This window comes from Ursus arctos, unplaced genomic scaffold (assembly GCF_023065955.2).
Source record: "Ursus arctos isolate Adak ecotype North America unplaced genomic scaffold, UrsArc2.0 scaffold_16, whole genome shotgun sequence".
NCBI lineage: Eukaryota > Metazoa > Chordata > Mammalia > Carnivora > Ursidae > Ursus > Ursus arctos.
The window spans coordinates 919,698-988,826 of record NW_026622830.1 but is presented as its reverse complement, the minus strand read 5'-3'; the positions used below and the strand labels follow the sequence as shown (position 1 = coordinate 988,826).

The 69,129-nt window shown below is 60.6% G+C and overlaps 2 protein-coding genes across 3 annotated transcripts; one reads left to right on the top strand and one right to left on the bottom strand.

Annotated features, from left to right (window-relative positions):
- Positions 1 to 31,542: 31,542 nt before the first annotated feature.
- On the bottom strand, positions 31,543 to 44,925 carry YTHDF1 (YTH N6-methyladenosine RNA binding protein F1). Its single transcript, XM_026503889.3, has 5 exons — positions 44,678 to 44,925; positions 44,483 to 44,507; positions 43,318 to 43,397; positions 34,523 to 36,043; positions 31,543 to 32,821 (listed from the first exon to the last, which is right to left on the bottom strand). Exons 1-5 carry the CDS (start codon positions 44,702 to 44,704, stop codon positions 32,795 to 32,797), a joined length of 1,680 nt encoding a protein of 559 aa, XP_026359674.1. The 5' UTR covers positions 44,705 to 44,925; the 3' UTR covers positions 31,543 to 32,794.
- Positions 44,926 to 54,961: 10,036 nt separating this feature from the next.
- On the top strand, positions 54,962 to 58,315 carry BIRC7 (baculoviral IAP repeat containing 7). Of its 2 annotated transcripts, none has more exons than XM_026502879.2 (6): positions 54,962 to 55,328; positions 56,022 to 56,121; positions 56,411 to 56,492; positions 56,601 to 56,646; positions 57,884 to 57,955; positions 58,122 to 58,315. In XM_026502879.2, the coding sequence occupies exons 1-6, from the start codon at positions 54,962 to 54,964 to the stop codon at positions 58,313 to 58,315; spliced, it is 861 nt and encodes a 286-aa protein (XP_026358664.2). The 2 variants fall into 2 exon arrangements, with proteins under 2 accessions (XP_026358664.2, XP_026358663.3); XM_026502878.3 differs by having other exon boundaries at positions 58,071 to 58,315.
- Positions 58,316 to 69,129: the final 10,814 nt, after the last annotated feature.

Here is a 69,129-nt window from a genome sequence, read left to right as displayed (position 1 = left end):
CCAGCTGCTAGAGGGGCATCGCTGCACCAGGCTGCCCGCAGCAGCCCACACTTCAGCAGAGCGCAAGCTGGGATGTGCTCCGGACACTGGGGCTGCCCTTCCTGGGAAAGACCTCTGGGCAGCAGCGGCAGCGCTCCCCTGGGTCCTCCCCTGGGAGATTAGGACTTCTGGCCCATTGATGGCTCAGGACCATGGGTGAGTCCCATGCTGGGGGTGCTCAAGAGTCCTTCCACAGCCCCACGGAGCTCCTCTCACCAGACCTGTGGGCTGGCCACCTCTGGTCAAGCAGTGGACACCTGTGACAGAGCACCTGGGAATGACACCGGGCTTCTGTTGGAGGCTGTATGGGGGGGGCAGGGTTTCTGCCATTGGGGAGGTTCCTCTGATTAGAGAAACATCCACCCGTGCCAACAATAGGACTTCATCAACCGAGGGGAACCTCCATGCTGCGGACAGCCATGAGAACACGTGGGACTGCTCTGGCTCCTGTTCCCTAATATCTTGTGGCATTGGCCCTTCTGGGGCATGTTAGAAACTCAGAATCTCAGTGCCCCCCAGTCCTGTGGGTGATTCAAGCATACATTTAAGTTTGATAAGTTGCTGCCCTAGAAGCCTTCTGCGATAGGCTGCCCTGGTTGGGGCAGGGACTTACAGGATGGGGAAAGTCCTGTAGGAGACAGCAGTGGCCACTGCACTAGGGCATCTCCCGGTGCCTGAAATTACATGCCTCCTATCCTGCACATTCCTCTTTTACAGGCAAAACCCCAGGAAGTCACCCACCCCTGGATGTGGGTACATGCGCCCATCACTGCACTTCCTAGCCTAAAGACCCTCCTGGCATTTGGGGGGCAGGTAGGCATGACCCCACTAAATTCCACAGCCCATATAACCCAGCCTTGGGATTCAGAAGGTGCTCAGGGGACTCATGGATGATGGATGGATGGTGAATGGATGGATGGATGGACAGATGGACAGATGGACGGATTAATGGATGGAGGGAGGGAGGGAGGGAGGGATGGGTGGATGGGTGAGTGGATGGGTGGGTGGATGGGTGGATAGCTTTAGTCTCCAGAGAATAAGAAAAATTAAAAAGCCAGATGAACCTTCCTACACTGCTGAGGGGAACATAAAATAGTGCAGTTCCTCAAAAAAACTAAACATAGACTAGCCCTGTGACCCAGCAATTCCACTCACAGGTGTATGTCAAAGAGAAATGAAAACATACATTCCCCAGGAAAATTTGTACATAAATGTCCATAGCAGCTTTATTCATAATGGCCAAAAAGTGGAAAAAACCCAAATGTCTAACGCACAATGAGTAGATAAATAAAATGTCTATTTGTACAAAAGAATATTATTCAACCATTAGGAGGAACAAGCAGTGACCCAGCCACCACAGGGGTGAATCTGGAAAACATCCTGCTGAGGGAAAGACTCCACGTCGTAGGCTTCTGTCTACGCGAGATGTGCGGGACGGGTGCGACCTAGGAGACAGAAAGTGGCTCTGGGTTGCCTGGGGCTGGGGGGCTGCAACTCTGGATACCGTGGAAACGGTTCCACAGCACATGCTAACGGGTGAGTTTAGGGTGTGTGAGCTGTACCTCCCTGAAGCTCTCACCGAACACACACACACCAAACGAGCAAAGCGTTCAGCTACTGAAAGTGAGCCGGACGGCCCCCTGCCCCTCTTCCTCCCGGGGGCCCAGGGGGTGGGGCTTGAGTCAGGGCTGGAAGACCAGGGCTGCACCCGGGGTGGAGGGCTGTGTGTGCACACATGTGTGCACGCAGCCACCTCCCGGTGGAGCAGGCCTTGCCCTCCCTCCGAGGGGCTCACATCAAGCCGGCCCATGTGCTCCAGCCATGCCCACTCGGTCCTGGGGAGCAGCCACCCGGCCTGTGACACCACACGATGGCCCCGTGCTTCAGAAATGCTCACTGGAGCTGCGCCCTGGCCCCGGGTCAGAAGCTGGATGGCTTCCCCAGGCCGAGCCCCAGGGACCCCACAGCTGGGAGTGAGCAGGCCTCCAGGCTGGCCCCTGCACGGGCTCTCACAGCTGGGAGTGAGCAGGCCTCCAGGCTGGCCCCTGCACGGGCTCTAAAGAAGCCGTGTGGGCTTCTGCCTTCACCTGGATGTCCCCGGCACCAGGCATGGGGTCCAGCAAGGATCCAGTCCCTGTAGGGACAGTGCCCCTCCCTGAAGGCAGATGAAAGCAGAGCGAGGCAGAGGGCCCCACTTTGGGGAGCGCGGCAGCGGGCAGGCACCTGCAGGGCCCGCGGGAGTGTTTCTGGGCACAGCCGTGGGAGGTCCCTCCCCAGGGCCATAGAGAGGACCCCAGCTGGCCTCCCCACCTCGGGGTCCATGTACCCTGAACATACCAACTAATTTTCTGGAGTCCTGACCCCCAGGCAGGGTCACACCCAGGTGCTACAGTAAGCTCACCCCGGTCCCTGGGGCCCCCTCTCCCTCCCTGGAGGTCTGTGGAGAACCAGACGGGCCAGGTGCCTGGCTGTGCCCTGCTGAGGGCTTGGCCAGCTGTCAGCCACCCTCCACACTCCTGAAGGGGGGGTCTGAGCATCAGGTCAAGGGGAAGGTGGGGGCCAGACCCTCCCCGTCCCTTGTTTTCTCCTTAACCTCCAAACACCACAGAAGATTGGACACAGTCTCATGTCCAGCCCTGGAGGTGAATCCCACCCTACCTGGGCTTCCGCACGCCCTCTTGTCCTACCCTGCCCTAGGCACCCCCACCCGCCAACGCGGCACTGCCTGGTTGGTAACGTCACATCACACACGTATCACACACACCATCACATGTTCAGTTCTGCAGACGCCCAGGCCCAGAACCTGCGGCCCTTAACGTGTGAGCTCAGCCTCCAGAGAGGGTCCCGTGGACTGGACGGGGCCCCAGTGCACCCTTCGGCTTGGCTCCGTCCTGCACAGTGGAGCCTCTCTGGCCCTCCCAAAGGGGCCTCCAGCGGCACGGCCAGATGCGCGGCCGTCCACCTGCTCATCGGACGTACCGCCAGAGGCCTGGCCAGCTCCACACACAAGGGAGCCCCGCCCCATCGTCCATCACAGCCCCGAGTGGAACTCTGCTCCTCACATCCCCAGACGCCAAGGCCAGCCCTGAGACCAGCCTGAGGCACCTGGCCCCTGCAAGGGGGGCTCAGGCGGGGGGCTCAGGGACACGGCTGGGGCCCGCCAACCCACAATGCCAGAGGCTCCATGACACACCTCTCCCCAGGGGTGTGCCGGGGTGGGAGGTGGGGGTGCTGTGAGCAGTGGGGCGGCCGACCCTGACCTCCCCCAGGGGCACATCAGTCTCTGGTCTTGCTCCCTCCATCCCAGTACCCTGAGGGTGGTCCACAGACCAGGTCAAGGCAGACCCCGAGCTCCCCCAGGCACGCCGAGGTCCCCTCGCTGACTCCAGCCATCCCTGGCCCCTCCTCCCTGCCTTTGCTCACATCCCCCTCTCCAGCTCTGCCGGGCTGTCCGGGCCTCTCACCTCACTACTGCTGCGGACACCAGCCCCCCACACCTGTCCCCACCAATCAGCCACCCCCTCCCAGCTCCCAAATCAGGAGCCACGGAGGGAACCCTAATCCCTGAGGTTCTGGAGAAGGCTCTGGGCGCTGCCATGGAGGGCTCCCCACGTTGGGCTCCTCAGGGAACCCACGCCTCCTTGCTCCTGGAGCAAGAGTCTTAGTAGCACAAAGTCCGGCTGCTTGGAAAACGCCCTTCCGCCTGCCTGACCTCACCCAGGCTGGGACGGAGAGCACAGCCCCTGCCCACCAGGAAGGGGTCTCGGGAGACACGGGGAGGATTCCCAGCGCCCAGCAGGAACTGAGATGAGGCTTCCCACTTGCCCTAAGAGCATCTCCACGTTCATCAAAGCTCAACTCGGTCTTCCATCAGCCCGCGGGAATGGGCCCCGCCACCCTCCGCGCGGCCACCGGCTGTCACGCATCCTGGACCCCGGGGAGCAAGGTCTGATCTCCTTCCCTCCCCATCAACCAGAGACAAAGCTGCTGTGTGCCTCTCGTGAGAGACGGCATTTGCTGTGTTCAATCCGGAAGCCCGCGCACCACCCGCGCCCGCACACCGCCCACGAGGAGATGCGCCTCGAGACGCCCCCGGGGAAAGCAGAAATCCGTGCCTCTGCGTCCTGTCAGCAGTTCGCTCTGCTTTGCTGTCTCATGACCCCGATTAAATGTTAGTGGCTGACTTTGAGTCCAGTTCTCTTGATTTCTTAATCCTGACGCACTATTGACGTCAAAGAGTTAAGTTCTTCGATGTCCCAAAATAAAGGAAGTTTAACACATCCCCGGGGTGCTGGCTGCAATCCCCCCATCTCCTCCCACGGGAACAGTGGCCGCTCCACGTCCCTCTGGGAAGGTGAGCAGGCCTCCCAGCCGGCATCCCCATGGCCAGTGGGCCCTTGCCTCGACTTCCGAGGGCTGTCTGCTCCGCCATGCTCCCCCGGCCTGTCTGGACAGGGGCAGACAGGACCCCACGTCCTAGAGGACTCCTGTCGGCATCCAGGAGGGTCCCTGTCCAGGACCAGGGGGCGTGCTGTGCCGGGCACCAGTGCCACTCTCAGGGGCCGCAGGGCAGGCCTGCGCCCCTCCAACCTCTGTCCAGGACTCCAAACCTATCCAGGTGGTATTGCCAACATCCCCGGTTTGAAATCCTCCTTACATCTTTTCTAAACAAAAGGAATAAATGGCAACACCAATCAGAATGGGTCTTCCCACCGCTTTCTTCCCAAAGGGCTGGTCCCTCAATGTCCACTAGAAACAGCTCCCAGGGGGGACAGGTCCAGGACAGAGCAGGGTTGGCCCTCGGCTCTCCCTGGCCTTGTGGTGGCAGCCAGGCCCCAGACGCAGGACCCATCACAGCACAGGTCAACTCCCACCCACCCGTGTGCAGACCTGACAGTCTGGTCCATGAAGCAGAAGCCCGGTGTCCTCGCTGGACAGGGCCTGGGCATTGACATCACCGTCCCTTCACCAACAAGCTACGAGACACGGTGGGGGGTTGCTGAGGACAAGGCCTGGTCCCCCGGTGCCTGTGGCCCCTGCGGACTTGGGGGTCCGGGACCCGGCTGGTGGCTGGTGCAGCCTATCCTTCATTGTCACTGTCCCCAGGCAAGGGACGGGCCCAGACCAAGCACAGGGCAGGGGAGGCAGGCAGCGACGGAGCACGGGCGCATCCCAAGGGCCTGAGGTCTGCTGGTGGAAGGACAGTCCCTTTCGGTTCCCTCCTTGCGCGCACCCCATGGACACCTGTGTGCAAACGCAGGTACACACGTGCACACACCACGGCACAAAGACATTTCCACCCCGGCCTATGGATTACTGGCTCAGGCTTTAGGGAGAAAGGAAGAGAGGGATGAATCGCTAGGCAACCAGCCAGGGTTGCTATGGCATCTCCGAGAGCAGCCAGGCCAATCAGAGCTGAGTGCGGGCTGGTGTCTGTCAGCGCGGACCTAGAGGGGTGCGAGGCCGTGCCAGCGTGGGGGGGGGGGGGGCGCGTTGGATGCAGACCTCGGCCTGATGAGGACAGCACACATCATGAATATTCATCAGGCTGATTGAGGCAAAGCCAATTAACCACTTGGTGGCTCCAGTATTCCTGGATCCATTTTCTCTTTTAACCGCTGGGCGGCCAAAGGTGGGCTCCACTGACTTCTTGCCTGGTCCCGGGAGTGGTCTACACAGCGGGACTGCTTGGATCTGCCAGCCCCAGCCCTGACCCAGGGTGTCCCGGCCACCCTGCAGGGAGGCCCTGGGGCTGCAGCGGGGTGTGAATTCCTGCCCAGGAGCCAAGAACAGCGCGGTGGGGCTCCCAAAGGACGGGTCCCCTCCCTCCCTCGCCCCTTGCTCCCTGGCAGCGGCAGTGACAGAGCAGTGACCACAGCCTTCGCCAGCCTCTCCACTGTCAGCCTAGCCACTTCCTGGAGCCCCAGTTCCTGTCTTAGCCCAGGTCCCCAGAAAGCAGAGCCTGAGGCAAGGGTTACACACCTCAAGGGCAGGGACCAGAAACCATGTAAAGGAACTCGGAGGACCAGGTGGGAGGTGTGTGTGACTCCTGGGCCACCACCTGAGGCACATTGCAAGGAATCCATCCCAGCTGGATGCCCAGGGCACCAGGACCACCCCCCACCCCAGCCCCGCCCCACAAAGTCTGCAAGAAAAGCTGCACATAGAGCAGACCACAGAGCGGGGTGGGTTTCTCTGCTGGCCCCTCCTGCCTCCCTCTTCCTCTGCCGCAGGTCCGCCCCTGGGGAGCCCACCCCATGCACCTCCACTGGTGCCCTCTGGAACCACTTGGGAAGCCAGGTCCCTCTCCACGGTGTAGCATTTATCCAAATCTGGAGCTTCTGACCACGAGAGAAAGGAGGGGCTGGGGGAGGGTGCAGGAGGCTGGAGCAGGGGTTGGAGGACCAAGCTCTCTGAATCGTCTTCCACAGCCTCCAGGCTGCTCCCTGGGGGCGTCTGTGCCCCCTCCCCGTGCCCTCTGCCGGAATGCTGCCCCACGCGGGGCTCGTCCTGGAGAAGCGCCTGCAGCACATCCACCCGCCTCTTGGCTCTTCCCACGTGTCCAACAACAGATGCGTCCATGGGATGCGCCCATCCATCCATGCCCGACCCCCACCCCTGGCTCCAACCTCGAGGGGGAGGGTCCGGATGCTTCTGCCCCCGCACTGCTCTGGGCCGAGGGCACAGCGGATGCTCAGTGAGTAAATTTTTGGTGAGTGAGGATGAGAACCCCAGTAGCTTCCCAACTGTCCTTGGAACAAAAGCTTGTCTGTGTCATTCTTTACTCTGACAGCAGCCATAAACGGGACACCGCGAATGGCCTCCCCCTTGGCCTAGCTGCAGACCGTCCGTCATGCTGAGAGCCAGGCCGAGGGTTCCAGGAGGCGGCTCAGCAGAGCAAGCCTCTCCTCACTAGAGCTGAACGCCCAGAGCTCGGGGCTGTGGAGAGATGGGGTTCGGGGAGGCGGGGCCGCTTCCAGGTGACTCACCCCACCTGCACCTCAGGTGGGAAATACCAGCATCCCCACCAGCAGACCGACAGCTCCGGCCTGGCCAGGTGTGGTCCAGGGAAGGTTGCTGCAGCCACCGCCCACCACCAACAGGTGTGGGCCCCAGCCAGGGACAGCAGCCGGCCCCGCCTGTGCCCCGAGCACAGTCAACAGCTCCTCCCAGGATCCCGCCCCAGGGCTTCCCGAATCTGAATCCTGATACCCTCCCCTGGAAACAGAGCCGCCCATCCCCGCCCCCACGGGCACTGGGGAGCTCGGCTTCTCCTCCCCAGACCCTGGCTCACTTGTCCTCTCCCCAGGTCTGGATAAGCTGTGCCCCAGAGCTCAGAGGGTGCACACAGCCCCCAGGCCCACCAGCTTTACGGAGCCCTGAGTCCTGAACGTTGCCTGGTGGGCAGGGATCCAGCAGGCTCCAAGCACAGGGGTAACCCACAACCAGCCTGGGCTCTGCCCCTTCCCACCCCACCCAGCCCCCTGCCAGTGCCAGACCAGACATGGGTGCCCAGAGGAGCGGGTAGTGGGGCCGCGTGCCCCCTTAGCCTGCTGCCAAGACAAGGGAAAGATCTCTGTGGGCTCTGCACACCTGGGAGAGGATGCCGGGTCACTCCCCGCCCTGGTCCTGACTTCCCCTGACCAGCTTTGGGCCCACTGAGGGGCCACTGATGTCTGAGCCTCAGTTTCCTCTGCAAGAGAAACTCACTAGGCCCTTCCCCTGGTGCCGTCAGGCCATCCCACTATGCTTGGAACAGAGAGGAGAACAGAGGTGACCTCCACCTGAGCCCTAGCTGGGTCTACCTGGGTCCACCTGGGCCCTACCACAGTGGGGTACTCCTGCTTGCCTCTCTCCCATCTGCTGTCCCGCTTTGGCCCGACAGACCACCTGTCCAGGCCCCGTGCCCTCAGTCTCCCCCTGATCCAGGCAGGAGAGGCGGGGGCTGTGATGGCCCCATGCCCCCCTGCTTCCCTCACCTCGGGCCTCCCCTGGCCACACTTTCCCAGGTGCTGCCAACTCCCTGCCCTCCCTCGACCCTCAGGCGAGGGGCAGTCTCTGCTCCGAGTCCCCCAGGAATCGGCCCTTCCCATCTGGGCCTGCAGGGCGGGGCCACCAGCTGCAACGCGGTCCAGCGCAGGCGATGAGGAAGATGCCAACAGGCAAACACACCCACAGTGTCACATGGAACCTTGGGATCAAGATGAAAGCCGGAGGGAGACCGGGGGCTGCTCTGGGCAGGGGCCAGGTGTTGGGTCCAGAGAGACGAGAAAGGGAGAGAGCAGACAGGGAGGCGGGGCCCGTCCTCAGCACCTGGGGGCCAACTGGACACTCAGGAAGCAGGTGGAGGAAAGCAGCCAGAGAGAACCGTGTTTGCCTGTGGACTGGATTGCTGGCAGGTGGGGGCTCCAGTGCCCAGGTGAGAGGCAGGGGTCCCAGCCCAGGGATGGCAGAGGTGGGGTGGTCTGGGGAACTGTGGCACAGGCAGGCCCGGCGACTGCTGGGGTTGGGATTGGCAGGAACATGTCCCGGCCAGTGTTGTGGGGCCAGGTGACCCAGGCCAACGGGGAGGACAGGGCAGGAGGCCTGGGCCCAACGGGGCCTTGGGGTGGGGGTGCCAGAAACCAGTGGAGAGCCCAGAGGGTCCTGAGCGCCCTCCCGGTTCTTCAGATGAGGCTGGCAGCCCAGAACAGAGCCGGGCCTCCCCGAGGTCCAGAACTGCCAGAAGCCCCATAAACAGGACACCACTGCACTAGAGGTGGGGGTGAAGTTTTCCAGCCCTGCGGGGATTTCCCAGTGGTTTAGAAACCTGCCCTTCCCAGGGTCCCCGAGTTCCCACCACCCAGATTATGGGGTGTGAGGCTGACATGTGTGCCCCATACTCTACAGTGGGATAAGGGTGTGCTTCTGCCCCCGTCAGCTGTGAGGGTCTTCTTCACAAAGGACCGGACATTGTCAGGTGAGCCCTGGGCCAGCAGAATGCCCCGCGTCCCTTGGGGGTCCATCAGGGAAGAGTCAGGTCCAGCCAGGGTTCCCACAGGTGGCCTGACTGAGGGGAAGAAAGCCACCACGTGCCCAGACCCTGGAGGCCTCGCCGGGGGTGGGGGCCAAGGGCAGCACCCCATTGGTCCTACTGTCCCGAAGCTGCCAGGCCTCTGATGTTCTGGATCCTAGGACCACCCCTTTGGCCCATTTTCGGACATGTCGTTTCTCCTGGCTCCTTGCCCAGTCCTGATGGAAAGCAGATGTTTGAGGGTGAGGCAGGACCCTTGGAAACGGGAGAAGGTGGGGCTCCGAAAGTGAGCATTTGCATTGAAATGTTACCTTCGCAAAGGAAACAGCTAAGCCTATGCCCCAAAGGAGGGGCTGCTATTGTCCCCATTTCTCAGATGAGGACACTGAGGCTGGGGTGGGGCAGAAGGTCTTGGTAAGGAGGGAACGAGTGGCACCGGCCCAGGCCTGTCTGCTTCTGGGACCCACCCTTGCACCAGGAGGCCAGTGAAGGTGACGGAGAGCGGCCGCCAAATTCCAGGGGGCTGGGTGGGGGGCGGGGTGCTGGGGCTGGCCCTGCAGGAAGGTTTCTGGGGGTGGGGGTGGGCGGGGGCTGCGCGGGTCACGTCAGATGGGAGCGCCCACGACGGCACACTGGCCAGCACGGTCTCTTGTTCACGACTCCGTGGGACCTTCCACTTTCAGGAATGATGTACGAGACCGTATTTCTGTCGAGACGAGACCAAGTTTAGCATATGCCCTTGCTCTCTGGGCTCTGGCAGCAACCTGAACCGATTGTTCTCACTAATACTGGCCTCAACTCAGCAGCAGGACCAGCCGGGGCGGGTGGGGGAGGGATTCTCTGCAGGTAGAAACCAGGGAGCCCCCGATCTCCCCTGGACGGGGGGGGGGGGGGGGGGGGCGCTGGGCATGCCGTGTAGGGGCGTGGCCCACCGTGTCTGCCCCACATCACCTCCTGGAGGAGGGCAGAGGGCATGTGGCTGAGAGCTGGGGTGGGACCCCCCCAGAGCCTTGTCCACCATGGCAGGCCCTGCCCAGCACCCCCACCGTCAGTGCAGAGGCCACAGCTCCCCTCCTCCCACCGCGATCTGTTTTCTGGGACGTGGGGATCCTGCAGATTCCTCTTTGCCATGAGCAGTGGCCCAGAAGCTCACGCTGATCGGGGGGGAGGGGGGGTCCGGGGAGGGGTGGGCGGCTCCTCGGGGCAGAGCAGGAGGTGAGCGGAGCGACTGTACAGTTGTTGGCCTTTAGAGTGAGAGGAAACGATGGTCCAGGTCAGCCCCTGCAGACAGGATACAGGCGGGTGGGCATTCGAGTCACAAGAGGCCCCACCCTGCTCACTGGAGCCGCCAGGGGCAGGGAGGGCGGATGCCCCCCTCCCCGGGCAGCACCCCCAGGCCCAGCCCTGACCCACCGCCCTGCATGATGCATGTGTCCCAATCAGCGGTTGCCCTCTCCGGAGAAAGGGCCGCGGTCTGGCGGGGAGGCTAAGAGGACGGCAGGGACAGACCGCCCGTGGGGGCGCGGCCCCGTCCTGGCGTCCCCGGCGGCAAGTCCTTCTCCCTCGTGCAAGCCCTCCAGCAAATGTCTAACTTCTCCTTCACGGCACTCCTGCCCTGTGAGACCCTGGAATCTCCCAGGAAAGACGTTCTGCACCCCCCGGCAAGGTTCTGCACTGAGTGGCTCCCCCAGCGGGACAGCGGCCTGCCCACTGCTGACCAGAGCCACAGCGGTTTTGAGCCTATTGCCCGGACGGGAGGGAAGAGACACCGAGGCACAGTCCTGACGCTTCCGCTCTGAATTAAACCAAACCACGGACACTCAGCCCATGGGAGGGGCCGCGACGGGCCACCAGGACACAGGGTCACCATGCCCCCGCCAGGGCCCAGAACCTGCAGGTGTTGGTCCCCCCTCCAGCTGAGGCAGAAGGCCCCTCGCCGCACGTCAGGCTGCTGGGATGCCTCGCTCCCTCTTGTACAGGGCAGTGACTTCCTCCCTGGGCAGGGCCCCGAGAGACCGGCTTCTGTCCCACTGTACCCAGAGCCCCCACGTGACTGCCTGCAGCTCTCAGACCCCACACGAGGAGCTGGCTGACTAAAGGCACAGAATGGGAGGCAGCCTGGTTCCCTTCCAGGAACAGCAGGGCTGGTGGTGCCGCTGGGCCCCCACCCCTCTGCCCTGGGCTCCGTCATCCTGCTCCCCTACCTCCCTACCTGGAAGATGGATGGGCGTGGGGGCCTGGCTCTCGGGATAAGGGCACTGCTTCTCAATCATTACCGTGGGCAGCATGGGAAGCAGAGCTGGGAGTCTTGGGTGCTCCCTCCCCGCGGTGACCCTGGGGTCAGCCCTGAGCTTCTGCAGAGCTGCCTTCCCAATCTGGAGTCTTCGGAGATGGGGACGGGGTGCCCAGCCCCACTCACCTCCCTCCTGCGAACAACTCCCAAGTGCTCACACACTCCCCTCCAGGCCCGGCCACTGATGTCACAAGCGGCTTGGAAGGACTCACCAAGCCATGGGGGCTCCTCCCACAGCTGTCTTCACCCTGCCCCCACCCCCACCTTGCAGTCTCCCCTGGGGAATGCCCCAACCTTCCTTTCCATGCAATCTGAGTATCAGCCTTGTCTCCCCTTCCTTGGCCACTGAAGGAGAGCCCGGGGAGGCCATCTTGGGGCACCAGAGTGTCCGGCTCTGTCCTGGCCAGTAGGAAAACCTGCCATGAACTCAGTCCTTGTAGGGAAGGCCAACTGGCCAGAGGCGAAGGCACCTGGAGGTGAGTGACATGGGAGAATTGGGAAAGGGTCACCTTACAAGGGTGTGGGCAGGGGCCCAAGGGACCCCTGGCATCGAGGTTGTCGTCCCCCCCCCTGGCCAGAGGAGCACGGGGTGCAGGCCCCTGGAACGAGCTGCTGCCTGCCGTCTGTCAAGGACAGGGCACCTACGAGGAGGGCACAGGGGAAACACTCGCTCACTCAGCCTCCGCCCCCAGACTGTAGCGTGCCTCCCACGGCCAAGGGCACCTGGAAGCAGAGGTGTGGGGCCCACGGACGCAGCCGCCCAAGGCACGGAGTGGAGGACAGACGGCGGCCCATGGGAGGGGAAACAGCAGAGCCAAGCACTCCTTCATGTCTTGGTCAGAAGCAGCATCTAAGACGCTTGCCAAAGGAGGTACAGTGATGGAGGAGGCTGGGAGAGGCCGGTGCCCACAGCACATGTCCAGGGCCCTCCTCGCCTCTGCCCCCCGCCCAGCGGCCCTCAGCGCCCTGCGGACTCCCAGCAGGGCCCCAAATTAGGCACTCCAGCCCGTCAGCCCTGTGCCCACGCCAGGCACCACCCCTCCAGGGCAGGCACTGGGTGGGAAACAGCACAGTCTCTACAGTCACAAATTAGGACATGAAACCGAGGCTGATTCAAGCCTTCTGTGCAGAAGCAGCCAGGCACCCCCAGCCTGGCGCACGGAGGCCCCTCGGCACAGACGCCAAACCGCGTTCCTCCTGGCCTCTCTCTCGTCCGCTCTTCTCATTAAGGACTATACACTTCAGAAGAGCTCAGTGCTTGCACTGCTGGGAAATCACTGCCATGTGCCCTGGAGAGGCACAAACCGCGGTGGACACACCAGGAAAGCCAAGGCCTCACTGGACGTGACGGACGTTGAAGGTTTCCGTGCGATGCAGGCCAGCCAGCATCGAGGGCCAAGCCCGGGCCCCTTCATGCATGCCCCCTGCACTGCTGGGCAGGCCCCCGTCTACCTGCCCACAGTCCTTTCCGAGCGGCCAGGCATGCAGCCCCAGCTCCGTCTGCAGCAATTGTGGCGCCAAGCCCCATACCCCGCGTAATTGGTCAGGGGCTCTCGTGCCCCTCCCGGGGTCCGCACTGGTGAGACAGGACGGCTAACGTTCCTGGAGCCCACTGTCCTGCTCAGTCCCAGGGACCAGCCTGGGTCCCACACCCTGGGGGCTATCTCCTGGGGGCAAGGACGTTCCAGACATTTCTCCCTACAGAGGACACTTCCTGTGACATCCCTGCGCCTAAAGAGCAGACAAGTGTTTAAGAAGCCCCTGGGGCCCCACCGAGGACCTCGAGTTCTGGCCAGAATCACTCGAGAAGCAGATGCTGGCCCCTGGACGGACGAAGGTACGGATTAGGGAGGAAGAAGGAGCCAGAGACTCTCAGAGGTGGAGAGGGGTCCAGGGTCAGAGAGGGAAAGAGAAAGGGGTGTCCGGGAGAGAGACAAAGAAGAAGAGACAGGTGAGGGGCAGAGCTGTAGGACAGGAGAGACACCGGGACCAGGGGTAGGGGGACAGGGACCCAGATCTGGACAAAGGGCCAGGCCGGCAGGAAGACACACTGTCCCTTCCCATGACCAGATCTGGCCCTGGCAGCCCAGCCAAGGAGGCCCCTGCCGCTCCCAAGCCATTTACCAGGATCCCTAACCTTCCAGGATCCTGGTGTGTGCATCTCAGGCTCCGGGGTCGTTGTGGTGGGACGCCCTCGCGTGGGGCCCTGAGAACAGAGGGAGATGGGGGCAGCACTGGAGGGCCACGGAGCAGGGCAGGTGCAGGGCAGGCCACATCCTGGGCTGAACCCATTCTGCCTCATGATAGGGGAGGGGGCCTCGCTGCAGGGGGCACTGCGGAAGGGCTGGAGGAAGTGGGGAGCTGTCTGAGGGCCAGGCGCCCCTGCTCCCCACTCAGAGGTCAGGCTGGCCACCAGGGGGAGGCTGTTCCTCCTCACCTGGGGTCCCACTGGGTGGGCGGCCACAGGCAAGGACGCACAACAAAGCAGAGTCCCTGCCCTGAGCGGACTGGGGGGGTGGGGGGAGACAAAGGGCCACCCACCTGGGGCCAGGCCAGCCCCATCCCTCCTGAGGAGACACATAACCAGCGTGGGCAGGGGTCCCCTGGTGTTGCTGCCCCTAGCTTTGCAAGAGCCTCTCCAGGGTGTCCTTGTCCACCAGGTCCCGCATGCTGGGCTGGGCCCTGCGTGCCTGGACCTCTGACTGCTCAAGGCTGGTGAGTCGGGCTCTGCAGGCCCTCCAAGAATCCTGGGGAGACCAGACCCCAGCACCTGTTCCAGGCCTCCTAAATGCTTTCCAGAGGACAGCAGTGGGGGCAAGCCCTCACCCCTGCCTACCCAGGGGTCATCTGCAGACACCAAGGTCCTAGGTGAGGCCATTGGGGGCCAGCCTGGGTCCCTCCCCACAATACACCCTCTGGGAGGCAGTGGGGGACGGCTCAAAGCCAGGACCCAGCCCTGCAGGGTGGGGAGGCTAGCCCGGGGGCAGGGGCTGGGAGCGCTGCTGGGAAAGGCGACTGGCCTTGCTTCTGCTTCCCAGCTGGGTGGCCACAGAGCTGCCTGGAGCCTCAGGGAGGTCCAGCAGGGGCGCCTGTGGAACAAAAGGCCTGTTCCCGCCACTGGCCAGGCCTCCAGCCTCCCCTCCCAGCGGCCTGGGACCACTGCACTGGTGTCCAGGGCGCTCGGCCTGGCCCAGCCCAGATGCGGCACTTACCTGGTCCCCCACAGCAACCACTGGCCGCTCCACAGCCCTCGGCCCAGTGACCAGTCCTTCAGGGATCAGGGTGGAGCTGCTCTGGGGCTGTTGGGCCCTGGGTCTGTCTGTCTCTCCCAGTGGGGCTGGGCGGGGCCAGGGAGGAGGAAGGGGGGGTGGGGGTGGGGGTGGCAGGGAAGGGGCTGTGGCCTCATCTGCATGCGGGGCCCCTGGCCCCTGAGCGGCCCACCCCATTGTGTCCCTGGCCTGGCTCACAATCACAGCCTTTGTGGTGGCCTCTCCCACCCAGGGGAACTCAAGCGTGGTGGGGGGCCTGGCCCCCCACCAGCTTCAAAGGGCAAGTTCCTCCTCCCCATATCAGCCGGGCGGTGGCCGTCCAGACCTAAGTGGTGGGGACAGGTGGCTGGCCCCAGGCAGGGACTGAGCCTGAGCTTGGGGGCAGGTTTTGCTGTGTTGTACCCCCACCTCCTAGTCCTACAGGGTGAGGCAGCCAGGCAAAGCACGCTGTGACCACGGGGGGTGGAAAAGGCTCCAGAAGGAGCAGGGAGCAGAGGGTCCCAGCTGGGCTGGGTGGGGCCCCTCTCTTCGTGGCCCCTGCTGGGCCCCTGGGAGCCTTAGTCTGGCTGTTTGGAGGAAGGGGGAGGTCCTCCCGGCACCAGGCACCAGCAGCAGGACCTGGGTGCTTCCCTCTGGGGAAATGTTTGGAGTTACTGGTGCCTGGTAGAGGGGATCTGGGCCTCACCGCAAGGGCAGGTCTGTGGGTGGGGGCCTCCCAAGGCAGAGTTGGAAGCTGCGGACCATTTTGTGGCTACAGGGGACCCAGAGCAGGGAAGGCGCTTGGAGTCCCTTGCAAACTGTCCCCTCCTCCCTTAGGCTGGAAGTCGCAGCCTCCCCTCCCCAACCCCTGCAGGTGGTAAGACCCCAGTCCTCCTCCTCCCCCACCTGGGAATGGGGGCAAAGGTCAAGCAGCCAAGACCCAGCTGTTCCCAGATGTGGCCACAGCCCCACCCCTTTCTGGAGGAGCGACAAGCCTCACAAGCCTCGCGCCCAGGAGGGGCGGGGGCGGGTGACGAGGCAGCAGGAGCCGGGAGGGCGGGGGTTCTTCACCGGTTTCTGTGGGTTTGTTTAATCCCACGCCATTCGCCATTCGCAGGCTTTCGCGGAAGGCGGAGGGGATAGAAGGGGGGGGGTCTCGGCCCACATCCCGCCCCCAAGAAGACACCTGACCTGTCTCCAAGTTGCCGGCCCGTGGCGAGAGGGGCCTTTGTGCGAATGGAGGCGGCTGCCTGGAACCCGGAGTCCCCAGCCACCCCGGCTGTGCTGCCTCCCTGCGCCCTTCACTCCCAGCCGGGGAGCTCGCAAATAAATCCACAAACACAAAATCTCGTGTGCCGGGGAGACACTGCGGCGTGGGCAGCAGCGGAGAGCAGGTGCGGGGTGCAGCGAGGCTGGGGCACGGAGAGGCTGGGCCCTCGCCCGCGGAGCCCACGGGACCACAAATCCGCGCCGGGGCCTGGCAGCAGTAAGTTGACTTTTATAAAAACCCTCCGAGGCTCCAGGCCCATCGGGAAGGTCCCCACAAGACGGGGGAAGAAGGGCGGGCAGGGTGGAGGCTGGAGCGGGCTCCCTTTCCCACCCAGCACCCACTGGCCGGCTCCGCCCCCACACCCAGGGCAGCCCTTCCTCCTGGAGGGCCAGGGTGGTGGGTCACTGGTTACTGGGACTGGAGGGGCTGAGCCTCGGTGCTCAGGGCTCTGAGATGTAAAAATGGCAAGAGGAGATGCCTGCCGGCTGTGCTTCGGGTCCATCCAAGAGAAAGAGCGCAACACCCCCACATCTGCCCTGCCCGCAGAGGAGGCAGAGTGGCGGTGCAGGGCTCGACCAGGGAAGGGGCGGGTGGGTGAGGGGCGCTGACCCTCCCCAGGCCCAGGGGGAGCCAGTTTGTGGAAGAGGGATCCGAAAGGAAGGTCTGAATCCATAACCCTGAGGAGCACCCCCCCCCCTTAGAATGTAAACAAGCTTCAGGGAGCTAGAAGCCAGAGCTGGCCTGGGCCCTTCCAGGAAGGCAAGGGTGGAGGGTGAGCGTCTGCCCTCGCCCCCACCTGGACCCTGACCTCTCGTGGGAGAGAACGGGGTGAAATGTCCAGAGACAAGGTGGGAGATGAGACTGGGTCGGGGTTCGGTTTCAACACCATGGACAGCGGACCCCCTGCAGCCGTAGGCGCTCTGCCCCAGCCACGTCCTCACCACGCTGACACAGTCTCTGACGAAGCTTAAAGTGCCAACTGCCCAGTGTTCCCTGCCCTTCACCCCGCCAGTGAGAGTGTCAAGCCTGCATCTGGCTGGGGCCGTGAGCCCCCAGCTTGGGGTGCCTTCCTGAGTGTTGGGCTGGGGGTAAGTGAGGGTTCCGTTTCCGCGCGGATGAGTGTGCTGGCGGGTGGGGGTGGGGAGAGAGACGTTGCGTGTCTCATGCTAGAGAGAAGGGCCATCCTGACCCTGCAGAGGAACAGGAACTGAGGCTCCAAGGGTCAGGATGGAGCTGCACCAAAGGGGGAGGGGCGTCCTGCTGAGTTGAGGAGGGGGTGGGGGTTGGGGGCAGAGCAGTTTCGAGTCCCAACCCCCTTCCCAGTGGGCTCTCAGTGGCCCCCTCAGTGCTAGAGAGGGCCAAGAAGGAAGGAGGGAGGACAGTGGGCTCTGCTCTAAGGGCAGATGGCACGGGGCCGGGTTGGCCTGGAGGGAAGGAGAGGCCTGCTGGCCGGGCCTGGGCCTGCGGCTCCCTCACGGTCTGCACAGGAACAAAGGCCCGTGGGGGAGGCCTGAGGTGGTGTGGCTTAGGGATGCATGGGTCATTGGCCCTAGAGGAGCGGACCAGGGACAGCCCTCGGAAGGGCTCCAAGCAGAGGGCAAGCGGGGAGGTGTTGCCAGTGATGCCATGGTCCCCACTCAGGACACAGCGAGACAGGAGCAGTATTTGATGGGGGGGGTCTCTCTCTCCTCCACCTGAACACCCTGGAGGAGCCCACAAGCCCCTGCACCCCCTTCCATCTGGCAAATCCTTTCCCTTCCTGTGGAGGCTGGAGGGGGCCCCTGCGGAAGGACGGTTTGTGAGCTGAGGGTGGGGGGAGTGCGTTATGGGGAACAGTAGAGGAGCCTCGCCTGCAGGGAAAGCCTGAGGGCGGAGGTGTGTCTGCGGGTGCGGCTCGGGTGTGGGCCGGCGAGGCCTGGCTCGCTGGCTGTCAGCGTGCACCCGGAGGCGCTGCGGCTGCTGGGCTGCAGGAGGAGCGTTCGAGTGCGGGCGGCAGGGGGAGGCGTTTCCGTGGGCAAACGTGTGGCCGCAGGGCGCCGGGCACGGTCGAGGGCGCCCGAGGGCGGCGTCCGGGTGAGCGGAGGAGCGCGCGGGGCGGGACGCGGGGAGTGTGCGCGGGAGGCACGGGGCGCGCAGTGCGTGTGTGCGCGTGTGCGCGGCGCGCGTGCCCCGCAGTTCTCAAGGACACCTCGGGGAGGCGGCGGCGGAGCCGGTGTCCGGGTGACGTCACCGCGCGCCCCAGTATAATCGCCCGGTGCCCGAGCCGAGCGCGGATACGCGCGGAGGCAACTGCGGCGGCGGCGGCGGGTGCGGGGACAGTCGCGCCCGGGCCGGCCTGGCCGAGCAGGAGCTGGGCGCCCACCGCGCTGACCCCGCGGACGCTCGGCTCCCAGCGGGCCCGCGGCGTTCGTGGACTTGCCCGGCTCTCTTCGTGGCGTCCACACGCCCTCCTGCGCCCGGGGCAGCGGCGTGCGGGGCCGGCGGGCGCCGAGGAGGAGGCGGGAACGGGCGGCGCTGGGAGTGGAGGCGGCAGCGGCCGAGGAGCGGCAGGCGGCGGCAGCTCCCGCCCGGGACGGGTAACTGCGCTGGGGGCCGGCCGGGGCGGGCCCGGCCAGCGGCCTCCCTGGGTCTCCCGTCTCTCCACCAACGGCTCGAGCGCCTTCTCCTCGGCCCCGGCCCCGGCCCCGGCGCGCGGGGAGGACGAGTTGGCTGGGTTGAAAAAGACACTGGTGTTCATCTCTGAGCATCGAGATTCTTTCTTTGAACCGCATTCGTTGGGCGCTCGTGGGTCGGGCCGGGGAGGGGACACAGCAGGGGGAGAACAGCTGCAGAGAATCTGGCGCTGCCCAGTCGGAGCGGGCTCTGCACCTCTCGGCGGCCCGCGGGAGGCAGCCGGGCGCGCACACGCTCGCTCACCACCTCGGCTCCTGCTCCTCCTCGCCGAAATTCCATGGGGCTCCAGGCTTCGGGGACGCTCCCAAAGGGCTCGCTTGGGGCCCCCTCCCTGCTGCGGAAGGGAGAGAAGAGTGGGCTCCTCAGAGTTGGGGGCGGATCCGGGCTGGAGTCCGAGGAAGCACCGTCGGCGTGGCGCAGCGCCCCCGCCCCGCCCGCCCCGCGCCGAAGACGCCGGAGCGTTCGCGGCCTTTGGGCGAGGACCCCACGCGAGCCGGAGCCGCGGCCCCGACCCCGGCCCGGCCGCCCGCCGCTGCCTGAGGGCCCCTCTGCGTGTTCACAGCGGACCTTGATTTAATGTCTATACAATTAAGGCACGCGGTGAATGCCAAGAGAGGCGCCTCCGCCGCTCCTTTCTCATGGAAATGGCCCGCTAGCCCGGCCAGCGCGGCGCCCCTCCCGCGGGAGGAAGGCGAGCCCGGCCCCCGGCGGCCCCTCGCGCCGAGGACAAATCCGGCGAACAATGCGCCCGCCCAGAGGGCGGCCCAGCTGCCGGGCCGGGGACCAGGCCGCGGGACACAAAGGGGCCCGCTTGCCTCGGGCGTCGCAGGGCGGGCGGGGGTGACCGAGGGGAAGCCTGCGGTCCGGACGGAACTGCGGCCACCCGGCCTCGGCCCCCGGCCACGTGCGTCCACAGCACGGGGCCCCGAAAGGCCCGCAGCGGGCGGCGGGGTGTCCGAGGAAGAGCGGAGGCCGGGAGACAAAGAGAGGGTCCGCAGGGAGCGACGGAGTGGGGGGTGGGGGCCGGCGGGGGGGGGGGTGCGCCGTGTGCCAGGAATCGGCTGTCGGGGTTAGGGGGGCTCGGTTTGGGGAGGTCGGACCACCTCGCGGGAGGGTCGGGGCGCTGTCCGCGGTGCTGGCGGTGGGCCGGCCCCGCGGGACAGGAGCGCCACGGGCGCGGGGCCAACTGTGTCCCGAAGGCCACTCGCCCCAACTGCGGGCCCTCTGGGCAGTTGCCATGGCAACGAGGGAGGGGGTGGGGTCTGAGGTCACTGCAAAGTCTGTCCTTCCTCAGTCTGCTCAGGCACGGGGTGGGGGTGGCTCCCACTGAGCTCCTGGAACTGCCTCCCAGCCTCCAGGAGGTGACTCCAAAAGGGATGGGGGAGGGGGAGGACGGTCTACACCTGCGTCCAGGATCCAAACCAGGACAGGTGTCTGCACCCGACCGCATCCCTCCCGAAGAAACCTCACTCTGGACCATGCGGGACTCGGGCACGTGAGGCTCCGCAGCCGAAGGGGAAGATGGCAAGTCCCTCCCCCACCATCTGCAGCCGCAGTGACACCCACTCAGGTTTGCTGCAGGCATTTTGTTTTTCCGTCCTCGAGAGCCTGCGCCACCTGCTGGTGCCCTGGCAAGCAGTCTGTGTGGGCTCCTCCTGCCTCCCTTCACCCGCCAGGTCCCCCATCCCCGCCAGAACCTCGGCCTCGGGGCAGGCAGGCCCTCCAGCCACGGTCAGTGCGAGATGCAGGACAGGCGCCCCTTCCCCTCCGCAGGTCCCCAGCCCTGGCTTTGCAGTTGTGCAGACTGTCCTCTTAATGCCTGGGCAGGGGCTTTGGTCTCCCCAAATTTTCCCTCTGCAGAGACCTGGAAACCAGCACAAAAGGGACCACTTAGATTTCAGGGTGTGGCCCCTCACCCCCTCCTCTGGCTGCAGGGCGGGTCGCCTGCCTCCCCAGCTCTTTCTCTGCTCAGACATCCAACCTGTCCCTGAGATGCATGCTTCAGGCACAAGAAGTCAGGGGACCCCATCTTTCCACCTCCGCCCAAGTCAGGGTCACTGCAGAGGCCAAGGACAGAGCCCTCTAATCTCCTGCCCACCCCCACCTCCCCAGGAGAACAGGGAAGCACCAAGGTGGCCCCAGCAAGCTTCCGTATGATCATCATGCAGCAGAGCTGACCCCACAGCACTGATCCTGGGCTTGATGGCCCCTTCTCCTTCCTTCCCCTGAAGAGGGTGCAGATAGCACCCCCAAAGGCACTTCTAGTCTGGAGGGGACCCAGGGTCACTCCAGGACAGCACTGAAGGGACTGGGGGTGCAGCCCTGGGTCTGGGTGTCCCTGCTGGGCATGGAAGGAGTGTAGCCCTTGTCCATTCTGAGCTTTCTCTTGGGGCTGTTTCAGAACGTTCCTGGACAGGCAGAGTGGATGTTCCTTCCCAGAGAAGGTGGCCCCTGTGTCCATGGCTCTCCGGACCAAAGATGAGGCTGGGCTTTGTGCTTCCCACCGCTCTTCCTGGGGACTTGGTTCCTGATCAGAGTAGACCTTCGAGCCGTTAGCCAGACAGGGTGGAGAAGGACACCTAGAGCTGAGGAACGGCCCTTGCACTTTCCCTCAGGGTTGGGTAGTCTCTGCTGGTGGTCCCCCAGGAAGAAGTTGGGGAGCTCTGTCCTTCTAGAATCTTCCCACATTGGCATCACAGAGCACCAGCACCCCAGCCCCCTGGATGGGTCCAAGGTCTGTGGGGGTCTTGGGGCCTCCAATGAGCAGTACTCACCAGGGCTGGGTTGCAGATAAATGACTGCTGCATTGCGGGAGGGCCATGTGCCCAGGCCAGAGCCTAGACTTCAAGGGCTGAGCCCAAAATCTGCACTCTGCACCCCACTCAGCACTGTCTGTGCTCAGCCTCCCTCCTTCCCACACAGGGGCTCACATATACCCACACACAGACCACTGATCCCACTCCAGAGGAAGAGCTGGATCCCCTGACTAGTGCAAAATGCCCCCAAGATACCCCCTATGGAGGTGCTGGGGAGTCATTCTAGAGGCAACAAGCTTGAATGAGTGCTCAGAACACCCCGAGATTAGGCTAGGCACCAAACTGGGGTCCAGCTCAGGGCTCTCCAGCAGGAGACCATCCAGTGTGGGGCCAGTGAGGAGGACATGAGCAGATGGCAAGGGACCCTCCATTTGGCCTGCCAAGGCTGTTGCTGCCCATTCCTAGCCTCCTCTCAGACTCATCCAGGTGTCCCCTCTGGATTTCCCAGCACCAGCCCACTCATGATGCAGCCAGAGGGAGGCACTGCAGAGCCAGAGTGGCCACTTCCCCCACTTGGGTCTCCTTGGCCCTGCTCTGGTCTCACTGGGCAGGCCTCTGGCTGGGGCAGATTGGGAGCTGGGCTCTCTGGGCTGTTTGCCCCTAAGCCTGGACACTGGTAGTGGATGATCCTATAGAGTGCAGACCCTTGGCAGCCCTGCCTTCACCTCTGGGCTCCCAGTAGCCTGGGGGGGTGGGGTGCAGGGTAGCGAAGTCTGGGGGGAGCTGAGAGTCTGGAAATAAGGGTGAAGTTTTGCTTCCCCTCAGAGAGGACTTGCACAGACCACCTTGGCTCCCTGTGAGGAGTCAGCAGCAGCCAAGACAAGAATGGCCACAGAGATGGACATGTGCCTGCCCTCCCCAGGCCTACACATGACCTCTGCCAGCCAGGCTGATCCCCAAACCCTCACGACCCAGGGAGCTCGCAGCAGGAAGGCAGGGGTGGGAGTCACCCCTGTGCTGGGCAACAGGCACCAGAAATGATTCAAGAGAGGCCCATCTACAAGCCATTCCTACAGATGCTCTGAAGGCGGGGGGGCCTGCTAAACGCTGAGGGCAGTCAGCCCTCTTCCCCAAGCCAGGGGCGAGGAACTGAACAAGAGGGAAAATGACAGCCCCTTCAGACAACAAGGTTCTGCTTACGGGGGTGCCACGCCCCATCTCAGGAGCTCAGCCATATTCGGCAGGTTCTTCCTGGCTGCCGCGAGATACCTGTGGGTCCCTGCAGCCTCTCCCGTCCCCACTCTCCAATCTGAGGCCCCCATGGTCTCCAGGCAGGGCTGGACTTCAGCATCACCACCAGTGGGGAACTCCACATTCCAGCCTGGCCAGGAGTGTATGCCAGGAGCTCCAGGCACTTGGGAGGGCACCTGAGCTGTCCTCCAGACGCTTCTATTGAGACCTCCTAGGCTGGGACTGACACCTGTGTGCAGCCCCAGCGAAGTCCGGCCCTATGGGTAGAGTCTGCACACCACAGGAGTGGATGACCAACAAGAACAGGCTTGGGACACTCCCAGCCCTGGGCTGTGCCCTGTCATGGCTCAAAAAGTGCACAGTCATCACTCCACAGCAGGCACTGTCTCTGCAGGCCTGCCCCACACACCGGCTCAGGGAGAATCTCCAAGAACAGCCGGACAGCACAGAACCCTCCATTCTGGCACCCGCGGAGACCTGGATCTGTCACTGGGCCCTCCTGCAAGGGCCAGTGCTCACAATGTGAGGGCACCCTGCAGGATTCTGTACCCAGACAGGGCCCAGAGGGACCCCGGGCACTGAAGGGACAGCAGAGGCCAGCCCCTCCCCATGCAGAGATTGCCCCTTGCCACAGCACCTCAGGCCAGGGGAGGAGGGACACCCAGGCCTACATGAGGTGAGGCCCCTCTATACCCAGATGCTCTTCATTCATTCATCCAACAAATATTTTTGAGCCTCTCACAGGGACCAGGCCACAGGTGCCTCCAAGATCTGGGCAAGCCTGCAGAACATGGGACCCTGATGGGCAGAGGATAACACGGGTTCCTGCACTCCTCCCAGGAACCCAGCTGGAACAGAGTCTGGGACACAGCAGGAGCTTCTTAATGACAGGAGACAGGAAGGTGGGCCCCCCACAGCCATCAGACATGAGCAGTCTCAGGCCTCACCCCATTATTTCACCTCCCTGTGCCTCTGTTTCCTCATCTGTGGCTGGGGAGTGAGCTCAGATGTGATCACTCAGTAAGTGTAAGCAGTTATCATCACCACCACCATCATCATTATCAACACCATCATCACTACCATCGTCATCACCACCACCATTACCATCACCATCTGCACTGTCATCAACATCACCAGCAGCAGCAGAACCAACACCATCATCATCACTACCATTGTCATCACCACCACCATTACCACTACCACCACCACCATCTGCACTGTCATCATCATCACCAGCAGCAACACCATCACCACTATCACCATCAACATCATCACCACCACCATCATTATCACCATCATCATCACCACCATCACCATCATCATCATCACCACCACCATTACCAACACCATCATCACTACCATTATCATCACCACTACCATTACCACCATCACCATCATCACCATCACCACCATCATCACCACCATCATCACCACCATCATCATCACCATCACCACCATCATCACCATCATCATCACCACCACCATCATCATCATCATCACCACCACCACCATTACCAACATCATCATCACTACCATTGTCATCACCACTACCGTTACCACCATCACCATCATCACCATCACCACCATCATCATCATCATCACCACCATCACCATCATCATCACCACCACCACCATTACCAACACCATCATCACTACCATTGTCATCACCACTACCATTACCACCATCACCACCATCACCATCATCACCATCATCATCACCATCATCATCACCATCACCACCATCATCATCACCATCATCACCATCATCACCACCATCACCATCATCACCACCACCACCATTACCAACACCATCATCACTACCATTGTCATCACCACTACCATTACCACCATCACCACCATCACCATCATCACCATCATCATCACCATCATCATCACCATCACCACCATCATCATCACCATCATCACCATCATCACCACCATCACCATCATCACCACCACCACCATTACCAACACCATCATCACTACCACTGTCATCACCACTACCATTACCACCATCACCACCATCACCATCATCACCATCACCACCATCATCACCACCATCATCAACAGCAGCAGCATCACCATCATCAAACTCACAGGGTAAGGCCATTAGAACCCCCTCTGGCTGGTTCTGTTTTTAGTTCCCTGAAGCAGTGGGGGTGGGCACAATGAAGAGGATGTAGGACCACTGTAACTGCCACTGAAAGGTCACTTGGAAAACCCACGTGCTCCTAGAAGGGTGACTGCATGCTGAGGATACAGGAAAGGCTGTGATGGGGCAGAGACGAGAGCTGCATGGTGAGGTGTAGAGCACTTAGTGACAGATAGCTGGGTGTGTGATGCTTAGGTCCCCCACCATACATGAGGGCAGCTCTCCTCATGCCACGGAGGCCCCCAGCCATCACTGCCCAAGCAGCCCCAGACCCAGCTGACCCTTGAGCCATTTCCAATGTCCTTTCCTCACAATCCTCCAAAATGTCAGGAAAGATCCCTGTCTTGGCACCCAAACTGCATCTCCCCAACCACTTCACACCCAGGAAAGTGCAGAACCTCTAAGGGCAAGCAGGTTTTGCTTCCTGGTTTAGAAGGCTTGGTGGCCATCCTCCTCAGAGCCTATCTGCCAAAAGTTTGGAGATGGTGCCCTAAGAGCCTGCAGAAAGGCCTGTTTCTAGCTAAATCCCACTTTCCTCTTGTGCAGAGAACCCAGGAGGTGTTCTGCCCCAGCAGCCAGATGGAGGGGAAGGCAGGATCCCCCCCGCAAGGGCCCTGTTTGTGTGGGATCATTATCATCTTTACAACTGAGTGCGTCCCCAAGGCCTATGTGTACACGCATGTGTGCGTATGCATAGGCATGAGTGTGCACGTGTTCACATATGTTGGTATGTGCATGGTTACATGTGTGCGCACAATTGTGTATGTATATGCCACGTGCATGTGTGTGTTCATCTGTGCATTTATATGTAGTTGGTGTGTGTGCACATGTGTGTGTATGCACCCAGAACACAGAGGGCAGCTTGAGGCTAGGGAAGAACCAGCAGCCCTCTGGGCCTCTGGACTCCCGGCGGCTCAGTGCACTCCTGCCCGTCGCCTTTGCCCATGCTCCAATGGGAAGGCTTTTCTCCTACCCCCCTCACCTGTTCCCCAAATCGCCCTTCAGACCTCAACTTGACGCTTGTCTTCTGGAGGCTTCCCTGACTACCCAAGGACAGTCGTCAAAGCCCCAGTGTTCCCAAGGTACAGGTTCTCCTTTTGTCATTTTCTTATTCCTCCCCACCTGGGGTCCTTCACTGGCCACCAGGGCTGGGGACTGGCCAAGAGAGGCAGACCAGAATCCTTGCCATCGTCCCAGGCTGCTCAAAGTCTACCTTTCTCTCCAAGCAGGTTCTGCCCTCCAGGCCAGGTAGGGCCCCACCCCCATCCTGGTGTCCACCAGGTGGCACCCCTCTACGACCAGTAAAACCATGGACACAGGCAAGAGCAGAACCAGCTCTGCGACATTCCCACCTGGAACCCCAGGCCACCAGGTGCAGACTAGATTTGGCCAGCCACAGGCTTCACTGCTCCCACAGGCCACCATCCCAGGGAGGCCAGGTGGGCTACTTGTCTTCTGGGTGGCACCCACGTTTACTGCCCTACCCCTGTGCAGCTGGGACTCTGAGCCCCAGGAGTCCCCCAGAAGGCTGGGACCCCACCCCTGGTTCTCAGGGGTGGAGACAGACATGGAGCCTGCTCAGGTCAGGGTCACTGCTCAGGGCAGGACCAGCTCCCAGCAAGCAGCTGGGGCACAGCCTCCAGCTTCTGGCCTCCTCACCTGCTGCCCTGACCATGTCCCTCTGAGATGATGATCCTGTGCCCTTGCCCACTGCTGACCTCCTGCTGCAGATGCCTCATTGCCTGCTGCTCTCCCACCTGCGCCCAGATACCCCCAACCCCCCAACCCCCAGGTATGGGCTAACCTTCCTGCCCTGTGCTTGCTGGGGAGACCACAGACTTCTGGCCCCCTGCCCCGGGACGCTGAGCAGCTCCCAGCCCTGGCTCCTCCTGCATCCTGGCCTTCTCCAGGAAGATCTCCCAGCCAAGCACCCACCTACACTGCCCCCTCCTCCCTCTGGTGTTCCTGCAGCAGCAGGCCACCGTCTGCTCGCCCTCTGACATACTCTGATCCCTGGGAGGGGTTCATCCCCCAGCTGGTCCAGTGGCCCTCAGTGGCAAGGGACTGTGTCACCAAGCTCTGTTCCCTTGAAGGGAGTTGATGACTAGAGCCCCAGAGGCTGAGCTCCAGTTTCCAGTGACTTTAGGGCTTGGGGGGAGAGGGAGGGGAAAGCCCTGAAGGAAGGAACAAATCTACTCCGTATGGTGGCAGGATTCAGGCCCTGCACCAAGAGCACACCTGGGCAGGAAGGAGACCCAGACAGTAGCCCAGGGGAGAGGGGAGCCGGCCAAAGGGTGCCATTCAGCCGACTGTAAGGGAGGAGCCACAGGCACCGTCCCTCTGGCCTTGGTGGGACTGTCACAGGACTCAGGCATGAAGCACGGGGACCTCATCCTACCAGGGCCACATGAGAACCCTCACCTGCAGCATACCTGGATGCGAGGCAGGGAGCAGCCATCCAGCCCACAGTGCACCACTGAAACCCACAGCGGGGTGCAGATGACAGCTGTCACGCAACACAGCACTCAGATGATGGCTCCCACAAGCTGCAGGTCAGTGTCAGCTAGGGGAACTCTGCGGTGCACCACCCCTCGCCAGCAGGAAGGGCCCCATGGTGCTGCCAGCTGCCAGGAAGCAGCAGCCTTTGGCATGCCCAGGTCAAAAGGGGGCATGCTCCGGGCATCAGCACCCAGCCGGCCCAGCCCTGGGACCCCCAACACCTACCTCTGCTGGCAGGTGCCCCCTTTCTCTTTGTGCCGGCCCCCAGACTAAACCCACACCCACTTCCACAGGCCAACCGTGCAGGGCTTCCCTGGCCACAAAGGCATGCTCACGGTGCGCTGGACCTGGAACAGCAATCACCAGCTGCCCTCGACTCCTACATCTGCAGAGGCAGCCACCGAGGGACCAGCCACCCAAGGAGCCCTGCAAGGGGTGGAACAGACCCTAGAGCCTCCCCATTAGGCCTGCAAGAAGGTGTGGGGAGGGGGCTGAGGGGGTCAGTGGAGTGTCGACCTTGGCACTTCCTCCAGACACAGGGTAAGAGCCTGGCCCACAAGGCTTCCTCCCCTCCCCAGAATGCTGTAAAGGACACCGTTGTGTTAATGACCAAACTAGAACCAGACGGAGCCTCAGATGTAAGAGTCACAGCCCTGTCACACTCGCTGAAGAGCCTGACAAGCTGCGGTCAAAACCACGTTGGAGCACGTGGGTCAAAGAGGCACCGCACACCTCAAATAGTGCACAAAATGTGCTTACACGCACACCTGCATACATGCACACCTGCAGGCGGCTCAGCACACACACCTGCACACACACCTGCACACCCTGCACACACCTGCATACACACACCTGCATACATGCACATGGCTCAGCACACACCCCTGCACACACACACCTGCACACCCTGCACACACCTGCACACACACACCTGCATACATGCACATGGCTCAGCACACACCCCTGCACACACACCTGCACACCCTGCACACACCTGCATACATGCATACCTGCACACGGCTCAGCACACACCCCTGCACACACACCCCTGCACACCCTGCACACACCTGCACACACACACCTGCATACATGCACATGGCTCAGCACACACCCCTGCACACACACCTGCACACCCTGCACACACCTGCATACATGCATACCTGCACACGGCTCAGCACACACCCCTGCACACACACCCCTGCACACCCTGCACACACCTGCACACACACACCTGCATACATGCACATGGCTCAGCACACACCCCTGCACACACACCCCTGCACACCCTGCACACACCTGCACACACATACCTGCATACATGCACATGGCTCAGCACGCACACACCGTACACTTGCACACACCTGCACGTCTGATCACATACATGTATAACACACTTGCACACACACCTGGATATACATACATGCACACATGTACACATGCACGTACACAGCGAGCACATGATGAAGGAAATGGGGCAAAATGCTAACAAGCAAATCCAGGTAAAAGGTATTCTACCGTTCTTGTTTTTGCAACTCTTCTGTAAACTTGTCCTTACTCCAAATAAAAAGTTAGGAAACAAGAGATGCAGCCCACAGCTCCTGCACCCGCACTCAGCTGGCTGGGCCTGCGGTATGGGGGCCCTCCACTTGGCAGGAATGCCCTCTGCCACGGGGCATGGCACCTGGGTGTCTGGGTCAACTCTTGCATGGCCCACCGCAGCTTCAGGGCACCCTGTCCGTCTCCATGTCCACTTCCAGCTGGCGGGCCAGTCTTGGACAGCCCAAGTCTGTCTCGAGGCCTCAGAGCTGGCAGGAAGGGGACGAGGAGCCGGGGTCACTGCTGCACACCAGGGCACTCGGCACGGGTCCAGCAGGCACTTGTCACCTGGGAGCCTTGAGTTCCATCCAGCTGCAGGCAGAGGTTGGTCATTCTGAGTCAGGCAGACTGCACTCTGGGAGGGGGCCACAAACACCATGCAGGCGGTCTACAGCAGGACCTCGCAAGGCCTCGAGAACTTGCTGCTCTGAGACAACCCTCACGCCCTGTGCTGCCATAGGTGCCGGCAGGTTGGGGCACCTCCAGGTCGCTCCCGGAGCTGCCCTACAAGGAGATCACTTCTCAGGGGTACAGCCCAAGCCTGTTCCTGACTCTTCTCAAGCAAGGGCAGGTGGCACAAGCGGGAGGAGACCTCGTCTGTGTGCAGGGCTGACCCTCCATCCCGCATCCAGGGGGCACCAAAGCCTGTGCCCGGCTGCCAGGGAAGGAGGGATCTGAACACTTACTTCCCAGCGAGTGGCCACTCGTCACACCTTCGCCCAGATCCTCTTCTGGGGTGGGGGTGGGGGCTTTGCAGTAAACAAAGACGGACTCTGAGACAGTCCACTGGATGTTCCCAGCTTAAATAAGATTCACCCTGACTCCCATCCACAGAAAGAATTATAGTAAAGACGTCATGCAGGACAACTGTTCAAATACCTCTTCTAACACATTGGTTTTGGGGAAAAAAACCTGAACGTGCAAATCTCAACTCCAAGCTGAGCGAGAGGCGATGGACCACGTGGGGCACGGGCAGGGAGAGTCTGGGGAGGAGGGAGAGGCAGTTTATCTGCACAACTGTCGTGTATGCCCCGGGCCCTGTCACTTGCCCACAGTACTCCCCGACACAGGCCCAACGAGGACCCCACTCCCTGACCACAGCCAGGAAACTAAGCTGGTGATCTGCTTTCGCCCTACCGGAGTGAGAAGAGCTCCTCGATCTCAGGCCATGAGGCACCAGAAGCAGCACAGGACCCCAGCTGGACAGAAGTCACCAGCAGGCAGGACCGGCCAGCATTCTCTCCGTGACTCCCCCTCATCAGCTAAATACAAAAGAGCCACCTGTGAACGGCGTGCCTCTGGGTAAAAGCTAGAGCTGACTCGGTGGGCTTTGGGGGGCAGACACTAATATCATGCAGCCCTTTATAAGCAAAACCTGTCCTGCTTAGAACTGCGTGCACCCCTATAACCCTTCCCCGCAACACACACATTCTTTCCTTCCTTGGATGTGGTTTCCTCCCTCGAGGGTGAGTGTGGGAGGCAACCCCTGACCTCTGCTCCCAGGGGCCAGTCTGGCTGGCAGGGTTTGGAGGGAGCCTTCATACTAGGTGACATCTAATGAACTGATCTCATTAGACAAATCGAGTGGCCGTCCCAACCACTGTTCCTTGGTAACAAACACCTGGCCCCTTGCTTGCCTAGGAAAGCCCTGGACCCCCTGCTGCTTTGACCCCAACTGAAGGTGGGGGCACTGCTCAGCCAGTTGTCTTGCAAGCAGGGACCACTTAATCTTTAAGGGAGCCCGGTGGCCAAGCATGCGGAAGAAAACGGCACCCAAGTTCTGATCCGCACTTTCTTAAAATAAAATCCGAGAAATCATTCTGAGCAAACACAGAGCTGCATCTGTCCGGGCAGAATACTTACCAGGTGGGGAGTGTAAAATCTCCAGCTCGACCCGTCAGGGCGCAGGGCTGGGCTTCCTGTGCTCACGGGCTGTGCCCTCACACTGAAGACTGGGTCCTGGCAGGGCACGCACCCAGGAAAGCACGTGAGAAAGTGCTCTGGAGTTCTGCTCACGTGCCGTGTCCTTATCTCTATCTCAAACTTCAAAACCCTTAAGGTTTGTGCATCTGTCTGTAAATCTTACTGCAACAGTAAGACAAACTGAAAACGCATTAAACGATTTTACTTGAGAGACAGAGATAGTGAGAGAGAGCACAAGTGGGGAGGAGCAGAAGGAGAAGCAGACTCCCCGCTAAGCAAGGAGCCCGATGCGGGGCTTGATCTCTGGACCCTGAGATCATGACCTGAGCCGAAGGCAGACGCTTCACCAGCTGAGCCACCCAGGCGCCCCAAGCATTCAACTTCCTGATGTGCATGCTGACTTAAGAGAGCCTGCTGGTGTCTGCAGCTGACGAGCGGAGGAAGGAGGCTGATGCTGGCATCCGGGCGGTGGACGCACAACGCTCACAGAACTCCTGCAACTTTGCTTAGGTCTGAAAAGGCTCGCAGTATTTTGGGGGAACTACAAACTCTGATAACTGGATTTTTAAGAAGGTCCCCAGCTGGCTCAGTCAGTAGAGCACACACTCTTCATCTCAGGGTCCTGAGTCCAACCCCACAATGGGCTGGAGAAAATTTAAAAAAGAAGTTTCTCTACTCTTTTCCACCAAGCACAGTGCAGGGAGAGCGAAGTTAGGGTACTGTGCGGTTTCAGGGGATTACTGGCTCCCTGCCGCAGACAAGAGAACCAGACGCAGCTAAGAACAACATCGACCCATCAAATGGGGGTGAAGAATGACAGGACAGCAGATTTGCTAAATAGGTATTGTTTATTAAGGCTTGTATTCTCCAGAGGAAAAGTTATCCGATGTTGTCCGTGACTCCGTACGGGCTGTAACGGTTCAGAGAGTGACACGTTCTCAATACAAGTCTAAATAATACAGCTTAAACTTTAACTCAGAGGGTCTTTTGGAGTAAATAGTTTTCAGAAGGTATTTGCTCTCTAAACAGTCAGATCCCCTACAATGGGCGCGTGCAGACCATGGGCCGGAGCGACAGGCGTGAGCACCATTTTCATGCTTAGGGTCAGACTCCAGGCGGCAGCAAGTCCTTCAAGGTCCCTCATTCCACAACACAGGACAGCAAATTCAGTTTCTCAAAGGTTTTTTGTTTGCTTTTTTTTAAAAAACCCATTGGACAGGAGAACGAAATCCGCCGCACACGGAAGGGAGTCGCGGCACTGGCTGTGCTAGGAGGTCTGCGTGTGAAGCTCAGCATCGTGGGCAGACGACTGGACTCAGAACGGCACCGCGACTCGCACGTGAAGAGCGGGGGTTAGGACGATCCGCTCGCAGCTGGGCAAGGCCGACCGCGGAGCCCAACCCTCCGCCAGCCGCCCCACGTCCGCCCCACCGGGTGGAGGAGCCGCGAGGGACGCGGCGGCTGCTGCGGGGCCTGACGCTCCGCGCCAACACGGCATGCTCACCGGATCTGAAAAACTCAAACCTATCTTTCTGTCTAGTAGAAAAATCAAACGGACAGACTAGCATCTTAGACAGATAATGGGTAATAAAATGGCAAACTGGCCGAACGAGGTGATCATTAACCTGTCAATTTCAGCATTTTGAAAAGTATTTTAACAGAATACAGTAAATGACAAAACAAGCCACGGTTTCTCGTGTTTGCTAGAAAGCAATAAAGGGTGAGAAAGACGTCCCCCCTAAAGATGTTAAATGACAGTGACTCAAAATAAGGACATAATTTCTGCCAAACAACAGAACCTTTGGGACGTATGAGGTTTTCTGTTCTGTCGTGAAGGGTGCTTGTGTTTCACATTAGGTCTGACTGATAAGCGGACAAAAGACACTCCTTTATTAGCGACCTCTGTAATACTATGATACATAGAAAAATACAAATGAACACAGATCCATCTGGGCAAGAATAAAAGACAAAGAGCGTAAAGATGCAACGAGCCGGGCCCTGCACAAGACAACAGCACCAAGCACACGTTCTCTTAAACGTTTTCAGTCAAATGTCAGAACACAGAAGAAACTGGTTTATCCTCATTGTTTGTTTCGGTTCTGCCGTTCCTGTAAAAAGAAAGAGGGTTTAGCAAACTGAGTGAACGTGCCACACACAGTCCCTTGGAAGTGAGGTCCCAGGCTGCCCAGTGGGCTGCGGCCCCGCCCTGCACCGGTGCACCCCGCCGGCACTGGCACAGGCCACAGCAGCACGGGGACAGGCCTCCGAGGGCCGGCCACCCACCCACAGCATCCCCTGCTCGAGGTGAGGCCCCCATGGCCAGGTTTGTTTCCAGCACACACAGAACCACCTCTCCCCACGCCTGCCTGTCTGGCTTCTCATCAACAGGGTCAGAAGCCATGTCGGTCCTTAAAACGCTGCAACTAAGCTCAGCCTGAGACGTGGAGACTGGGTCTAAGAAGCAGCGCACTGATGGTGTTCTGGCGGAATGTCAAATCTCTCTCGAGCTCACTGGAGGCCAAAGCCTCAAAGCCGTGACTGGCCTCAGTCTGCCTGTAGTCAGGTACCCGACGGACCAAGACTGCTCTTCCCAAACCCCACTCGCTAATGCAAGTTTAGGACCCTAGAATCTCAAAACACCAACCGGGACACGGGCAGAAATTTACCCGTAACCTCACACAACTTCCAGAACCTAGTGAGCTTCCGGAAAAGACCCAAGTGCCACAGGAGCTAAGCTAAACCACGTCCACGGACAGCCGCTGCCAGCCCAGAACCCAGCTCTCCAGCTGCACCACCAATGACCTCTGCTCTAGCCCTGTAAAGTCCGCAACTCAGTATTTTATTTTTTACTCTAAAAGAGTTAAAAACACAGGATTCCACTAACTGGAAATAACGACAAGTCCCCCTCTTTCCCACACCAACGGAGGAGGGACCAGCTCATTTTCACGTCTCATAAACTGAGTTGTAACAGCAGGTGTGGCTTCTAAAACGGCGAACAGCACTGTTACCTACATGCCCATCATGTGCCTTTCAGCTAAAATGGGGCGCAAACCCGTCTCCTGTCAAAGGACGTTCAATTAAAAAAAGCAAGTTTTAGTATCAGAAAAGCAGAACAAATCTTGGGATGGACTCTCTCAGACAAACCAGCTTTACAAAGTGTTACGCTGTCCTTATTTTTCCCGTTTCTGGGCCAATTCACGGGCATCTGAGCCCCGTTCCTCAGCACACAGAGTCACTCCAGCAGGCTATGCCAGCTCAGGCCTGGGACTTTCTCAGTCGTGGGGCAGGAAACGGAGCTGACCTCACCGCCCACCGTGAGGCTTGCACTCTGGGTTCCAGACGCTCGCTCCCTGTTATCAAATGTCTGCATTCCAGACCTACCCCACCCCCAGCTTCTCTTTACCACCTGGATGAAGAGTTCAAGATTAAGACATTGGGTTTTCGAGGGAAAAAGCAGCAACCAGGCTTTCCATCTGCTGAGGGCAGGATCTGCAGCCCCAGCAGCCCCGCTGGCCCACCCCAGTGCCGCAGAATGTCATTCCTAAGTGTTCTGGACAGAAGCTGTACACTATGGTCCCAATCACTATGTTCTCTAAAAATGGAAAAGTTACACAGTGACATCCACTTACACGTCCCGCTGGTGACCACACTTGGGAAGCCCAGGTGATGATGCCCATACCCTCCCACGACCGCGCTGCCCCTGCCCCAGGCCACTGGGGACCGGCAGTCACCAGGCCCCACCCAGTGAGCACAGCTTTCAGCCTCGGCCCTGGCCCTCAAGAGCCCGTGTCCGAGGAAGCCAGACTCACCTTGCGCACCACCTCCTCCTCCTCCTGGCGTTTCTCATAGTGAGAGAAGTCGTCAAAGATCGAGGTGGTGTGCTTGTAGGAAGCGATAATTTTCAGCACTTGCTTTGCTTTCTCCAAGGGCACCTCCTGGGTGTCGCGGGAGTTGGTGACCGGCTTGTTGTCATTATTCTCCAGTCTGATGTGCCGGAGCTGGTTATTGGGCACGTCCTTGACAAAAATCCACTTCACGTCAAACTTGCCCTTCCACTTGTCCTGAGACCAGACCCCGGCGCTCGTGCCGTAGTCCACGGGTGACGTCATCTCCGCCACCCCGCAGAAGTGCCCACTCCCGTTGACGCTGAAGAGCAGGTACACAGGCCCCTTGCTGCCGGCGGCGCGGAACGCCCCGTCCAGACGCTTGTTGCCGTGCTCCGTGCTGCACCAGATGGAGTACTTGATGGAGCGGTGGATGTCATCCTCAGAGTAGCTTTTTATGATGAACACGCGTCCGCTTTTAAGATTCCAATCAAACTCTTTAGGGTTATAGCTGTGGGCAGCTTTCAGTTTTTCAAGCACGGGGTGGGACTCCGTGGTGGGGGCAGAATTAGGCTGGGTATTCCCAGGAGAGTTAACATCACCGCCTGTCCCTCCGCTCTGCCCAAATGCTGCATTTCTGTTGCGAGGGGCGACCCAGCGGGTTTGGGGTGGCTGCTGAGGGTTCGGATACTGTGGTTGGGCCAGAGGGGGAGGCTGAGCGGGAAGAGGCTGCACAACCGGCTGGGGCTGTGGGGCAGCCTGGGGGGCCGGTGCCTGCTGCGGAGCCGGCGCCTTGGGCACGGGCCCCTTGTTGTCCCAAGTGCCAATGTCCATGTTATGCTTTATCGGTGGAGGGGGCAGGGTGGCCCCGATTACAGGTCCGCTTTTTGCTTTCATTTTCGGCTGTGGTTTTGCCGGCTTGCTGGCAATGGCAGCCCACGAGGTCGGCTTTGAAACCGGCAGATTTACGTTTGTCCCACCGTTGCCAGAAAGGACACCAGTCATCGCCACACTGCTAACGACCGACCCCACAGTCTTGACGGCAGAGGTGGTGACGTCCCCGATCTTCAGGCCCACCATGCCCTGCTCCAGGCTGTTCATTCCAGGGGCCTTGTTCAGGGTGTCGCTGTGAAAGCCCGTCTGCCCGTCCACAATCGTGCCACCCAGAGAGCTTGGCGGGTAAGTGTAGCTGCTCCCATATGCGGAGCTCTGAGCCTGCTGCCCCTGAGACCCACTTGTCCCCCAGGCTGAGAAGGCAGGGTTTTCGGGGAAAAAATTAAACCTGTGCTGATAGATGTTGTTCCCCAGGCCCCCAGGCTGCCCAAAAACAGCATCGTGCATAAAATGATGGTCTCCGTTACTGAGCTGTCCATAGGTGGTGAGGTACGGGATCGGAGGGTCCCCTCCAGTAGACCAGGGTGCCTCATTGAGGGAGTAAGGAAATCCGATGGACGGTGGGTAATAGCTGGACAGGTAAGGATCCGCCATGGAGGGGTAACTGTTACTCTGGGGAAACAAGCACGGGACGAGTTAGACCGCTTTCAAGACACAACCCGGAGGGGACTTCCTGCATAGGTACAGGCTGACTGCAGGGCACCATCACTACCAACGGGAAGGCTAAGAGCACCGACTGAGAACAAAGCCAGGACTGACAGAAGCCCGGTGGCCACCTGCAACATCCTGGATCCGGGTGACGTGACTGGGCTCAGCCACTCTAACACTGGCTGTCTGCACGCTACTCAGCAGCCCCTCTCCTGCCTCGAGGAGCAGACTGTTTAACCCTAAAGGAACCTGGAGTGAGGAATAAACCCGTCGGACTGGCCACGATGCTGACCCACATCCTGACAGCACGGGCAGCACAGCGGAAGGTGGGAAGCTTCAGAAAGGCAATGAGAGGTTTCAAGCCTCAGGACAAGCTGGGCCACTCAGGGAGATTCACCCCACAACCTGGTCTCAAGCTCTCAGACTGCTCAACATGCCTGGGTGTCCCACCCCACCTGCAACACCCTTTCCCACACGCCTCTCCTGATAGCCCAGCCCCTCTTTTGGATCCAAAGGGGTCTCGCCCTCTCACATCCCCACCCTGTCCTGGGCGTTGCCTTGGGCTCTCACAGTGGCTCCGGCAGCACGGAGGCCCCGGCTGGCTCCTTCACCAAAACTCCATGTCCTGCCTGCTCTCTGAACCGGAGAGGCCCTCGCATCGGGCTCCAACCAAACCTGGGGTCCCTGACTGAGGAAACACCTGTGTGGCAGCCGGCCCAGGGTGCAGATTTATACCTGGGCTCCGCAGTTCTGACAAGGCGTCCCCTTGAGGGGAGACTCATTGGGGCCCTGGCCAGAACTGGGCCCCTCAGGCCATACCACTGTGGGTGACTTAAATGGTTTCCTGGGGGGCATGAGTGCTGGGGGGCGCTGAGGGGTGTGCGGCAGGGTGGAGGTTTCCCGCCCAGGACAGCTGATCTAAGAGTGGAAAGGCTGTAAAGGAAAATGAGAGTGGGGGGCAGCAGAAAGCTTTCCAGTCTGACACCATCTTCTGACTGGTCCCCATCCTCTCCCCTACCTTCCACCCAAATGACCAGAAAGTTCTACATGGAGAGCACTGGCTAGAGACCTCCTCCTTCAACCCCACACCTATCTTCAGGTGAGAAGACCTGCTGCCCTGGCTGGCACTGGGTGTCCGCTGCCACCTCCAGTCCCAGAGACCCGCCAAGGTGGGAGCTGGGCTGAGCAGCCAGAGAGGGCTGGAGGACCAGACAAGCAAGCACCTCTGCTTCCCTGCGGTGGGATGTGGAGTAACTCTGCAGACCCCCCAGAGGACCCTAGGGAGAACAGGCTGGTCCCCCAGCAGTCCCAGTGCAACACGTGCCTGTGGTGACCGGGCCCCTGGCTGCCAGTCTCCACGGCCACCTCCTGCCTCCCTGTCCCATCTGGGATTCTTGGTGCTTCAGGCATCACAGTTCCTTCCTGCTGGCTGCTCCCCTTGACGGCAGACTATTCCAAAATCAGTTTTTAAAATGCAGCAACTATTTCCCTGTAACAAAAATCCTTGAGATGTTGGGGCGCTTGGGTGGAGCAGTCATTGGGCGTCTGCCTTCGGCGCAGGGTGTGATCCTGGCGTTCTGGGATTGAGCCCCACATCAGGCTCCTCCGCTAGGAGCCTGCTTCTTCCTCTCCCACTCCCCCTGCTTGTGTTCCCTCTCTCGCTGGCTTTCTCTGTCAAATAAATAAAATCTTAAAAAAAAAAAAAATCCTTGAGATGCTTGGGAAGTTTAAAAAAAAAAAAGACAACGAATGGCCACCATCAATGTCCTACAAGCCTCAGAGAGCTGGTGCTACCCTCCTCTGAAAGGATTTCAAAGCCCCTTTCCTATAACGTCTCCCTCAGTTTGCCCGCACCCAACCTGGGCCCTCAAGCCTCTCGAGGGGGCCGGTCAAGAGGGACAGCGAATCACCAGGTCTGGGCAGAGGACATGCTCTGTGTAACAAGGGGCAGCCCCAAGGGCAGAAGCCTCAGGCGCCGGACCTCAGCAGCCAAAGATGGTTCAACAAGACCCCAGGTGCTCTCTGCACAGGACTCCCACGGGCACCTCACTTGTAACTCACACTTAAGCCTTAACTGTAACAGGACATAATTTGAGACCCGAGACGACATATGTTACCGTAACCACTTAAAGTCCTACCGGTGAGTGGACAACCCTAGCATTCCAATCCCACTGACCCCGCTGTGCAGAGGGGTGGTTCTCAGCGGCTTCCAAACAGGACTGTCCAGGGGGAAGACGTAGGCAGGGGGGTGTCTGGGAGAGAAGGGTCAGCCCTGGTGGCGGCCCTGAGCGGACTTAACCCTCTCCTCCTGGGCTCTGTCAACACAGGCAGGTCACGATGCAGCGAGTGTCCATGGTGCTGCAGCTTACTGAAAAGTCATGGAACGACTAGGACTACAGATCTTTCTTGTGTACTACGTTCTTAAAGCAAAGGGAATGAAGACTCCTCACTTACAGTTCCCAGATGAAGGAGCGGTCCTGCATCAAGAGTGTCCTGACGAGTGGCTGCAGGCCCACCAGCGGCTGTCCCACCATGCACCATGGTGCACCCTGCACTAGCACCCATGCGGTCCTTCTCCGCACAGGCCCTGGCACTCCCCGAGCAGCCCACCACCAACACCCGGGAGGTGGGCTCCAGGCCAGCGCTGCCTGCCTCCTCCTGACACTGCCCATCCTCACCTGGGCTTGAGGGGTGTCCAGCAGGCTGTGTGTAAGCCTACTTCCCGCCTATACCCCTACGTTACTGTCAGCCGTTTCCTGCTACATCGGTCATCTTTCTTTCAAAGCTCTGAAAGCCAAGCAACAAATCAGTCTGTAAAACTCTGTGAAGCCAATCATTCGCCCAGTGAGAAGACCTGGGTGCGTTCACCCCCTCCCTTGCTCTCTGGACCTACATACATCCCCTCCCAGCCATGCTGAGAGGGAAGCAGCCCCAGGCAGTCCGCCAGTCCGTCCGCAGCACGTAGGGGACGACGGCTCCGGCCTCAACTTCCAGCAAAACTGACATTCTACTTGCTTGTGAAGGTGATCTGGAACGAGACCCCCACTGATGGGGCCTCACCCCGGACACGGCCAGATGCAGCCCGAACGCCTGCTCCCGACAGACGTGCTGCCACCTCAGCGCTGCTCAGCCTGGCTCACTGACACCAAACAATCAGGCTACTCAGCCCGCTATGCACCCAGGGCTGCCAAGGAGCAGTCCAGCTACCGAGGATGCAGGCGTGCACTCTGAGCACAGCAAACACACGCCAGGCTCTCCCTCAGCACGTCGGAACGCAACCAATCTCCGTAAGGACAGCGCAGATAAAACCACCACCCCGACCGATGCTCTCACACATGAGACTGCTCATCATAGCCTTCGACAGAATACAGGACCTCGAAAAAGGGAGGCTGGCATGCCTTCGGGGTGAGGTTAGGTGACAGAAGAAAGGAGAGACGCTGCCGGGTGCTCGACTCTTCAGGTGCCTCCGTGAGGCCACGTCCAAAATGATTTCACAGATTTCAAAGTCAGTGACTGCTATCCCTACATCATTTTCATTAAAAAACCATAAAAAAACAAAATAATCTATTCTAAAATTCGAACTTTTTCATACTTGATAAAATTTAGCCACACAAGAAAGAAAAGAAACTCACTCTGAATGGCCAAAACTGAAGCTTAAGTAAATTATGTAAACAGGGAAAGGATCAAAGAAACGCAGAGACGAGGCATGCAGCTCTGAGACCCAGCAGGTACACGCGGCGGGAGCCCTGGGGATGCAGGTCAGGCTGTGTGTGTCCCTGCATAAGAGGACTGCTGCTGCAGGCCCCCGCCTGGTGGGGCTGTGTGCAGGGGACACAGTTCCTGACACAGAGGACATCTGCCTCTGCCTCCAGCTTGAGACACGTGGTTCTGAGAAAGGAGACAACAAGAAGTACGCTAAGATCTCACTGGGCCCTGCCAGCCGCACTACGTGATGGCCTGTCCCCACTGAGTGACTGGCATCACTGTAAGCCACAGCCAACAGGACCACGTTCATTGACGGCCCCTCCCATCACCCAAGCCCACCACGACTGCCCGGCACAGAGCGAGCCATCAGCAACGGGGCTTGCGGGCTCTTCACGTGAAGAGGACCATCGACAGGGCGTGGGTGTAGCCTGGCTTTGTGCTGCTGGGTGAAACCCCCCAAACCCACCAGAAACCCAGGGCGACAGCTGAGTGCAATTCTCAAAACAAGTTTGTCTTTTTATAAACCGAACACCTTTCCAGGCCAGACAGAAGCTCCCTGCAAAGCGTAAGGAGGTACAAATTTCAACTTAACCACAAGGGGACTTCTGAGAGCTGGTGTACCAGGTCCATGAAGAGACGCGGAGAGCCCAGGACACCCTGACCCTAAAGCACTCAGGTGGTGCTGCTCCAAGTGCAGAACAGACATCCCCACACAAGGGTGGCGGCCGGCATGGCTTTCCAGAAGAATGCTTCAGGACAAGGTGAAACAAACTACAAGTAACCAACACTAAGACTCAGAAGAGGAGAGTTTACACAACGTTCCTATAAAATGAACATGTCCTATTACACTGAGAGCACAACTGAATTATTGAGGAAAAACTAGGAAAGCTTACTCCTGTTCCTTTCTGTCCCTGTCGCATATGACCACGCAAACTGAGTACATTCTGAGTATAGTCCCAGGTGCCCTTGCTTAACTCCCGTAGTGCCCACACGGCCTGGCGCCTCGCCCAGAATCCCACCCAGAGCCCCCCACCCACAATCCCCACACGGAACCCCTCTGCTCCCCAGCGCTCTCTCCCCCCCACCTCTAAAGCTGACTAACACGGATTCCGTATTCCACGTCACACAAGCGGATCATCAGGACGGTCCTGGGGGCAACTAGCAAGGAAAAAAAGCACAGCAGAAGCAAAGTCCTGAGACCATTCTGCAGGAAAACTCACCCAGCCGGAGGACAACACTTCCGCTACAGCGCATTCCAAATTAAATTAACTTGAAAGGTCCGCTATGAAAGACTTTCGTAATCATCCCAGGTATTAACACTTCAAACACAAAAACAGAAAGAGCTTCCAACTTGCTACCACAAACTTCTGGGTTAAACCAACCACAAAGTACCAGGGGCTGCCGGCTCACTGTGGTGGCCGCACACAGGACGACGAGTCACTAGTGAAGCCGAACCTTCACACGCGCGCAGCACGTCGACGACACCTCGCTGAAGACCAGCACACCACGGAGACTGCAAGGGTGCGCTCCCAGCCACACAAGCCACTTCTCTCCCTCAGCCAGCAGCACTCGCACCCTCAATCCAAGACCCGGACGACCGGCACACAGGAGCTTTCCTCAACCGGGGTCTTCACCAGCAGAGTCCAAAACTGGGGGTGTCACCAATTCCAGCGGCTCGCCCGCAAGCAGGCCACACGGCATGGTGCCCACACCCACACACCCACCCGTGAAGAAAGGAGTAACAAATGCAAGCACAAAAGGGGCCCTTGCCATGTGTGGGAAGAGACACATCGCCCCGCCCCCCACCCCTTCAGTGGGGAACCAAGCTCCACCACCTGGGCACACCAGGCCTCTCCACTCCCGTTCCTTCATCCCCAGAACAAGAGGACCAGAAGCATCAGGAACTAAGAGCTCCCCTGTGTTACCTGCTTCCTACACTCCAACAGTGGGGTGTTTCTGGAAAATCTATTCTCAGTCAAGAACACGGATTTGCTATTAAGCAATGTGATTATTAACCATCTTGCTGAAAACCACACACACCCTAACAGCCAGGACGAACAGCAGCTGTTGTAAGGCGTCCACCTACAGTGGCCTTCGCAGCCAGCTTCCCCAGGGTCAAATGGCTGGAATGACCCTCCTGACGGAAAATCATCTGCTCCACTTCCAACGAAGTCCTCCGGAATAACATGAAAGCTCCCGCCTTATAAAAACATTTCAAGTGTATTTGAAAGAATCCCCCCACCACCTTTCTCTGATTAAAACTTAGAACACACTACTGCTATGATATTCAAACCACGTAAGGAAAAAATAAGATACCAAAATAAAATAAGTCCATTTAACTTCTTGCTATTATCTCTGGCAATGCATCACTGAGGCGAGGGCAGCTCTACTCTGCAGCACCTGGTCCTGCCCAAGGAGGGGCAGATTCTTGGGGGAGGGGGGCTCTATAAAGGGTCTCCCGGGTGCCTTTGCTGCTGACCCGCTCAACGCAATAAGAAGGACAAAGAACGGAAAAAGTTCTAAGAAGTTCTAAGACACTTTAGATAACGGCAGACTAAGATAAAAAAAGGCAAAATCACTTTATTCTGCTGCAAGAAGAGGCAAAGTTTGGTTTTATTCTAAAACAAACCGACAAAGTACATGTAAAAAGTGGTAGACATCATGCTTAAACCTAGACTCCAACTAGCCCAGTGATTTTAACCAGGGCAAGCTGGCCCCCAGAAGACACTGCCGAGACATTTTTGGTTGTCATGCTGGTGTGTGTGTAGGGCAGTCAGTTACTAATGGCACCTTGTGGATGAAAGCCAGGAAGGCTGCTAAACATCCTGCAGCAACAAACACCCCCCAAGGCATGTTTCAGTCCAAAACATCTGTAGGGCCAAGTATCTAAGAAATGGGCAGCTGTGACCTACCCGGGTCTACACGGCTACCAGCTGGAGCTTCACGTGGCCCACCTACTGTTATGCTGCCAACGATTCTACGAGCAGTTACCACAACCAGTGCTATTGAAAAGGAACCTGAGGCAAGAGAAGACAAGCCACTTAAGGAGGTGTCACGGAGTCAGAGGTGGAGTGAAGATTCAAACCCAAGGCCAAAGTCTGGCTCCAAAGCTTGGTTCTTAGATGCTCTCCTACACCACAACTCCAACTGCCCAGAGCTAAAATAACTCACCAGGAAGTTTCAGAGAACGACGCACACCTCCACTCTGTCAAAAGCAGCGCATCACTGAGCCATCAACGCTGAGGCCAACAGACGTCCACTTGCATACAGCCTCCGTTGGACATTGTTTCCCAGAGAGCACACCAGCCCCACCGCACTCATGCCCCATGTTTAACTCAAGGCTACTCGTCCAAGCAAGTCGTCAGCACGCTCCCTATTTCTAGTACTTCATGTTGTGCTTCTTGGTTGTTAGGGTAATAAAGTCAGAAACGTAACACTACAGGCGCAGTACAAAACTCAATCAAAACTAACACAGAAATATAGGTTATGAAAAAAGAAATATAGGTTATAAACAAAACAAAACAAAAACTCACCTGATTTGACTGTCCAGAAAGGTAGGGCTCAAAGTCATTGTCATGGACCGTATCCTTCTGATGCAAAGAACCATTTTGTACTAAAACAAGAAGTTGAAAAACATTATCTTTGAATTTTAAAAAATTACTTTTAAGCATAGAAATCAAAAGTAGTAAAGTCTATGTCCATCAATTCCTAAAAGTTGCTTTTATTTAAAAAGGAACATGATCAGTATGCTGCGGATTATTTACATAACTAATTACAATGATGATGCAGAACTTCCAATAGTTTTCATTGTTTTTGAAAAAGATTTAATCATAATTTGGTAGAAGTTGACAAGATACAGGTGCAGACAAAATAACGCAAGGAACTTGTAACTGGGTTCTGGTAAAGACGGTCTGGTCTGGGAAGACTATGTAGGCCAAAGAGAGGCTGGTGCTTCCAAAGGCCCCACTGTGCGTGCAGGCCAGAGACCCAGGGAGCATCCAGCGCAGCTGGGAGAGGCTGTAACTGTATGACGTGTCTGAGCTCATTGTTGTCCAGCTCTCCACGTACTTTCCACTGCTACAATGCTCAGCCAAAAAAGGAAAGGAAAGGTAAATAAAGTGTTGGGCTTTTTCCAATCTTAAAACATGATGAACCATATTTGGTTACACCCGAGTAACACACACTGGTTAAAAACCGTCTTCCGAGTAAACATTAAGTGTCACTTACGGGTTCTCACCAGAGTGAGTTTTGGGGGTTTATCCGAAGCCCCAACATCACAAGAGAGGACCAGAGACTCAGAAAGCAAGGGCTGTTAACTGCTGGGGTCTGGAGCTAGCTGGCAGGGCCAAGGGCTGATCGGGGTCCCCCAGAGCCTCCCCGCGGGCCTGCAGACAGTCAGCAGGCCCCTCAGCCTCCTTCCCTCCCCCCATTCCAATCCGCCCTCCTGCAGCGGGGACAGGGGATCACTCTAACCACCCATTTATTTACTTCTTGAAAAGCCCGTTTTCAGACTGTCAAACCTCCCCAAATACTACAACCTAAAATTTTTTCTCCCGGAAGCACACGGGAGAAAAGTTTCCGGTTCCAGATGCCCTTCCTAGACCTTTCCTTCCCCGGCACGGTTCGCTGTCTCTCGGGGGGCTCCTGCCCCTCCTCCGCCACTCCAGGACCTGCAGAGCCCGTGCCAACCTGGCTTACCTTTATTATCTTGTCCTTTTGTTCTCTGTGTCGCCGCAGGCCGGGACGTGCGCGCAGACGGAACCCGGGGGAGAGGGAAACACAAAGTTATTCACGAGCACCCGTCCCAGGCGTGCGGCGCGCTCCGGCAAGAACGGGCCCCGCGCTCACGGGCGCCCCCGACCCCCCGCACCCCCGGCCTCCCGGCCCCGCTACCTGGGGGTCCACGCTGGTGGCCGACATGCTTCATGAACAGCCCGGCGCGGCGCGGGGCCGGGGCGCCCGCCGGCTCGGGCCTCCCCGCGAGGCCGGGCCTGTTACCCGCGCTCTCGCGGCCCCGGGCCCGCCGCCTCCTCCCCGGGCGCCGGCCGGGCGGCGGCGGCGGCGACTACTGGGCGCGCGGGCCGCTCGCGGGGCGCGGCGCAGGGCAACAAGACTGGACGGGACGCACTGACGAGGCACCGACTCCAATGGCGGCGGCGGCGACGGCGGGGACCAGGCTGCGCGACGTCAGCGCGCGCAGGGCAGGCCGGGAGCGCCGACCGGCCGCCACGCGCCGCGCCTGCGCGCCATCGCGCGGCGGGACGGATCTCGCGCCCGGGTCCTGGTATCGCGCGGCGGGGGCGGGGCGAGTCCGGGAAGTCACGTGGGTGCCCTCTCCAGCCCGGCCGCGGGGGGCAGAGCGGGAAGCGGCGGGTGGTTAGCGGCCGGCCTCTTCGGGGGTGCACTTGCCCGGCCTAGCGCCTGCAGCCTCAGCCCCTGGCGCCTTGTGCGTATCCCTGAGGTCTGAAGAAGCTGAGCCGGCGAGTACGACCCCCACCTAAAGACCCCAAACTACCCAGCAGCTCAGCCGGGACGGACGCCCCGTGGACGTCCCTCAGAGGGGCCCCCTGAGTGGAGCTCTGCGGCTGTTGGGACTGCACCCCCGGGCTTCCTAAGTTTTGTCTGTGCGCTCGCCTTCTGCGGCAGCTGTTCCTGGGGAGCCCTGTGCTCGGGCCTCCTTGAGGGTCCTGCTTTTCCAGCGCTCTCTTGGGTCTCTAGGGGGCTCCCCAGTTTATCACGGGTTTGCATGGTAGAGTCTTGACTCCGACTTCACCGCAGGGAGGAAAAGATAGCTGAGGCCCACACTGTGCCCTCGTCCAGGAGGGGCAAGGGGCCTTTTGGTCTCTGTTTAGGGATGGACAGACCCTCTGGGCTCCGACTTCCTGAAAGGAGTCCAGTTCTAGTCCTCACTCACCCCCACCCCTCCCCTCTCTAGGGCCCCCAGCCTGGACCGGCTCCCAGCTTCAGAGCCCCCGTGGCCCCTTCCCACCCTGGCTTCCAGATGGGTCTCTTCTTCCTTTCCAGCTCTCTCTCCTGCACACTGCTGTAACCTTCACAAGCCCCAGGTCTGGGTGCTTGTCCTGCTGAAGGAGAGAGGCCTAGAATGCTGGCTCAGGGTGGGAGCCAGGCAGGCGGGCCTCAGAGGATGGCTCCCCAAAGCAGGGCCAAGGGAGATGCCAGGAGGCAGGTTCTGCCCTGAGCAGGGTGGACGGGGACTGCTAGGATCATAGTGGGATCCCAAGACAGGCTCCGAGGCTGCACCGGCGCTGGACAGCCAGGATCAGGGGTACCAGACAACACCTCTGACGGCTGCAGGACGAGGTATAGATGGCACTGGCAAGTGGGTGGGCCATGGGGGAGTCCACTGCTCCACATTGCTCATCACTGGGTCTCCTTGGGGCCCTGCCTGACCTAAGGATGGGAAACGCAGGCTGGGCACAAGGCCCAGAGGAAGATGTGATGCCCCGCAGATGAATCCAGGTCCAGCAGGACTTGGTACACTTGCGCCACGGGCAGTTCACGCGAAGGTGAAACCTCGTCTTTGTACTCGAAGGTACAAGGTGGGAGACACGCACAGTCCCACTGCCAGCCCTCCACCCTGACTGCACATGTACGCGTGGGTCTGTCTGTCTGTCCCCTGCACACAGCTCTGCATCTCACTGAAGCTGTCAGTGACCACCAGCTGCTCCCCTCGTCCCTCCCTAGGTCATTCTGGGCTGTTCAGGCTCCGGTTGCGGTGAGCATCCCAGCCCAGGTGGATTTCCTGTGTCGGATGTGGCAGATGGCTCCCAAAAGAGGCTGTTTGGATTCATCCAAGCTGGGGGGTGAGGCCTAACGGCTGGCGGCCCTGGGTGCAGGTGACCACCTGGCTGGAGCAAACTCTCCCCTGGGTGTTGGACATAACTCGCTCAACAACTGGCCTAGGGAGGCTGCGAACAAGGACACCTGTCTACCCAGTGAGTCATGAAAGCACCCATGGCAGCACCCAGTCGCCCCCTGGTCACCGCCTTGGCTAAACTCCGAGCTCATTCCTAACCTGGAATCCCCTTCCTCTATGGAGCTTTCTGTGGAGCTCCTCATCCCCAAAAACCCGGCTCATGTTCTCCAGATGCGTGCTCCCCCCATCCCCGGAAGTCATCTTGACATGCCTCCTGTGATTCACAGCAGTTTACAGATCCGAAACCTCCTTTTTTTAAATATTTCATTGGGTCATTCATTCCATAAATGTTAACTGAACACCTGCTTACGTGGGGTGCTGAGGGTATGCAGCAGTCTCTGCCCTGAAAAGTGGCTCAGCTTATTCACTGAGCACCTGCTGTGTACCAGGCATCGGGACAGAGAATGAGCCAGCTGCTGCCCGCTGACCCAGAAGGGAGACAGATGGAGGTAAACAGGTGACCTTGGATTAGAGCAGAGACAGCCAGCAGGGGCGCTGGTCTGGCCTCAGGAAGGCCTCTGGGGCCCTGTCCAGAGCGGATGCTCAGGGGGGCAGCAGCTTGCCGGCTAGGACTTGGAGCCAGGACGCAAACGCCCCTGCATGCCCCCTGGAAGGGCAGCTCCCCGTGGCCAAACCTGGCCGGTATCCACTGCGGCGTGCAGTGTGGGCAGACAGCCCGGCAGGTGAGGGTGCACGAAAACCGGTAGAGAGCAAACCAGTGAGGTGCCAGCAGCTCTGGGGGCCTGGAGCAGCTGAGCCTCCCAGAAGTTAGAGAGCTCGCCAGGGCCACACAGCTAACCCATGGCCAGCCGGAGGACTTGAACCAGCTCTGGCACCCAGCAGCCTGTCCAGTCCTCAGCGGGCACCCTCGGCTCCACCCCCTCTGCATGACTTCCCCAAAGGGTCCAGCCGCACCGAGCCCCATGCCAGTCTCTGCCGGTCAGCTCCTTCCCTACTTTTCCAGGAGCTGAGCTTTTAGAATCTTAACTCCACTTTGCCAACGGTCTCTTCTGCGTCCTCGATCCCCAAAGCCAGTGCCAGTGGTCACCCAGATGTCTCACAGGTGTGGGGGCAGGATACAGGTTCACCCTACTAGTGGTCGATGGGACAGTGGCAGCTGGGGTGCTCCACACTGTTGTCACAACTGGGGTGGCATTGACCTTGGTGACGAGATGATGCGGGCTGTGGCAGAGCCCCCGGCGCTGCTCGGTCGGGGAGAGGCCCACTCACCTGGCAGCCAGGGGCAGCTGTCAGTGCAGGAGGGCTCAGCACAGATGGCTTTGTGCAAGGGAAACACCTGGGCTCGCTCAGAGGGCAGGAAGAGGTATTCCCTTCCCTCTGCCATCTCCCTCCGGGCCTGTCATGGTACTTACTATCTGCTGCTTACGGTCACACTCCCTGGGGCAGGGGGTGCTCAGAGGGGGAACACAGGCCTCATAGGCTACCCAAGCCCATGCTTGCGACTCGGTGCCCTTCCATGTCCACACCCAGACTACTGGGGTGGTAGCGGTCACCTGGCAGAGGACAGTGGAGTGGCAGCTGAGAATCCGTCCTACGGGAAGGGGAACAGGGAGACCCCCCAGACCCCCAACACACGCCACATCATTCCATGGGATGTCACTTTACAAAACACAAGTTCAAAGACCAAAGCATCAAGAACGTCAAGATGGTGACCGCAGAGCTTGAGATGCCAAGCGCCGGCCAGCTCGGTGCGGTGGAATGCCCTGAGGGCAGGCCTGGGTCACTGGGCCTCCGGGCACCATGAAGACTCTGCACCAGGGATTCACAAACAGGGGCGACCGCAGAAGCCAGCGGCCAGAAAACCAGGGGTAGGGGCTGGACAAGGTGCCTGGGGAGGGTGGGCAGGTGAGGCAGAAATGAAGAATAGGGCCTGCTCTGGATGGGGGTCTGGGATCTGGCCAAGCTGGGGCAGGGCACAGGGAGGCAGGTGTCTAGCCTCTGGAGGGGTTCTGGGGGTCAGGGAGGAGAATCGAGCTGGCTGCCATAGCCCTTGCCCACAAGGGGAGCAGTGGGGTCCTGGAGGGACTGTCCCAGTGATGCATGGGCCTGCTCCTTCCATGCCAGCATCATCCCCTTCCACGGACTGGCACATCCTGCTTTTCCTTCAGGGAGACTGCCCTTGGGCCCCGTGGTTTGGATGTGGGTGCCTCACTGGCCTCTAGGAGCCTCAGCCCAGGACAGTGCCTGAGTCTGGAGATGAGGAGCTTCCCCTGGTGCTGAACCGTGCATGCAAGAGCTGTCAGTGGCCACGCTGGCCTGGAAGTAATGCGATGCAGAGGGCAGGGCCCAGAGTGGGTGGCAAGCCAGAAGTGGTCCAGCTCTGTGCTTTTGGTCACGGGAACCAATACATTTCATTTCTGCTGAAGCTTTGAGTTTCTGTCACCCGCACCTGAGAGTCCTGACCACCTGAGAGTGACGATGCCTGGTGTGCAAACCCTGGGCTCAGACCTCAGACTCCCCGAGGAGGGCGACCATCACCAGCTGAGCACTGCTCTGCTAGCAGTTCCCGGCTGGCTCCGGGGTCCCCACGACCTGCCCCACACGGGTCCCGCACCTTCAAATGCCTCCAGTGCCCACGACAGCCAACCACAGGCTCATCCCCTGTGCCACGCTGTTCCCTCTGCCTGTGATGCTCTTCCCAGTCTCTGATAGGCACACTCAGCCCCTGCTTCACCTCCTCTCCCAAGCCTGCCCTGCACTCCTGGGTGGTCTGCCCCTCCCTTCTGTGGCTTCCCTGAACCTCACGCTCACTCTGGGGGACCTTGGGGCTCGGCCGAGTCATCACTGGTCTGTAGAGTCTATGCCTGACCTGAGTGTAACACGCCTGCCCCGAGCAATGCTGCCTTCTCCTCGTGAGTCTGAAAACCCAAAGTGAGGGGGGGAGAGAGAGAGAGAGAGAGGTTTTGCACCCCCATCATCCACTCAGCCCTTGAGCTCTGCCTGCGTAGGGTTGGGGAATTGGGGACCTGTGTACTGGTACAACCTGTCAGCTCTGCTTTCCCTGGAGCCCCCCCCCCACCAAAGGTGGGTTGAGCTCCCTGATCCAGCCCTCCCTGAAGCGGAACCCAATTCCCCGGGTCCCTAGGCTGGGATCTGGGCCCAGATATGGGATCTCTCAAGGTTCCAGATGATGCCCAGATGGCTGCAGACAGCAGAGCTGGACCGGGGACGTCTGGCCAGTGGACATCCCAGGCTTCGCAGGGCGGTGGGACAACAAGGCTGCGGCTCATTGCCCCTCCTTCCCCTTCAAGCCGTGCGCCATCCCTTCGGTCCATCCCCCATCCTCCTGGCTCAGCTTCAGGGGGCACCTGGGCTTGGGGAAGGGGCAGGAAGAAGCCAGGCTCCGCTGTACCTAGCTGTCTTCACGGAGAGGCCAGTCGTCCTGCTCAGGCCCGGGCCCACACATGCCAGGAAATAATCGGATTCAAAGAGCCTGAGGTGATTCAGGCTGGGCCCCCAAGGACGCCCTGGCGCTGCGGGTCCAGTAGGGTCCAGTGGGTCTCGCGGGTTCATCCTCAGCAGGCGGGGAGAAGCCCGTGAGCCCCACAGCCTGGTGCTCGCCTTCCCCATGCGCCACCTGCTGGCCTCTGGCAGCTCTGCCTGCGGCTCCCTCCAGTCCCCTGCCCCAGAGCCAACCTGCCCTGCGCAGGGGGCGGGGGGGTGGGGTGTCCGCAGGCTCCAAGGCCCCCAGCAGGGCTGCCATGGCAGTGACCCCTCAGGGACACCCCCCAATTTCAGTGACTTGCCCACTCCCTCCTTATGCTTCCTGCAGTGACCCCAAAAAGCACACTCTGGGGTCTGCTCTGGAGAACTCAAGACGCAGGGGTGAAGAAGGACGAGGAGTGACGCAGAAGCATCCTCGGTGAGAATGATGCAGGGTCGAATCCATCCCCCTCGCTCTCTTCCCTCCCCACCCCACCCCGGCACCTTCCTCCCGCAGGTCCGCGTGGCACCATGGCCAGGCACCCTCCTGGGCTCTGAGGACCACGTCCGCTGTGGTCTCGCCCTCCCATGCCGGTCGCCTCGGCCCGTCTATGGCTGGCCCGGCTCAGTGAGATCGTGCTGGCAGCCACGAGCCTGTGTGTGGTTTCTGCAAGTGGCAGCTGCAAGGACAGAGTCCCCCACCACCCTCAGCAAGGGGCCCAACTGTAGCACGGGGTAAAAGAGGGGTCTTAGATGGAGCGTGGACGCGGCGGTAGGGGTCCCAGCATCAGCGGCTCTGCTCCACCCTCCCACGCCTTTTCTTGCCCCCTCAGAAGCCCAAAGCCTCTGTGGGCCTCTTGTGTGCTTGCCTGGTGCTCTGCGGTTATCTGGAGTCCTTGCTCTGTGGTCACAGTAGGAGCTCCCATGGCAGCCAGGCTTCCGGACCCCCGAGTGGAGGTTCATGGAGCCCTTCTCTCAGCCAGGAGAGGGCATGTCCAGACAGCGGGCCTCCTGCCTCATCTCAGAGGAGTTTGTGGGGTGTCCCCAGGCCTGGGCAGCAGGCCAGGCCAAGCACGGGGGGGGGGGCTTATCTCCCCCTCCCCCTCCTTTCTGCGGACTGGCCTCCTTTGCCTGCCCTCAGAAGACTCACTCCAGGGGGATATGTCCAGTAGGTCCACACGCCCGCCCAGGCATCCTGGCCCCAATCCTGTCCAAGGAAAGCCAGGGCCTATGTGGACAGCATGTCACACAGCTTCCATGCTAGAACATTCTCAGGTGGGCACGTGGCTTGGGAGAGGTGGGGACTGGGGGTGGCGATGCTGAGCTGGCCCCTCTCCTACCCTAACAGGCCAGCCCCTCACACTCGTGGGGAGCAGGCCTCAATTCAGGGATATTCCCACCCAAACCCGGCTGGCTCTGAATCTCTCAGGCAGAGCGGGATCCTGTCTGGCTCCAAGAGCAAACTGCGTGGGTCCTGGGTCGTCTTGGTGACCTGGGGCTGTCTCGCCCCATCTCCCATCTGGCATCATCTCACCTGGGGAGAGTTCGCGGTAAAGCACGGCACCCCTGAGGTCGAAGAGGTGAGCCATCGGAGGCATCGACAGACATGGTTCGGGACTGAAAACCAACAAAGTCAACTGAGAAACGTGGGCAGGTGGCAGGTGAGCGCAGCACGTCGGGGCGTCAGCGGCAGGGCAGGAAGAGCGCTTACGTCTCCTGGGAGAGGCTGATGGGCCTTTGGCTGCTTACTTTGAAACAGTTACAGACCCACAGTGTCTTTCAAAGAGACGTGCAGGGGTCCAGTGCCCACCCCCACCCTGCCCCGTGGTGACACCTTGTGGAGCTTCAGGGCAAGGTCAGACCAGAGCCCAGGCTGCTGCCACCGAGGGGGTCAGACGGTGACTTTTATTTTCTTTGTATTTTCAGTATTCTCGACACTTCCAGAATAAGCACGTGATTGCTATTTTTACCTCCGTGTTTCCCTTTAATTATATAAGCAACTCACGGATAATTCTGCTTCAGGAATTTCAAACACGGGTGCAGATGAGCAAGGCAGTGGACACCAGGGCTCCTTCTCCTTTCTCAGGGGTCGGCCGTCCGGCCCCCTCCACCCCCCCACTCAGACGCACAGGGAGGTGGGTACCAAGTCTCCAGCCCATCCAGCCCCTGGGGCCAGTCTTCTGCTCCTGCGGGCCGTTCTACGCAGACCCACTCTGGGGAGGGGGGGTTGCAGAACATCTGCCCCTGGGTGTGGAGGGGAGGTGCCCCCCGGCTCAGGCAGCAAACCCCCTTTTCAGAGCCGCTTCCATCCTTCCACTTTGTAATTAGCAAAACTATGCATGTTTGGGATTTCTAGAATTGAGGGAGAGCCAGCCCCAAAGTGGTGGGGTCAGAGGGAATAGACCACAGAGGGGCCCCCAGGGGAAGACGCCCCTGCAGCCAGGGCCATCTGGGAGGGCCCCGAGCCTGTCCAGTCCCCAAGTCCAGAGCGTCCGCAGCAAACCTGGGGGCTGCAGGCTTTCCCCTGAGGGAAGAGCAGGCTGGAGACTTGGTACCCACCTCCCCATCTGTCTGAGGCTGGAGGTGGGGCAGGGGCAGGGGGCCGACCCCTGACGAAAGCTCCTGGAAGGACCCTGGGGCAGGCGCCCTCAGGGGTTTGCTGAAGCCCCCAAAGGTAAGGTAAGGATGCTTCTGCATCCTGGGCAGTGGAGCATGGGTGGGGCAAAGGCCGCACATCCTGAGACACGTGTTGAGAGGTCCCATCTGGGGTCCAGCCCCCACAGCCCCCAAGCTGTCCCCCATCCCTCTCTCCAGGCCACTCTGCCTTCGGGAGCCAGGAGGGGGCAGAGAAGAGGGTGCAGCTGCCCTGCTAACTGCTGCCTGGTTGTCCAGCCACACCCTTTACTAGGATTTCCTGCAGGGAACCCGGTGGCTCTGGGCCTCTGATAGAAGGTTTCAGGGACTGTCTGGGACCATGGCAGCATCAGGGCCATGTCGCTGGTGCAGCCAGGACAGTGACGGGTTTCCTCAGGGGGGTGGGTGGCAGCCCGCATCCCTGGCACGTGAGGCAGGGGTGCAGGCTGGAACACAGGAGCACAGGCTCCCGGTGGCTACATCTGCGGCCTGGTGCATGTAGCCCCACGTGGAAGGTGAGGGAGGGCCACTGGGGCAGGCGCCTGGCCAGGTCTAACCTGGGTTAGACCCCAGGCCCCCCCACCTCCTTCCAGTTCTTCTCTGTGACCCTTGCTGTGGTATGGCCCACCCTGCCCTCAGCCCTGGGATGGTTTTGCTGCCAGCCCTAAGGCAAGTTAGGCCTTCCTGCCCCTCCACTGTCAGCCCCTCCTGCCCCCCCCACTGTCAGCCCCTCCCGCCCCCCACTGTCAGCCCCTGCTGCCCCCCCACTGTCCGCCCCTGCTGCCCCCACTGTCCACCCCTCCCGCCCCCCCCACTCTCAGCCCCTGCTGCCTCCCCCCCCCCACTCTCAGCAATGACCCTACAGAGCCTGGGTCCTCACTCCCTTCTTCACAAACTTGTTTCTCAAGGGCTGGGGCACTGTGAACAGGCGGTGCTGACGCCAGATGGGAACTGCCAGGAGAAGCGTGTCGGGGATGAGAGAGGGTTTAGGGCCGAGGAGTCAGGTTTGCCCCAGGAAGCAGGGAGTAGGTTTGGGCTCCTAGGTAGGGGCCACGGGGGTGGGTGGGGGGCAGGGCTGTGGCTCCCCCCCCCCCCCCCCGCCATCCAGCCTTTCTCTGCATCCTTTCCACATCAGAGCCTGCTCTGCCCACCTGGGAGCTCCAGCTTCCCTGGGTACAGCCCTCCTCCATGTGCCCCAAATGTGGGCCTGGGGGGCACTGGGGCCCCCAGCTTGAGCTGGCGGGTGGAGACCATGGCCATGGCCAGGTCTGAGGGAAGCCCGTCCCATGTGGCCAGGGGCTTTGATCTGGGCCTGGTGCAAGTGCAGTTTTGAAACCTGGGACCCCTGGCTAGCGGCGGGGGCACCCATGCCTACCTAGCAGGATGGAGGTGCCCAGCCCGGCCCGGGGAGGTGGGCTGGTTCCGAGGCAGAGCAGGGGCACACTGACCTGCTGGGGCCCTCCTGCTCCGGCCGGGCTGGGCACAAGGATGCCGCACAGCCCCTCTGCTCCAGGGTTCAGAGCAGAATGTGCAGGGAAACTGCTCCAGGGGCCAGCCCTTCACTAGGTATCCCTGTCCCTGGGAGCCTGGTGTCATCCCTGAGAGAGGGGACGCCCTCCCCTGGAGGGGGCACTAACTGCATAGCTCAGAGCCCCCGGAACCTTCCCCCATCTGAGGTTGGCACTGGCATCTGGCCCAGGAACTCGGAGCTGACCCACAGCATGGCCTCCCCCTTACCCCAGGTCCTGGAGCCAGCAGTAGCCCTCTGCGGCCCTGGGAGGGGTATCCGTGCTCCAACCCCTCCCCCTACATCCTGAGAGTCACCACCCACCCCTGTGGAGCAGAACAAGGCCCCCACCACCGTGGGCCCTGCCTGGGAGCCCCGTGACACACCCCTGCTGCCGAGAGCTCGTGATGCTGGCTGCCGCGCTGGCCCCTTCCAGAAAGCAGCAGGGCCCCCGGCCGCTCCCCCACCTGGGGCAATCGGGGGGGCAGGCCTCTGCCTGCCCTCATCGCCCAGCTGTTGGAGGCAAAGCTGCTGCTGTCCCCAGGCGGGGCCCAGGGGTCAAGAGCCCTGAGGCAGGCTGGCTGAGCACATTCCAGGACTGGCTTCCGTGGGCCCCGTCACTGCTGCAGGACTGGTCAGGGCTGGTGTTTGCTCTATGGGGCCTGAGGACAGAGCCAAGTGCTGGTGCCACGGCCCAGAGCCAAGCCGCTGGGCAGCTGGCAGCAGTCCCACGAAGGGGCGCTGTGGACCCCTCTCTCTGTGTGGCCACCTTGTGGGCCAGGACACCAGCTGCCACTCATCCTGGGAAGGGCAGGACCACATGGATGGGCAGATCCTGGGCCAGCTGCACCCCCTTGCAGAGCGGGAGGAGGAGGAGGAGGGGGCCAGGGCAGCCGCACCCGCAAGGCCGGCCTTCCCCGGGATGGACTCCGAGGAGTTGCGGCTAGCCTCCTTCGATGACTGGCCACTGACTGCCGCGGTGCAGCCTGAGCTGCTGGCTGCCGCGGGCTTCTTCCACACCGGTGAGTGCGCGGGCCTGGGCGCCATTCGGAACCCTTCTGGCCTGGAGCCCCCTCCCCCCAGCAGGGCGGGTCTGGGCCTGACACAGGGCGGGGCAGGGGTCCTGAGGCTTTTCCACACCTGGCGCTTCAGATGATGGCGAGTGCACAGGGAGAGTCAGGATGGGAGGTGTGGGGGGCGTCCAGCGGGCCCCTGGGGTCCAGGGACAGGCCTTAGCAGCCCCGACCTGCGGCCTCTGTTGATCAGCAGGGTGAGGCGGGGTGAGGGCTGTGGGGGTAGAGACAAGAGGTGCCGCATCCCGCCGAATGGAGGCCAGAGCCTAGAAGGCCCTCCTCTCTGCCACTGGGACTCCTTCCTGGGGAGGGGGCTCCAAAGTGACAGAACATTCAGGGCCCCAGGTCGTGCCCCCCCAACTGCCCATCTGCCTTCCTGTAAAGGAATGTCTGCACGACTCCCCAGGCACTGCTATCCCCCAACTTCACCTTTGAGAAAGTGGGGTGCATGTGAGATCCAAGGAGAATACAGGGCAAAGGGGGGCAGAGACCAGTGGGAGCCCCAGGGTTCATGAGCGACCCCAGATAGCCCTTGCCACATAAGGAAAGGCCACCTGGGAGCCCCACAACCCCAGCCTTGGGAGGCACGCCTGGCCTGGCGGGTGGGTGCGGAGAGGCCGTGTGGGTCCGTGCTCCCCCTAGGTCAGCAAGACAAAGTGAGGTGCTTCTTCTGCTACGGGGGTCTGCAGAGCTGGGAGCAAGGGGATGACCCCTGGACGGAGCATGCCAAGTGGTTCCCCAGGTGAGGACACTGCAGGCCGCTCCTGGGGCTGGGCATGGGCCAGCTTCCCCTTCCCCGGGGTGGGGGGTCAAATTCTGGGGCTGGGGGGCCCTGTGGGGACAGCAGTTTTGCTATTTCTTCCCTGATGCTCGACAGAGCCTGTCTCCAATACAGCCTTCCCAGCAAGTGCCAGACACTCAGTGAGCCCCAGCTGCCCTCCGCAGGGCACTGTGGGGCACAATGTGGGCTAGAGGGCTTCTCCTGCAGCCCAAGCCCGCTGCCACGAGGCTTTCCAACCTGCTTTGTCCAGGTGCGAATTCCTGCTCCAGATGAAGGGATGGGACTTTGTCTGCAGCGTCCAGGAGGCGTGTTGCCACCTGCTCAGCTCCTGGGTGAGTCCTGCCTCTCCTTAAGGCTCGGGTGGGCCAGGTGCAGCGGGTCCCTCCCCACCCCCACTCCCCTGTCTACTCAGGGCACAGACCTTCTCTGGTTCCTTTCAGGACCCATCAGGAGAACCAGAAGACGGGGCCCCTGCCACCCCCTCAGGTGAGCCGTGGTGCCCGACCCATGCTCTGCTCCCTGGGCGCCTGCGGCCTGCACTATGGTGGGGGCTCTTCAGTGCAGGGACAGTGAGGCTACTTGGCCAGGTGGGAGGGTGCTACCTGGGCTTGCTTTGGGGGGCAGGGGGCTGCACACAGGGGCACTGTGTGTCTGGTGCTCCTGGCGCGGGGGGGCGGGGGCAAAGCAGTCCTGCTACCGCTGAGTAGGCCATGGTGGGCACTGCCAATCCCAGGGCCGGCAATGGGGGTGTGAAGAGGAGAGGCAGCTGTGTACCAGGCCCCTCCCCCCTGGAGGTGGCTGCAGTCACAACCCCACAGAGGAGCACGGCGGTGCTGTCTACACCCATGCCCAGGATTGCAGGGCAAGGGTCCGAAGGGCTCTAGGGTTCAGACCCTGGCTGTTCTAACTCTGTAGCAAGTGACTTCTGCTCTCTGAGCCCTGAGCTCTGAAATGGGGACGGTGCCAACCTCGTCTGGACCTGAGCCGGTCTGTGTGGTGCTCTGGGAGCAGCGCCTGGCCCCTGGCAGGGCTTTGTCTACGGTGGCCTTGCCGAGGAGCTTTTCCTGTCCTTTCTGTGCGGTGGTGCCTCAGAACAACGGTTCGGGAAGCAGGCCTCCCTGGGACGTCGACGAAGTGGCCGTCATGGCCGCAAAGGCCCCTGGGGACCGGCCACAGCGGCAAGTTGGCTGCCTCTCTCCTGTGACCCTGAGCCCCCCCGCAGCCCACCCTGCCCTTGGTCTAGTGCCCCTCACCCTGCCTTGCAGATGCCGGGGGCAGCCCGGAGTGGGCGGCGTGGAGCCGGTGCCCAGAGGTGCAGGCGGTTCTGCGGATGGGCTTCGGGCCGGGCCGAGTCCAACAGCTACTGCGGCAGAAGTACCGCTGGGCAGCACCGGCCGGCATCTCCGCATCCCAGCTGGTGGCTGACCTGCTCCAGGAGGAGGATGGGGGCCGGCTGGGGGGGGCCAGAGGTGCGTCCCTGCCCTGTTCTCTCCCTGCTCGTCCCTTCCGGGCACAGCCCTTCCCCATGGCCCCACAGTGCCTGGCACACGCTCCCATGCTCCGTGAAGGGTCTGCAGGGGCAGGTCACGGTGGCGCGGACTCTGGGCTTAAGGCATGCCGCGGAGGGACAGGAGAGGGCTATCAGGCCGTGTGGGGCTCCTCCCCCTCTGGGCGGGGTTTCACTTCCGCTGGCGGCCTCTAGTCTGTTCCACACCACCTACAGCTCCTGTCCACACGGGTCCTGAGCTGCCCACGCCCAGAAGAGAGGTCCAGTCGGAAGGTGCCGGAGAGCCAGGTGAGGGGGGACGCAGCTGGGGCAGGGCCAGTGCCCCTGCATCCTGGGGGAGGGGCCCTCCCCCATTAGCCCAGGACAGAAGGCGGAGGTCTGGGTGGGCACGGTGTCCTCGGAGGAAGCGGTGGAGCCCAGGCCCAGAGGGGGCTGCTGGCCGCTCGAACCGCAGGAGCTCAGGACGCACAGGAGCAGCTACGGCGCCTGCGGGAGGAGCGGACCTGCAAGGTGTGCCTGGACCGCGCCGTGGGCACCGTCTTCGTGCCCTGCGGACACCTGGTCTGTGCCGAGTGCGCGCCAGCCCTGCGGCTGTGCCCCATCTGCAGGGCCCCCATCCGCAGCCGTGTGCGCACCTTCCTGTCCTAGGCCAGGTGAGCGGCCACGGAGCTACCCACGGGCAGAACCCTGCCTGGCCTGACTTGCGCACATCCCCGTTGGGCCTCAGAGTGTCGGGACGGGCCTGGACAGTGACCCCCAGCACACCTTGTCCTCCACGATCTCAACACTGGGGCTGGCCCGCAGGGCCGGGTGGCAGGAGAGAGCACTTCTTACTTCTTCCAGCTCCCTGGTCCTGGTGGATGTTGCTAACCAACCCATTACCTTCCCTTGACACTAAGATCCTTGCTCTGGGTCCTTCCCAACACAGCAGCCCAGCTGGCCACTGCCATTCTGCTTGGGCACTTTAACCACACCAGCTGGGCCCAGCTCTGCCTTGCTTTCCCCAGTGATCGGGAGATAAGGCCCCCTGTCCCGCTGGGTATATAGGCTGCAGCCGGGCCCCGGGGAGGATGGCTCTGGAGGCTGCTATCAGGAAGGGCCTGGGCAGAGACCTTAACCCAGCAGCCAAGGCCAGGTGGGAATGTGTGACGGGTAAGGGACGGGAGCGTGAACCTCTGACATTTATGGCTGGCAGGAAGCACGGCCTCCTCCTGGTTGTCAAAGGATTCTGTGCCTCTCCCATCAATCCGAGAATCTCCTGGGGGGTTAAGTGGCAGGGGAGGGAGCTCCCTGCAGGCTGAGGCCCCTGGTCCGTGGACAAGCCAAGTGGGAGTAGCCCACCCATCCCTCCTTCTCTCCCAGGCGCTTCAAGTGCTGGCTGCCACGCGGGCACCCTGCCCATCTCAGCCTGTCCCTCGGGCCACATGGCAGGCCTGCTGAGGACAGCTGAGCTGGCATCCAGAACTGCTGTCCTAAGTCCCCGAATGGAGCCCAGGGTAGAGGGGAGCTGCAGACGGCGTGGCAGAGGGAGGGGGTGTCAAGGAGCTTTTACTGATGCTTTTGGAGATTCACAATAAAGTCGTGGGTTTTCCCCGGACGTGCTCAGCAGCCTCTGTGCCAGAACCGCCAGCCCTGCCCCTACCGCCCACCAGCAGGGCAGCGCGGCCGGACGTCTCCCCTGTGCCTTCTCGTGTCCAGCGGGGCCCCTCCTGCCCCCTCTCCTCTCCCTTGTTCTGCTCTTCTCAGCGCCGCCGCCGTGAGGACTAAAACCACGTAGCCTCGGGCCACTTCGGGCTGAGCTTGTAATTCACCAGCTCCTGCCTCTCAGGGAAGGAGGTCTACTGGGCGGCGTCCTTTCTACTTTCTACCCGGGGGCACCTTGGGGACGCTGTTCTGTGTCCCTTCTGTGAACAGTGCCACTAGCTGAGGACAAGGATGTTCCTTGCTCTGTGCACAGAGGGGGCCTGTGCTCCTGGTCAAGCCCAGCCGCCTACCCAGGGCTCCATCGGCGACCCCGGGGGCGGGTGGGGGCTTTGCCTGGGTGACAGCTCACAGCAGCTGGGGTGTGCAGCGTTTAATCAGGAACTTGGCTGCTGGTGGGCGGGGTGTCACTGTGGGTTTATACTGACCATCGTGGTGGGGTCACACTTTCCTGTCTCAAAGTCCCCGTGGCCACCCCTCCCCCAGCAACGGGGTGTGCAGGCTCGGGGGGTCCGGGGCGGGCATCGGCACCCAAGGGAGGGCTCATCGGACAGCAGTCCCAGGCCAGCTGTGGGTGACGGAGATCCCAGCGCTGCTGGAGTCTTCTATGTCTTTTCTTTGTTTTTTGTTTTTAGAAAAAGGAAATTATAAATTCTTTTGAAGTTGCAGCCATTCCTAGTCTGGCACTTGCCCTGATACCCTGGCTGGTGTCTGATCACCTGGCTCCGGGGGTAGGTGCTCTGGCTACCTGCAGGGCCCGAGGGCAGGGAGGCCCGCTGAGTCTCCTCGTCTTCGGTGCTCCCTGGGGCTGGAGGGCGCATGCAGGAGGGGTTGGTGCTTTTTCACTTACGCAGGCCTCTGGGGGCAAGGTGGGGGTGTGACGGAGGTCAGAGCACCCTGAGGGGCAGCCCTTGGCACCGGGGCAGGAAGGCTGGGGCAGCCAGCAGTCAGCAGCAGGGGCCACCGTGCCCTCCTGCCTTGGAGAGCCCCACATGCAAAAGGGACAACACCCCAGCAGAGGAGGGCTTCCTGGCCTTTGAAAGGGGGCGGCGCTTCTGGGCCTGGCCCACCCTGTGTCAGCAGACACCTCTGGGCCACTGAGCTGGGGTGGGGTGAGCCCCCGCCCAGGTCCTGGCCACCCAGGCTCCAACGGCTGGAGGGAGATCCAGAGGCCCACCCAGCCTGATGAACTCCTTCTGAGCCTTGTGTGCCCGGGGTGGTCTGCTCTCCTACTCTGCCCTGGCTCTGTGGCCTGAGGGAGGGCTCTCCTGTTACTGGGACGGGACGCTTGCTACCTACCCCCCGTCGGCCTTGGCTGAGATGGGCCTTCAGTTAGCAGGTAGAAAGGGTGCGGCTACCAAGAGGGCCGCAGTCCCCAGCGGATGGCTACAGGAAGAGCAGGACTGTGTCCGAGGGCTTGGGTGGGGTGGAGGAAGTCCAGCTCTACGGAGAGGAAGACCCCCAGCTAGCTCTTGGACCCCACATTTCAGGATTGTGTGTGGGACCTGGCAAAGGCTGCTTGAGAGGAGGTAGCCAGCAGCCCAGGCACCCTCACCCTGAGCAGGGGGAGAGGGGGCGTGCAGGGTCCTGGGTGCTGCTTCTGAAGAGGAAATAAGTCTGATTCTCCAAAGAAACCAATACCCCAAACTTCCTGCAGCAGTGAGACCCCCTAGAGAACAGCCACGTCACCCTCTTGGGAGGTGACCTCTCCATGCCCCCGCAGCCTCCCGGCACAAAACCGTCTTAGGCCCAACTCCATAGACTCTGCTGGGCTTTGAACTCGGGGGTGGGGGCCAGCCCAGAGCCGGCACAGAGCCGATCTCAGAAAAGTGAGGAATATGTGGATGAACGGATGATGGACGGATGGGTGGATGGGTGGACGACGGATGCCTGGTGAGGCTTCCACAAGGAGAGAGCTTCACGACTCTGCTAACCCACCCAGTTAGGCCCAGCCAGGGCAGGCTCTGCTGGCCATACTTACAAGTACACCTGCTTGAACAAGAGGTTGGAAGGCTTTTCATTGACATGGTAGAGAGGAAATGGGTCAAATCCACCAATGAAATCAACTGAAAGAAATCAAGACCCAAATAAAACATGACCCAAATAATGGAAAAGATGGCAGAACAGAGAACACACCCAGCCACAAAGCCCTGGTGTGGTGATGGCAGAGGTGGGAGCCCCGGGGGAGGGCAGGTACTGCCCCAGGCCCTGTCCTGACCTAGCCACGTCCCTCTGCAGATGAACACTGTGACTCCCCAGATAAAACGTTCCAGTGGACACTGACGAGCTCAGTGGGGGGAGGTGGCCTGGGGGGGGACGGCCTGGGTCCCGGGGCTGCGGGGAGCTTCACTATGACCCAGCCCTGCCCCCGCCACGTCCACGAACATCAGCCACCTGCCCCTTGAAGCTGTGTCTGCACAGCTGGTGGGTAGCTGGGCTTGCGGGGCAGAGCTAATGCATTTCCAAACCCCCAGGGCTGGCTTCCATCCTGAAACGTTTTAATGTAACCAACATGTGAATTCCCTTTTGTTCTCTCCCAGCGAGCAGTGGTCTGAGTGATGGTTTGGGGGTCACGTAGCATGAGAGCTGGGGGACCTGGGGGCTGGTCCAGAGCAAGTCTGGTCTCCCAGTATAGGATGTCATTTGGACACATTGATCGCCAACCCGACAGCCACCTGACTCCTGGGAACAGAAACTCTGAATCCCCATTCTGACCCCAGGGAGGGTTCTGCCCACAGGAGCCGTGGCTTCCTGGGTGCACCCCGTCCCCACCCACCCCAGCTCTGACCTCTGCGGAGTCTTCCCGGGAAACCACATCAGAGCCAGGGGTGTCAGGGCTGGCAAGAGCGCCGGAGCGTTGAAGTCGGCAATCAGACCAAGGTCAAGGGGGCCCCCCTCTGTAAGCAGGAAGCAAAAATGCTGCTCAGATGGGTCCAGCTGGCACTGGGGGCCCGATGGGGACATCACGGCCAGTAGGGCCTGGTTCTCAGATGCAAGGAGGCAGAGGGCCCCAGCCCTGCAGCATAGGAGCCCTTGGACCTGGGGGCTGGGGTGTGAGCTGACCCCTGGTGTCCACAGCCCGGGGCCCCTCCTCATCTGTTCTCAGGGCGCTGGGCCATCCACCCCTCTGCTCAGCCAAGGACCCCTGAGGGCATGGGGATCCCTCTAAGAGGCGAGGTCTCAGGCTTTGCCAACGACAGGCCAGGAGAATGCAGAGTCACCACCTCTGCTTCCCCTTCCTCCCCCGTTGCCTGGAGCATCCATGCCAGGTCGCGAAGAGGCTGTTGTGGGAGCCCGGCGGCCGCACATACAGCTGTCCTCCTCCTCGGTGAGAACGCGGACCACGTAGCAGGCGCAGACGAAGCCCACGAGCTGAAAGACACCAAGCGGTCGGGGTGAGGACCCAGGCAAGCTCCCGGCGCGTGGGACAGAAGCCCCGGTGTGTCCCGACCGCAAGGCCACAACCCCTCCGAGGCCTCAGTTTCCTTGTCTGTAAAATGAACAAGGAGAGTGGATCTGTGTGACTTCTTTAGCGTTGATGTTCCAGGCGGCGTCTGACTTCCTCTGGGGGGGGGGGCACTGCACGAATGAGGGTGAGCGGGGTAAGCGCAGGCCGATGGACAAGTCGGGAAGATGACCACCTGCTTTAACGAGAGGCTGAGGTGCAGAGAGAAGCCCTCAGAGACAGGACCACAGCTGATGGACCCCCAGACTGAACCCCCCCCTCTGGTTCCAGCCCGGCCATCACCCTCGGGGCCTCTTGCCGTAAGCAGCAAACCACCAGCTTTCTCCTCCTCGGGGAGGGGGCGCCCACGTGCAGCCCCAGCTGGAGATGGTGGAGCCAGCCAGGCTGGATGGTTTGGCTGAAAGTGCCAAGGACCCAGCTCAGTGGGCAGGTCTGGGCGGAGTGGACAGGGCCGGCTGCTGCCCTGAGGGAGTCAGGGGATTGGCTGGCCGGAGGCTCCCAGGAGGACACTCAGACTTCAAGGGAGAGGGCAGGCGGGGCATTAGGTGCCCCGTGGACACCCAGGCAGCAGGGCCGCTGTGGGAGGAAGGGCTCCAGCTGAGACGGTGCAGGGCTGGTGCTGCCCGTGGTCCAGCCTCTCCACACGAGCATGGCCCAGGCGATGCTACCAAGGGTGAGTGGCATTCACCGCCATCCGAGAGCTGCATCCTCCTTAAGTGAGAATGAGGGGACCAGCCCTGACTCACAGCCAGAGCCCAGCAGCCCTGAGCAGAACTGCTGGTTTATAACTTGACAGTAAAACACATCTCAATGCACAGGGCAGCTAGATTCCCATGAAAGGCCCACAGCCCTGTGTGTTCACAGGGTCTTGGGAGGGGCCGGCAGCCCCAGCTCATCCGGGAGGCTTTGCACAGGGAAGCAAAGTCAGCCTCCTCCACGGATGCTGGGAAGCCTCGAGGCAGCCGAGGGTGGTGAGGTCATGCTGCCGGGCCTCTGAGCATCTCCCATACCAATCTACGGCCTCGGCCCCCAAGGATGCAGCTTGCAGCAGGAGTCTGATGGCGGTGGCTTAGAGGTGCTCTACCTGACCCTCCTCCACATTCTCCACCCTTCGCAGTGTGGATGGTGTCCAGACTGCTTGGGTCGGCCAAGGGGGAGCCCAGCAGGAGATGGGAAGGAGAGATGCAAAGTGTGGATCCCTCGGTCCCTTCTCTGCAGGGCTGCCTCCCAGGGGCAGGGAGACAGCTCCAAAGAACTCTGCCTGGATGTAACTCTTCCCCACACCCCTGCAGGCCAGAGGGGCAACAGCTTGGTCTCTTTGCACCCCAAGGGATTGGGGTACCCTGTGTGGTCCCTGGCATGGCACCCACACTTAGAACAGCCCCTTCACCAGCCCATAGGAATTAACCTCACCTAAGTGCATCCTCTCAGTCTTGTTGGGATCCCAACTGGTCAGGGGACAAAGAGAAAAGATGCTTCACAGGGGTGCCTGCTAGGAGAAGCTACAGCAGATCTTCTGAGAGAGGGTGGTGGGGTCTGTCTGTGACACTAGCACAGCCCAGGATGGGGTGAGAAATGCATGGGGGGTGGGGACAGGAAGGTGGCCAGTAGCACAGTGTTGGAAGCAAGGGGCCTCGGGAAGGACAGAGTTTCCAGCAGTCTTCCTGGGAGTGGCCGGCCCTCCACGAGCAGTGGTGAGACCTGAGGGTTTACATAAGCTCTGGGTCTTGGTTTCTTCATGCACAGATCAGGCCCAACAGTCCCCCTCCATGCCTCAGGGGAGGAGACAGACCTCAAGGTGCTGTGCCCCTGCTCTGGAAGCTGCCATCCTTCCAGACAGTGGGTGGTGGGCCTGCTCTATGCTGATTCAGACAAACTGCACCCCCCAATGGACAGGCCAGCTTGAGAAGCCTTCCCCAACAGTCTTCCGGGCTCTACAGTGCTGCTGGGCCGGCCAGTGATGGTCCTCCCGGGAAGGGCCCAGGGCCAGAGCTGGCCGTGGTGCTGAAACCTCCTCCCCACCCCACCCCCCACTGCTCTTTCTCTATGGGGTGCTGGGGGAGGCAACCCCATGGCCACACCTCTGCTTTCCCACCTCCTGTCTGTCCTCCGCGCTCCACCCCCAGCTCCTCCCCACAGCTCCCAGAGGCCCACAGTGACTGCAGACCCCTCTCCACCAGCACTGGGCTTTCTGCCTCCTTTGGCAGCCAGACTGTAGGCCGACCAGCACGGGCTTGCCTCTCCGAGCCCTCCAAGACAATCATCGGAGGGCTGGCTCCTGGGAGGCAGAGCACGGACCAGCTGACCAGTATTTAGAAATTCACGTTTCATGAAAGGAATGTCCATCCCTGCAGGTGAAGGATGATAGCAAGCCATGGCTCTGTCTCTCCCATCGACAGGCAGAACTCTCCTCCAGCAGCAGCATGTTGGAAACTCCCACCAAGAATCTTCATGTGTTCTTCCCCAGCTTCCTTTTTGTGGCCTTTTTACAAATTCTGTAAATGACTTCGGAAACATCGAGGAGAATTCTTAAGCTGGTTCTTTTTCCTTCCGAGGAAGGCACCTGGGTTCCTGTGCATTTTCAGGTTACCGTGGCTCTCATTTTGCATCAGTGAGTGAGGTCGGCAGCGCCAGAGGAAAGGGAGGCTCTGGTTCCTGGCTAGGGGGGCAGTACGCCAAATGCCCCACAGTCTGATTGTCCATAGGGCCTTTAAAACCCAGAGAGGAGGGAACCCTGAAGTGAGCAGGTCACTGAATTGCCATGTTTTCTCATGCCATGGACCACCACGAACACCCATGGACGGCCCTAGATTTGAAATCCAGTTTCCAGTGTCAGCTGGTTACAGAACCTCTGTCCTATAAATCCAAGATCCACCCAGACACATGGGTATTCACACCACTGTCTGCACCAGGCAGGGTCAGGAGCCTCCAGACCTGACCAGTAACCTCCAGCGACCGCCGCGGACACGCCCGAGCTGCCCCGCAACACGTCCTCCTCCAGCGACCGCTGCGGACATGCCTGAGCTGCCCTGCGTGTCCTTTGCGGTGCCCAGGAAACCACTGCCAGCCCCGACTGAGCACCTCCTGCATGTACATTCACCTGAGCCTTTACCTGCTTCCCCCATCAGGTCCTTCCCCCAGTGCTTCCCAGTTTCCAGAACAGAAGCTGAGACACAGAGGTTAGGTGGCTCACCACTAAGGTGGCACCACCCAGATCCAGGTCCTCAGAACCGCTAGCCAGGTTGGTCTGGTGTGTGGTGCCAGGCGCACCCAGATGCATGCTCTGAGGTTCTGGGGCAAAGCCGTCACCTCCTTGCCACTGGGCCTTAGGTTCTGTGGACCTCGTGTGACCCACGTGGGCTCAGGGAGAGTGGCAGAAGTGGGGCAGGACAGGAGCGAGTGGGTCCCGTTGGACAATCACGTCAGGAGGTCCTGAGCCCCGCCTCCCCAGGTGCCAGCAAAGCCTGCAGCAGGGCCAAGCCCTGGCATGACCAAGCCCTCCACCACTCACCACAGCCTGCGCGACGTGCATCTTCCGAAAGGGGCCCGGTCGGTCCCTGTGGGGGCAGTGCTTTGCCACGTGAGTCCTCCAGGAGCCAGAAGCCATACATGTGATCCCAAAGAATTGTTCAGTTGCGCTTGCGGGTTGAATCGTATCCTCAGAAATAAATGCTCAAGTCCTAACCCCCAGTGCCTGTGAACGTGACCCTATCCTTGGAATTGATCTTTGTAGAGATGATGAAATTAAGAGGAGGTTACACCAGGTTAGGGCAGACCCTAAAGTCAGTGACTGCTGAGATTTAAGAAAAAGGGTAATGAGATCTGATGCAGAAAATGCACAGGAAGAAGTCTGTGTGAAGACGGAGCCGCGTCTGCCAGCCGGGACAGCCAGGGACGCCCATGACACCAGAAGCTGAGACAGACCCTCCCTTGGCGCCCCTGCAGGAACCCCCCTGTGACACCTGGATTGTAGAGTCCTGCATCCAGAACTGAGAAAAATAAATGTTTCCAGCTGCCTGTCATCTGTGCTTTGTTACGGTGGCCCTGGGAGACTGCAGGGTTGTAAAGCCAGAAATCCCCCTGGGCCGGCTCCCGTGGCCTGGCCGAGCACCGAGCAGCCGGCATCCCGTTCGGGGAGGAGCCCGGGATGGACTCCAGGGGCCTCGCAGGTGCCGGCCCAGCTCCTCCCAGTGCCTCTCCCCTCTCCACACAGGCAAAGTGCCCATGCACGGCTGCAGGGCCGGCCTTCGGAGATGCTCCCCGGCCTCCCCTTTCTCCGGGGCCCTCCAGGCTGTCTGACCACCTCTGAGCCCACCGTTTGTTTCCTCGTGCTCCTTCCACGATCGCCGACCTCTGCCGCTGCTACTCACGTCCAGCCACGTTGTCTCACACCTGCATCCACGGATAAGGCACACCCCCGGGAAAGGACGAGCTCCCTGCGAGACCCCCAGCTGAGAACACCCCAGGACAGACAGCATCCCTGTAATAGGCTCAGGACAAGCTCCAGACCCACCAGTATGCAGCCCACCAGTACCCAGCACCATCTGTTCCCGACACAGAATGAAATTATGTTCTGAGCCCCAGGCCTCCTCTCTTGACCAGATGACCCTAATCGAGGGCCTCGGGTACACGCCCTGCTTCGGCACCCCCTGCCAGGGCCACACGCTAACCCCCAAGTCCCCTGCCAGCCCCACCCAGCCCCTGCACCATGTCACCCCTGGCGCTGTTCTCCAAGGCCCAGGCTCGTGCCCGGACTAGAGGTGCGTCCCTGCTAACAGCTGTGCTCCCGACACAGACCCTACAGCTCAGGCACTTGTCCAGCACAGGAGGTGGTCACGTAGGGGACGCACCAGGAGGCTTAGCACACCACGGTGCCCGCGGCGTGGTGGCCACATTCTTGAGGCAGGGAACAGACGAGTCACTTAGTGCTAGTGACCACCTGCCCTAAACCATGTGCGGAGCCCAGGCTTCCCTCCAGCCACGTGGTGGGCACAGCCTGGGAGACCTCCACCGTGCGCTCTGGCTGCCTCCGAGCAGGCGAAGTTCACGCTATTCTTCAGGGAGAAGTCTCCCAGAAGAGATGCTCGGCCTTTGTCCAGGAGCTTGGAAACAAGAAAACTCTCACGCTTGTCAAACAGAGAAAAGAAAAGCCACAGGACTCCCCGCCATGGTGCCCCCAGCCCACATACAGTGACTAGAGCAGAGCTCCTTCCTCCTGCCTCCCCCTCCCCCCAGCAGAGGAGCACAGAGGTGGCCAGGACAAAAGGCCTTTCATAGCTCCCTGCTGCTCTTCATGTGGGGACACAGCTCTGTCTGAGACCCAGACTCTTTGAAAGCCCCGTGTCTAGGGGACCCTGCTGCGCTTGGGCCAGGGTAACCCTTTGCCCTTGGTGTCACGCAACTTCTCTGGGGCCTGTGGGGGTCCCCCGGTGCACCATCCGTTCTCCACTGTGGAGCTGAAACAGGCAACGTGACCCTATCTGAGCCTCCCAAACCCCGAGGCCACATCCCTCACCCAGTATTTCTACTTCTGCTGCCCCCAGCCCCAGGGCACAAGTCAGTCCTGCCTACGTCCCACACACCAGACTCAACACATGGAAACCAAAGGCACACTGTCCCCACCCCCAAAGGTCACTGTGCTTTATGGTGTCCAGACGCACCCAGACTGCAGATCTCCTGATCAGCCTGGGCTCCTCACCCCCCTTCACCGCATAGACCTTTCCTTCCCCTTTCCCGCCTTCCCACCCTACCCCTAAGGGACTCCTACCAAAACATGGTTGGGGACACCTCAGCTCCAAGCGGGATGTAGCTCCCTGTTGCCGGTGGAATAGTCCTGCCTCTACCCTTTTGCGAAGCCCAAGCTATCTCCGGGTCTGTCCAGCACGAACCCTGTGGGTGTCCACCTCCTCCATCCTCCCATAAGCCCCCCCCCCTCAGGTTTCCAAAGCACTGAGTGGGCACCCACAGGGGACCAATGGCTGCTCCTTCCTTCCTCCACGTGGGACACACCAGCCTCTATCTCAGCCCCCTGCCAACTCTGCAGGCAACCCTCACCCCCACGCAAAGGACAGGAAAACGACAGGATGCCATGTGTGGGGGAGGACTTTCTGCTTAAAAGTTCGTCCTCCTTGGGCCTTCAAGCTTCCCAGGGAGGAAGCCCCCTGCCCCAAGGAGCCAGAAGCCCACCCAGCCTGGCCTCAACAAAACAGCCTTTCCCCTTTAAGACAGGAGACCCTAGGGCTCATCAGGATCTCCTCCCCAGGCCTGTGGCCGGGACCTCTGTTGAGCACTCCCC

Excerpts from the sequence above, each read along its gene's own strand:
- YTHDF1 (XM_026503889.3), bottom strand. The coding sequence starts at position 44,704 with ATGTCGGCCACCAGCGTGGACCCCCAG. Across the intron at positions 43,398-44,482 it reads AAAAGGACAAGATAATAAAG|TACAAAATGGTTCTTTGCAT; the intron begins GTAAGCCAGGTT and ends TTCTTGTTTTAG. Across the intron at positions 36,044-43,317 it reads TTTCTGGACAGTCAAATCAG|AGTAACAGTTACCCCTCCAT; the intron begins GTGAGTTTTTGT and ends TTGTTTCCCCAG.
- BIRC7 (XM_026502878.3), top strand. The coding sequence starts at position 54,962 with ATGGGGCCTGAGGACAGAGCCAAGTGCTGGTGCCACGGCCCAGAGCCA. Across the intron at positions 56,122-56,410 it reads CATGCCAAGTGGTTCCCCAG|GTGCGAATTCCTGCTCCAGA; the intron begins GTGAGGACACTG and ends TGCTTTGTCCAG. Across the intron at positions 56,647-57,883 it reads GGCCCCTGCCACCCCCTCAG|CTCCTGTCCACACGGGTCCT; the intron begins GTGAGCCGTGGT and ends CACCACCTACAG.